The sequence below is a fragment of the Saccopteryx bilineata genome, chromosome 6 (assembly GCF_036850765.1).
Source record: "Saccopteryx bilineata isolate mSacBil1 chromosome 6, mSacBil1_pri_phased_curated, whole genome shotgun sequence".
NCBI lineage: Eukaryota > Metazoa > Chordata > Mammalia > Chiroptera > Emballonuridae > Saccopteryx > Saccopteryx bilineata.
Window position 1 is genome coordinate 122,763,587 of NC_089495.1, and position 57,552 is coordinate 122,821,138.

The following is a 57,552-nucleotide window of genomic DNA, read 5'->3' on the forward strand; positions in this document are numbered from 1 at the left end:
TCAGCAGTATTTGTAAGATTGCACATGAAGAACTAGGGAGGTCAGATTTGTGAACCAGGTGTCAAGAATCACTACAAAGATTGGAGTGCCTACTGCCTGCCAGGTGGGTGCTGGCCTCTTGATGGTTATTGTTCACAAGATAAGAAGGTTTACTATCTTTTTTTTTTTTTTTTTTTTTTTTTTTGCATTTTTCCGAAGCTGGAAACGGGGAGGCAGTCAGACTCCCACATGTGCCCGACCGAGATCCACCGGCACGGCACGCCCACCAGGGGGCGATGCTCTGCCCGTCTGGGGCGTCGCTCTGTTGCAACCAGAGCCATCCTAGCACCTGGGGCAGAGGCCACGGAGCCATCCTCAGCGCCCTGGCAATCTTTGCTCCAATGGAGCCTCGGCTGCAGGAGGGGAAGAGAGAGACAGAGAGGAAGGAGAGAGGGAGGGGTGGAGAAGCAGATGGGCGCTTCTCCTGTGTGCCCTGGCCGGGAATCGAACCTGGGACTCCTGCACGCCAGGCCGCCGCTCTACCACTGAGCTAACCTGACAGGGCGAAGGTTTACTATCTTGCCTGCGGGCCCTCAGGAACTAAGTCCTCGCTTTGAGCACCCTCTGGACACACGTGGGAGTTGGGCAGGTGGGGAACCTGAAGGCAGGGAGGGAGACTGTACACTCAGTCACTGCCGTCGGGCAGTACGGAGGCTCACGGACTTGGGTCTGGAGAACAGAGGAGGGAAATCGGGTCAGGGGGCCAAGGGGCCACCCCTAGCCTAAGGCGGTCCAGAAACAGATCCTGGAGCCTGGAGGGGTAGGGAGGCGCTTTGCCTGGCGCACGACTGGCGCGGGAAGGGTTGGCTCCTCCCCTGTCCTCGCCGCCTTCGGTCGGATAGCCGGGCAGGGCGCCGCGGGAGCCGCAGCCTTTTCCGGGGGCGGACCCGGTTGCGCCCTGACTCCTGCCCCGACAGGTGCGCGCCGCGTGCAGGAATGCAAACCGCCTGACTCACCAGCGCCTCCTTCCTACCTGCCGCTGCCTCATAAAGCAGTCCCCTCCCCTCCCTGCCGCCCGCCCCCACTGCAGCCCGCCCTCCGTCCAGTCCAGCTCTGCGCGCTCCTGCCGCTCAGCCGGCCAGCGGAGTCCAGCGCGGGGAGGGCGCGACTCCGCGCGGAGGTAGGTGCAGCCTCCCAGCCAGCGGGCGCGGGGGCTCGGGGGCACGGGCTCAGGGCGGGAAGACAGTCAGGGGTCTCCGGGTAACACCCTACCCACCTCTCCAGGTCCCCAGACCTGGTAAGGAGAAGTGAGTGCCCACTTCAGCCTGGGCCGCTGCGCAGGGGAGTGGGTTGGGAGGATTGGCTGGCTTTTGTTTCTCAGTTCTTCCCCTTCCATGCTGCCCAGGGCTGGTGCCAAACCTGCCAGTATGTATCCAGGGGGCAGGCGCAGAGACTCTTGGCCATCAGACCTCTGCCTAGAGGAAGGCAGCTGGGAGAGAGGCCTGGGTGTTGGGTGGGTGTGCAGAAACCAGTTAGGCCAACTGCGCTGGGTTCCTCCCGAGGTTGCAAAAAGGAGAAGGAACAGTAGGGTAGAGGCAAAGGCCTCCCTGTTGGGCTAGACGGGGCCTGTTGTGTGTGGTGCACAGTCCTGCAGGGGTCTGGGGAGTCCCTGACTCTCCTCTTGGTCAAGCACATGCCTGCCCTCCCCACAAAGTCAGCTCAGGATACCCTTCCTCCAAGAAGCTCTCCAGATAGCCATAAGCCCTGGGGTCTGTGCCTACCACTGCAACTTTCTCAGTGTCAACCCCCTGTCCTACCTGCTCTGCCCATGGGGGGTCCTCTGGTTGTAGCTCTAGGTGGCTTCCTAGGGCAATGGCTGGGCTCCTCCTCCTCACTTTATGGCTTTGCCACACCCTGAGCCCAAGGCGTGAGCCCAAGTGGCATGGTTGTTGCCTCCAACAGAGGAAGGGAAGTGAAGGCTGAGGGTCTCCGTTCTGGGGATAGGGGAGAGAAAGCACTTGAGGGACTGCAGAGAAGGGGGACCAGGAAATGGGAAAGTGGGAGGGGACAGAGCTGTGGTGAGCAGGTGCACATGTACTAAACTGGTCCCATGGGGTGGGTGTGAGGAGAGCTCTGAGCCTCTGCCCATGCGGGGCACAGCGTGTGTCTATGCATGCACATGTCCCTGAGTGTGGACACTCTGGGCATGCTGCACTGTGACAATGTTCAGGGTGGCAGTCATATACTCCTGGGACCTGGACGGTACATGAAAAGACCCAGCAGTTCAATGGCCCCTCTGGTGGCCTGGAAAATGCCCTGCCCAGCCCACCATAACCACATCTTCTGATGATGAGCCCACCATCCTAACTTTTATGTGAAATCTCCTTGTTTTTAGTGATGACAACTACTTCTAAAACTTTATGAACACAAATTGAATCAAACAAAACCTTCAGTGCATAACTAGCCTCCTAATTGCCATTTTATAGCCTCTGAGGATAACACAGAGGTTAAATGGGGGAAGGTTCCCCGCTGCTGGCTGTGGGGTGGGGAATCCCAGCAACCTGTGTCTTTGCTCCTCATCTGGGAAATGCAACCTCCCCCACTGGGTTCCTGTACAGATTAAATAGCAGTTGGGCACATGAAGTGCTGGGTTTGTGCCCACTGTGAGCTCAGCCTATGGGCACAGGCAGGTGAGTAAGAGCTTACTGGGCCCTCTAGTGCTCGTACCTGCATGTATAATGGTGCCCTAGGGAGCCCCGAGTCTGCAGCTTGTACTATGTGGCATGTACTATGTGGGTGTGGTGCCTATACCCTGAAGCTTCAGGCAGTCATTTCCGCCAAGGAGCAGCCCCTCGGCTAGCCCAGGGCTCCCTTACCCCACTGGCTCTGCCTGTGGAGGTGTTGAAGAAGCTAGTGGCCTCCTGGGGGCTGCAAACTTTGAAGGGAGAAAGAGAATGCCTTCCTACTCTCTTCTTAGGGGTCTCCCCAGCACTGTGGGAGCCTCAGCCCTCCAGAGCCTGCCACTACCCCACAATCCCAGACTGAGAAAGGATCCAAGGAGTGGAGGCCAATGTCACATGCGTTGTCTTTTTTTTTTTTTTAATTGATTTAGAGAGAGTGGAGAGAGAGAGAGAAGGTAGGGGAGAAGTAGGAAGTATCAACTCATAGTAGTTGCTTCTCATATGTGCCTTGGGTAAGCCCAGAGTTTCAAACCAGCGACCTCAGCATTCCAGGTTGACATTTTATCCATTGTGCCGCCACAGGTTAGGTGGCTTCTTTTTAAAAAGTTATTATTGATTTTTTGAGAGAGAGAGAGAGAGAGAGAGAGAGAAAAACAACAACACTGATTTGTTATTCTATTTATTTACTCATTCTTGGTTAATTCTTGTATGTGCCCGACCAGGGGGTGGGGGTGGGGGATCCAGCCTGCCACCTTGGTATATTGGGACAGCACTTTAACCATCTGAGCTATCCAGCCAGGGTGGCATGATGTGGTCTTAAGCCACTGGGAAACTGGCCCTAGAGAAAGAGACCAGGCTAACTTTTGCCCTTGGCTCTGCAGGCCTGGCAGCTCAGGCCAGCCCTTTCTCTTTCTGTGGCGGTAGACTGGCCATCTTTTTTTTTTTTTTAAAGATTTTATTTATTCATTTTAGAGAGGGAAGAGAGAGAGAGAGAGAGAGAGAGAGAGAGAGAGAGAAGAGGGAGGAGCAGGAAGCATCAACTCCCATATGTGCCTTAACCAGGCAAGCCCAGGGTTTCGAACCGGCGACCTCAGCGTTCCAGGTCGACGCTTTATCCACTGCGCCACCACAGGTCAGGCAGACTGCCCATCTTTTAAAAAGGCCTCAGGGCCTGACCTGTGGTGGCGCAGTGGATAAAGCGTCGACCTGGAAATGCTGAGGCCGCTGGTTCGAAACCCTGGGCTTGCCTGGTCAAGGCACATATGGGAGTTGATGCTTTCAGCTCCTCCCCCCTGTCTCTCTCTCTCTCTCTCTCTCTCTCTCTCCTCTCTAAAATGAATAAATAAAATAAATTTTAAAAATAAATAAATAAAATAAAAAATAAAAAGGCCTCAGGGGTGCCAGTCCCTGCCCTGAAGGACGCTGATGAATTGAGGTGGTTTAGTAATGAACCCAAGGCAGACTGGGCTCCTGGGGTGGCTGACAAAGTGTGGGTATGTGCATGGGGGCAGGCAAGAGTGCAACCTAGCTCTGGGCTAACCTTTGAAAGGGTGAACTACTCAGAGGCCTCGAAAACTCTACTGTGGGGCAAGCAGAAGTGAGTATAGGGCAGGGAACCCCACCTCTGACAGGCCAGGCAGCCATTGAGGAACCCAGCTGGGGACGTGGAGCCACACCCTCCCCACCGAAGACCCTAGATATTGAGAGGGGCCTCTCTCCGCCTGGCTGCACCACCCTCAACAGAGAGCAAGTGGGCCAGGACAAAGAGGGGACAGGAAGGCAGAGCCAGGCCGGCTAGAGGTGGCCCCCTATTGGGAAGCCCTATTCCTGCCAAGCCTGACCCAGGCCCACTGGGGTCTGAAAGGCAAAGGCAGAAGCCTCTGCCTTTAAGAATCCAACATAAGGCCCTGGCCGGTTGGCTCAGCGGTAGAGCGTCAGCCTGGCGTGCAGGAGTCCCGGGTTCGATTCCCGGCCAGGGTACACAGGAGAAGCACCCATCTGCTTCTCCACCCCTCCCCCCTTCTCCTTCCTCTCTGTCTCTCTCTTCCCCTCCCACAGCCAAGGCTCCATTGGAGCAAAGATGGCCCAGGCGCTGAGGATGGCTCTGTGGCCTCTGCCTCAGGTGCTAGAATGGCTCTGTATGCAACAGAGCGACGTCCCAGAGGGGCAGAGCATCGCCCCCTGGTGGGCATGCTGGGTGGATCCCGGTCGGGCGCATGCAGGAGTCTGTCTGACTGCCTCCCCGTTTCCAGCTTCGGGGGAAAAAAAAAAAAAAGAATCCAACATAGAGCCTGACCTGTGGTAGCACAGTGGATAAAGCATCAACCTGGAATGCTGAAGACGTCTGTTCAAAACCCTGGGCTTGCCTGGTCAAGGCACATAAGAGAGTTGATGCTTCCTGCTCCTCCCCCCTTTCTCTCTCTCTCTCTCTCCTATAAAATGAATAAATAATAAATAAATAAAAATTAAAAATTAAAAAAAAAAATCCAACATAGAAACCCGACAGTGGGGTAAGTTCGGAGTCCAGAATCCTCAAAGGCAGGAGGGTGGGGGCCTCACTGGGTAGGTGGCAGGCCTGTGGGGCATCTAGCCACTCCAGGAGTGGCCAGGAAAGGGGCAGTGAAAAGAGGAGTTAGGGACTATGGGCCCTGCCTGTCCCAGGCTGGGTGGCCTTGGAACATCACTGAGGCTCTCAGAGCCTCAGTTTCCAAACCTGTGCAATGGGAATGGTATGGCTTCCCCTGTGGAGCTGTGACAGAGACCTAGTGAGCTGATGGTTCAGGCACTCTGTGTGAATTGTTGCTATTGTGCAGGTGAAAGAAGATGGCAGAGCTGTGGACTAGCCCATGGACCAGGCTGCTGCTGGCAGCCCTGCTGAGCGTCAGCTTCCCCGGGAACATGGGTGAGTCTGGCACACCCCCGCAGCACCTCTCTGGGTGGGGCACACCTTCAAAAAACTGTCCTCACATAGGGGAGTGTCATGGGATGTCTCACCCAGACACTCACTCAGTCATTCAACAAACAGACCACTACACATGGTGAGACCTGGGGAGCTGTGAGCCTGAGCTGTGTGGCTCAAGAACACAGGGGTGAGGAGACTTGATCTAGAAGAGAGAGAAGATGCCCACTCAGACCCACTCAGAGAATGGAGGCACTCAGTTGTGCTGAGGCCTCGAATTCAGAGGAGACAGACCGGTGACTCATCACCTACTCTCCGAGTGCCAGCAGTCCACACATGGCTCGAGCCAGCTTCTACCATGAAATTTGAAATTTGGCCTGTGGGTGGAAGGCATGTTGATAGCGTGAAGTAGATGAGTGGTTTTCAACCTTTTTACACTTGGGAACTGGTAAAAATAGAATTATTTGGGGGACCACTAAGGCAGAAATCACCCTGAGCATAAGCAAATTTGACTAAGATCATTGGGTCTATAATCTTCATATAACATCAGAGTGGTTGACTCTTTCTCAGACTGGCATGAAATTTCTGGCAGTCCATGGACTGGCTGTTGAAAAACACTGAAGTAGACCATGGGGTAATATTTTAACCATAGAGATTGGCAGCTGCTCCAAGTCAGTGCTTCCATTGACTCACCAGGTCCATTGTTAAACACTGACAATGGACCGGGCCATTGCCAGGGGCCCAGGAGACCACCCATTATATACACTGGGTGCACACAGTAGGTCTTTACTGTGGTTTTACTGAATGGAACCAAAGGGAATCTGAGGAGTTTACCTTTTACATACTAACAACCTGCTCTGTGTCAGGTCTTGGGCTAGGCACTGGGGGTATACCAATAAACAAGACAGACACAGTCCCCTTTGTCCTGGTCATGTTGACCCCATCAGCAAATGGCCCAGAGCCTCTGTCTCAGCTCCCACCATCCTTCCCTCGGCAATCGAGTGGAGAGTTCCAGGTGTGAACCCCAGTTCTGCTCGTTTCTAGCTGCGTTACCTGGGCAGACCATGTAGCTGCTGGCCTCCGTTTCCTCCTCTGTGAACTGGGGAGAGACGCCCCCCCTATCAAGTGTGGATGCAGGTGGGGATGGGCTTGGTCTTGGTGAGGTGTGGCTCAGTGCTCTGTATATTCCCCCATCCAGCCAACCGCTGCAAGAAGGCCCAGGTGAAAAGCTGCACCGAGTGCATCCGCGTGGACAAGGACTGCGCCTACTGCACTGACGAGGTGAGCTGCTACCAGCAGCCCACCTGGGTGCCCTGCCTTGATACACCAGGCTCTGGCCAAGTCTACACTGGCCACACCCTCAGTGCAGCCTTCTTCCATGTGGGTGTGGGGGAACAGGCAAGGGTTAGAAAACTCATGGGGTGACCAGGCGGTAGCTCAGTGGATAGAGTATCAGACTGGGATGCAGAAGGACTCAGGTTCAAGACCCCAAGGTCGCCAGCTTGAGCATGGGCTCATCTAGCTTGAGCAAAAAAAAAGCCTGACCTGTGGTGGCGCAGTGGATAAAGCGTTGACCTGGAATGCTGAGGTTGCCGGTTCAAAACCCTGGGCTTGCCTGGTAAAGGCACATATGGGAGTTGAAGCTTTCTGCTCCTCCCCCCTTCTCTCTCTCTCTCTCTCTCTCAATCTCTCTCTCTCTCTCCTCTAAAATGAATAAATAAATAAAAAAAAAAAAAAAAGAAGGCTCACCACCTTGGACCCAAGGTCTCTGGCTCGAGCCAGGGGTTACTCGATCTGCTGAAGGCCTGCGGTCAAGGCACATATGAGAAAACAATCAATGAACAACTAAGGTGTCACAACAAAAGACTAATGATTGATGCTTCTCATCTCTCTCCGTTCCTGTCTGTCTGTCCCTATCTATCCCTCTCTCTGACTCTCTCTCTGTCCCTGTAAACAAACAAACAATAAAATATAACTAAAAAAAAAAAAAAGAAAAGAAAACTCAGGGAACAAATCCAGGGTTGGACAGCTAGGGGCAGGCACTGCACCCCTTGACCCCTTTCCTTCTGGCCAGCTGTTTAAGGAACGGCGTTGCAACACCCAGGCAGAGCTGTTGGCTGCAGGCTGCCGGCTGGAGAGCGTGGTGGTCATGGAGAGCAGCTTTGAGATCACAGAGGTGCCTGGAGTGGGGGGGTCAAGGGAGCTGGGACCTCCATGCTCAAGGCTGGCTGTGTATGGGGGTCCACTCTGTCTTTGGCTCTGAAGTGACCCTCCAGCCAGCTGTTCTCTTCCCCTGGTCACAGGACACCCAGATTGACACCACCCTGCGTCGCAGCCAGGTGTCCCCCCAGGCACTGCGGGTCCGCCTGCGGCCTGGCGAGGAGCGGCACTTTGAGCTGGAGGTGTTTGAGCCGCTGGAGAGCCCGGTAGACCTGTACATCCTCATGGACTTCTCCAACTCCATGTCCGATGATCTGGACAACCTCAAGCAGATGGGGGAGCACCTAGGTACCTCCAGGCCAGCATGGAGGACAGGGCAGGGAATGCACAGGGTGGCTTCACCCAGCAGGGTGGGCACCTGCTCAGGAAGCCAGGGCTTAGGACAGCTTCACTCACCCCATGAGGAGGGACAGGACATCGGAAACCCCCTCAAATCCCCACATTCTCAGGGGGAGTGTGCTGAGGGTCTGACACACCAGAGAAGGCCATCTTCTCCAACATGCTCCATGCAGGACTTGGGGTCCCCAGAGTCCCATTTCCTTCATCTGTAAAGGACAGGGGCAACTATGAGCATGAACTATGTCCAGCATGCAGAATGTCTGCATAGGTCACTCTCCCTCTTCTTCTCAAGCCAGCTCTGGCCCTCTGTGTTGGTGTGAGGGTGCTGGGGCTCAGCTACCCTCTTTTTCCTATTGACGCCCAGCCCAGGTCCTGAGCCAGCTCACCAGCGACTACACTATTGGATTTGGCAAGTTTGTGGACAAAGTTAGTGTTCCTCAGACGGACATGAGGCCAGAGAAGTGAGTGACCAAGTGGGCAGGAGTCCTTGCCACGCAGCACACCTCCTCTCCACCCAGGCATTTCCATGTCTTTTGGCTGAAATGAGCCAAGGGGACATCTCCCCAGAAATGGTGGGTGCTGGAGAATGCGGGGCCTCTCCCCCTGACACTCTTTCTCTCTACCACCTCTGCCCAGGCTGAAGGAGCCCTGGCCCCACAGTGACCCCCCCTTCTCCTTCAAGAATGTCATCAGCCTGACTGAAGACGTGGTTGAGTTTCGGAGGAAACTGCAGCAAGAGCGAATCTCAGGCAACCTGGACGCTCCCGAAGGTGGTTTTGATGCCATCCTGCAGACGGCTGTGTGCACGGTGAGGACCAGGGGGGATCATTCTCTACAAGGGCATGAGCTGCTCCCTGCCCCTGGCTTACTCTGGTGCTGGGCAGAAGCCCCCTGGAGGTCCAAGACACTCTGGTTGGCCCTCCATTACAATCTGGGTTTAGATGTCCCAGTTGCTGTGGTCCCTCAGCCTGAGCAGTCACAACCTGCTTTTGCATTGGCCAGTGAGAAAGACATGAGTCCAGGAGTTCTGGAATCTTCTGTGCCCTCAGGCCAGCCTCCCACCCAATCTCCTCACTAAATGCCAGTCTCCCAGGGTCCACAAGCTGCCCAGTCTCCAACTGTTCTGGACAGCTGAAGAAGGCACTTTGTTTTATGTGCATATCAATTTTTTTTCATTCTGAAAATAATATAGCCATGTTACACAGTTTGGAAAACAAAGAACAGAAATTGCTCATGGCTTCACCACCATCAGAGAGGCAGCCCCTGATATCCCGCTGGCCTATTTTGTTTACTTTTCTTTATCTTAGATGGCTGACATCAGTGTACTTTTAATTCTGAAAGTTGCCTTTTTTTTTTTTTTTAACAAATACATTTTCTCTTCTGTAATACAGTTTTTTAAATCATCCCCTCCATTATCTAACAAAGTGCCGCTGCACCTATCTTAACCTTTTTCATTTCACGTAGCAGGAGGTACATTTTCATAGGGAGTTAAAATATTCCCAAGGGTGGGTAAGACCTCGGAGAGACAGTCTGATGACCCTGGTTAAGATCATGCATGGTGCTCGCTGCCTGCACAGACCTGCACCCATCTCCTGTTCTCCGTTACTCATTTCTGTTTCTCACTGTCGTCACTCATGTGCTGTTGGTCATATGCACCATTCATGACAGTGGTATGCTGTTCGCCCTGTGGCCTAGTTGAGCCCCATGCCAAACATCACACTACAGTGAATGTCCTCAGCAGGCAGCCTGCTTGATCGGCACCACCTCCTTGCTCTCCCCAGAGAGACATCGGCTGGCGCCCTGACAGCACCCACCTGCTCGTGTTCTCCACTGAGTCAGCCTTCCACTATGAGGCCGATGGTGCTAATGTACTAGCTGGCATCTTGAACCGAAATGATGAGGAGTGCCACCTGGATGCCACAGGCAGCTACACCCAGTACAGGACACAGGACTACCCGTCTGTGCCCACCCTGGTGCGCTTGCTGGGCAAACACAACATTATCCCCATCTTTGCAGTCACCAACTACTCCTATAGTTACTATGAGGTGTGTGTGGGGGATGGCCTGGCCCCTCGCTGGGTGAGAAAAAGGTGGGGTGGAGTCCATGGAACTTCTCAGACATTCCTCCTCCCTTCTTCCCTCCTCCCTCCTCTCTCCCTTCATCCCTTCTTCCCTCTCTCCCCCAAACTGTCAGCACCTCCCAGGTATGTCCTGGTGGGGCAGGTTGTTCATGTGTCTATCTCCCAACCCGGCTCTAGGCTGGTAAAGGCTAAGAGGCTAGACTTTGGAATATACTAGCAGGCTCCAGGCCTTAGTGACCTGATCTGTAAAGTAGGGATAACCCTGAGCTGTTATCTGGATTCAATGAGATGATATTTAGCCCGGGGCCTGGCACTCTCTCCTGCAGAAGTTGCACACATATTTCCCTGTGTCTTCACTGGGCGTGCTGCAGGAAGACTCATCCAACATTGTGGAGCTGCTGCAGGAGGCTTTCAACGTGAGTGGCGGTACTGGCTGAGTCCAAGTCCTTCCCGGGCAGGGCTGAGAGAGGTCAAATGGGCAAAGGATGTCTCCAGTCAGGATTGTGAAATAAGATAGGCCAGTGAGGAAGGGTTCCTGGGGAGACCACCTGGGCCTAGCCCCAGGTTCCTGCAGGCTCTGCCATGCTGACCCCCCTACACCCTGGTCCTTGATGCAGAGATGGAGCAGAGCCCAGACCCAAGTGGGTAAGCCCAGGCTTCCTCAGACCACTAATCACTGGCCCTTCTTTCAGCGCATTCGCTCCAACCTGGACATCCGGGCCCTGGATAGCCCCCGTGGCCTGCGGACAGAGGTCACCTCCAAGATGTTCCAGAAGACGAAGACTGGGTCCTTTCATATCCAACGAGGAGAAGTGGTACGCCTCCATGGGGACCCAGGATAGGGAGGGCAAGCACAGCACCCTAAAGGAGGTCAGCCTCAGCAGAGGTCAAGACTATGGCCTCTAGCCTGACCAGGCAGTGGTGCAGTGGATAGAGCATTGGACTGGGATACAGAGGACCTAGGTTCGAAACCCCAAGGTCGCTGGCTTGAGCGCAGGCTCATCTGGCTTGAACGCAGGCTCACCAGCTTGAGAGCGGGGTCGCTGGCCTGAGTGTGGGATCATAGATATGACCTCGTGGTCACTGGCTTGAGACCAAGGTTACTGGCTTGAGCAAGAGGTCACTCGCTCTGCTGTAAACCCCCCCCCCCAGTCAAGGCACATTTGAGAAAGCAATCAATCGAACAACTAAGATGCTGCTACAAAGAACTGATGCTTCTCATCTTTCTCCCTTCTTGTCTGTCTGTCCCTATCTGTCCCTCTCTCTGACTCTCTCTCTCTCTGTAAACAACAACAACAACAACAACAAGTCTGGCCTCCAGAGTCCCACAGGCCTGATTTTCAAGGCCCCGGGGTCAACACCTTTGAGGAGCTGGGCACCTACCTACATTGGCTTGTTCATAACCTCATCTGTAACATGGATCTATCTGCACGGAGCTCAGAGTGTTGCTCCAATGAGTGAACAAGCCAAAGGAGGCTCTTGTTACTGTCATTGCTGTGGTTATGTGAGTGTACCCAGAAGGAGCATGTTTCCAGCCCAGAGGAAGAGCAGGCAGGGAGTTGGGTGTTAGGGACCAAGCACGTCAGGAAGCTTGAGGACCATGAGTCTTCAGACACAACTGCCCACACCACCCCCCACCTCCGGTTGTTCGACTGGGTCTGCCTTGACTGACAGTAGGTTCCCGGCAGGGCACTTACCAAGTTCAGCTTCGGGCCATCGAGGACGTGGATGGGATGCACGTGTGCGAGCTGCCTGAAAATGACAAGAAGGGCAACATTCATCTGAAGCCTTCCTTCTCCGATGGCCTCAGCATGGATGTGGACATCGTCTGCGACGTGTGCACCTGTGAGCTGGTATGACATGGCCTGAGGGCGGGAAGGTGGAGCTGATCAAACCACTCCAATCCCTGAGTCATGAAGTAGAGCCTCTCGTGGCCATAGCACCTTCCTGGGGTGCCCTGTGGGCCAGAGACAGCAGAAATGTCCAGTGGCCCTGGCCTTCCCTCCCCCTATACCCCACCATGTTCTCATTCTAGCAAAAAGAGGTGAGGTCACCTTACTGCAGTGGCAATGGAGACTTTATGTGTGGACACTGTGTGTGCAACGAGGGCTGGTGAGTGGACAGTGACCAGGATGACCACGGGCCCTGACACTGGGTACACCATGTGTGCCTGGCTGGGAGACGGGTACTCCCTAAGTGGGGGTAGTTCAAAGCACTTTGAAATACATAGATATATAGGATGTATCTGGGAAGACATGCAAGAATCTGGACAATGGAGGCTGTTGGGGTATGGGTATTGGGGGATAGGCATGGGAAGGAGACTGACTTGTCACTCCATACCTTTTGCACCTGTAGTGTTCTGAACCATGTGCACGTATTATCTAATCAGAAATGAGCTCATAACTGGGGTAGGAAGGGCTTTTAAAGCCTTAAGACAATGAACAAGTCTTTCATGAAGAAGAGATACAGGGGGATGGTCTCAGAGGACTGGGCTTTGAGTCAGCTCAGCCAGTGCTGTCCGAATAACTTGGACCCACTGTGGCCCTATCAGAGCCTCAGTTCTGTCATATGTAAAATGGGAGGGTAAAAGCCCCCAGCCTTGTCCTGGGCTGTGGGGAAGTGACTGGGTCATCCCTCAGGAGTGGCAAGACCTGCAACTGCTCCACGGGCTCACTGAGTGACACACAGCCCTGCCTGCGGGAGGGAGAGGACAAGCCGTGCTCAGGGCGAGGCGAGTGCCAGTGCGGGCGCTGCGTGTGCTACGGTGAAGGCCGCTACGAGGGTGACTTCTGCGAGTATGACAACTTCCAGTGTCCACGCACCTCTGGGTTCCTCTGCAATGGTGAGCCCAGCAGCCACGGTGGCCAATATTGGTGGCCTGGGTGTCCAGCCTCTGCCGTGCCTTACCAGTCTTCCATCAGGACCCAGGCTGGAGAGCTAGGCTGGAAATCAAGAATCCCCAAGTTCAGACCCAACCCTCTTCCAGACTCCCTGAGTGCCTCCCCCAAGTCCAGCGCCAACTTTGACCTCCCTCCCACTCCATAAACTTCATGCCCAAGCCCAGTGCAATGTTCCCCTTGTGTTTAAGAATCTGACTTCCTCCAGTCTTTACCCACCTTCCTTTTCCACTTTCCCATCTCATTATTGTGGCTACCACCCAGCTCAGCCCTCCCCTCAGTGCTTGCTGGGATATGGCATGGCGATCCTTTCTCTCTCAGGTATGTGTCCTCCAGAGCCCCACAGGGCCTACCATAGTGTGGCCGAGGACTTGGGCCCATAGTCTGGCCAAAGCTTTTGAGCTGGGTTGGGTCACAGAACCCAGATGGGTGGCACATGGAAGGACTGAATGTTCAAATGGAGAGTGCTTCCTATGCTGATAGCTCTCTTGCTATCAGGTAAACATTTCCCTAACCTGCTGGACTTTTTTTTTTTCTTCTCTCTCTCTCTCTCTCTCTCTCTCTCTCTCTCTCCCTTTCCCTCCCTTCCTCCTACCCTCCCCCCTCCCTCCCTCCCTTCCCTCCTTCATTCCTTCCTTTTTTTAGATTTTATTTATTGATTTTAGAGAGAGGAGAAGGGGAGAGAAAAGGAGAGGAGGAATGGGAAGCATCAACTCATAGTAGTTATTTCTCATATGTGCCTTGAGTGGGCAACCCCAGGTTTCGAACCAGCCCACCGGACTTTCTATAAGAAGTGTGGCAGCCTGACCTGTGGTGGCACAGTGGATAAAGTGTCAACCTGGAAATGCTGAGGTTGCCGGTTCAAAACCCTGGGCTTGCCTGGTCAAGGCACATATGGGAGTTGATGCTTCCTGCTCCTCCCCCCTTCTCTCTCTCTTTTTCTCTCTCTCTCTCTCCCCTCTCTATAATGAATAAATAAAATCTTTAAAAAAAAAAAAAAAAGAAGTGTGGCAAGTGCCTGACCAGGCAGTGGTGCAGTGGATAGAGCGTTGGACTGGGATGTGGAAGATCCAGTTTCGAGACTGAGGTCACCAGCTTGAGTGCAGGCTCATCTGGTTTGAGCAAAGCTCACCAGCTTGGACCCAAGGTTGCTGGCTTGAGCAAGGAGTCACTCTCTCTGCTTGTAGCCCCAGGGTCAAGGCACATATGAGAAAGCAATCAATGAACAACTAAGGTGCCGCAACGAAGAACTGATGTTTCTCATCTCTCTCCCTTCCTGTCTGTCTGTCCCTATCTGTCCCTCTCTCTGACTCTTTCTGTCTCTGCCACACACAAAAAAAGAAGTGTAGCAAGCATCAACCCCACAAAGTAATGCAGTACAATAAGGGAAAGGGCCCTCAGTGTGCACAGGGAAAGCGGCGTTATGACGGGAAGCAGACTGGCTGTAGTGGGCAGACTAAGCCGATTTTCTGCAAAATAACTAAAATTACAAAGAAGATTGAGCTGAGGCTTGAATGTATTGAGCCCAGCTGCAGATCTAAAAGAATGCTAACTATGGAGAGATGCAAGCATTTTGACTTGGGAGGAGATGAGAAAAGAAAGGGCCAAGTGATTCCGTTCTAAGCTTCAGATTTTGGTTTGTGTTTTGGGGGGTTTTTTTGTTTGTTTGTTTTTTCTGAAGTGAAAAGCAAGGAGGTAGAGAGACAGACTCCCGCATGCACCTGACCAGGATCCACCTGGCATGCCTACTAGGGGGCAATGCTCTGCCCATCTGGGCCGTTGCTCTGTTGCAACCAGGGCCATTCTAAGCGCCTGAGGCAGAGGCTATGGAGCCATCCTCAGCGCCCGGGGCCAACTTTGCTCCAGTGGAGCCTTGGCTGTGGGAGGGGAAGAGAGAGATAGAAAGAAAGGAGAGGGGGAAGGGTGGAGAAGCAGATGGGCACTTTTCCTGTGTGCCCTGGCCGGGAATCAAACCCAGGACTCCTGCACGCCAGGCCGACGCTCTATATGTTACAATAATATCTTAAGGATAAAAAAAAATCTCATCAAATACCATATTTCCCCATGTATAAGACACTTCTATGTATAAGACACACCTTAATTTTGGGGCCCAAATTTTGAGGGGAAAAAATATTACATAAAGTTATTGAACTCAAGTTTTACTCATCATAAAATTCATAAAACTCATCACTGTCAAAATTCTCATCCATTAGCTTGTCCTCATCTGTGTCTGATGACAACTGTTTTCAGCAATGAGTGCAAAAACAAGCGCAAAAATGGGAAATGCAAGTAAAAAAATCTATAACCATTGTATAAGATGCACCCTGTTTTAGACCCCAAAATTTTTGAAAAAAACATGCATCTTATACCTGGGGAAATATGATACTTATTTAGCCCCAAATGTATACTTGCCTCTGGGGGCTAAGCCCCTGCTTTTCTACCCTTTGGTCCATTCTTGCTGTTGTCCAACATCTCTCCTCTTCAGCTGTCCATCCCAGAGTGTACTCGGAGGAATGAAAGGAGAGCCCAGTACCTCTGGAGTAAGACAGAGCTGGGGAGAGAAGAGGAAGGAGAACTTGCAGGGGTAGGAGGCAAGGGCAGAGTGTGAGGAGTTTGGCTTCCAGTTCAAGGTGGGTCCAGGTCTATTCTCATTCAAACTTTTTCTTAAAGGACCAGAAAATAAATATTTTCAGCTTAATGAGCCATTTGGTCTCTCTCACAACTGTGCAGCTCTGCCATTGTAGCAGAACGCAGCTATAGACAATACATCAAACACGTGTGGCTGTGTTCCAATAAAACTTTTACAAAAACAGGTAGGGAGGTAGATTGGCCTGCAGGCTATAGTTAATCAACCTTATTCTAGTCTAAGGATATTAGATGTTATCCTCTGGGCAAAAGAGAGTCATTGGAGGTTTTTATTTCATTTTAAGCTATTTGTATGTTGTTAACCTTGTTTCCAGACACCTTGCTAAACTCACTTATGAAATCTAATAATTTTCTAAAAGATTTTTAAAAATTTATTGATTTGAGATTTTATTTTATTTATTACTTTTTTTAGAGAGAAGGGAAAGAGAAAATGATAAAGAAAAAAGGGGGAAGAAGCAGGAACCATCAACTCATAGTAGTTGCTTCCTATATGTGCCTTGACCAGGCAAGCCTGGGGTTTTGAACCAGTGACCTCAGTGTTCCAGGTTGATGCTTTATCCACTGTACCACTACAGGTCAGGCTTAATTTATTGATTTTAGAGAGAGGAAAGAAAGGGAGAGAAAAGGGCAGGAGGTAAAGGAAGCATCAACTCATAGTTGCTTCTCATATGTGCCTTGACTGGGCAAGCCCAGGATTTCAAACCGATGACCTCAGCATTCCAGGTTGACACTTTATCTACTGCGCCACCACAGGTCAGACTGAAATCTATTAATTTTTCTGTATATTCTTCTTGATATTTTGGGATATGTTTCTGATGCTTGCAAGTAATGACAGTTTTGTTTCTTGCTTTCCAATTCTTATATGGTTTTTTTTTCCTTATTGCATTGGCCAAGACTCATTAGAGATTCTTAAACACGGAAACCACATGATTGGGTATGTGTTTGGGGATGTCACTCTAGCTGCAGACTGGAAGGTAAAAGGTAGGATGGAGGGGGACAGATGAAAGGAAGGAGTTTTCAAGAAGGCGAAGGAGAGATGGCAGTACCCCAGTTGACAATATCCTAGCTCTCCAGGCTTCATTCCCACAGGTCCTCCCTGGCAGGTGGGGCAGCCTGGACTGCAGGTGTGAGTGGGCTCTCCTCTCCCTTCTCTCCTCCTCTCTGCAGACCGGGGACGCTGTTCCATGGGCGAGTGTGTATGTGAGCCTGGCTGGGAAGGCCCAAGCTGTGACTGTCCTGTCAGCAATGCCACCTGCATTGACAGCAATGGGGTAGGCTTGGACATGAGGCAGGCAGTTTGGGGTAAAGAGGGGGCCCTGGTCGGGACCACCCACTATTTCAGGGATGAGGGTTCAGCTGGCTCACTGGTGCCTCCTCTTGCCTCAGGGCATCTGTAATGGACGTGGTGAATGCAGGTGTGGCCGCTGCGACTGCAGCCAGCAGTCCCTGTACACAGACACCATCTGCGAGATCAACTACTCAGCAGTAAGGCCAGGATTGCTGGGGTGTGGGCATGCAGACCCTGGGCACAGGGCAGGGTGGACAGGAGGGCCTGATCCTGGTGCCATAGGAGCCAGGTGAGGGGTGAAGTCAGAGGAGAGGGCCTGGAAGAGGCCTGCACAACACAGTGGCTGTCTGCCCTTCCTCTACCACCCAGGTCCGCCTGGGCCTCTGCGAGGACTTGCGCTCCTGCGTGCAGTGCCAGGCCTGGGGCACTGGTGAGAAGAAGGGGCGCATGTGTGAGGAGTGCAGTTTTAAGGTCAAGATGGTGGACGGGCTTAAGAAAGGTATGGGGTAGGGGCCGAAGATTGGGGGTGCTGAGAGCCTAGGCAAGGGGGCATTCAGTGGGTTAACAGGTGTCATTTGAGTTGGGACACAGAGCTGGGCAAGAGGCTAGTAATCTAAATTGAGGCTATGCAGTCCAGACAAGGGTTCCTGGGAGAGGTCACAGAACCCAGGCAGAAGGCACATAGACCCAGGCTGAGGGCACAGCTGATTAGGGACCAAAGTGTCTGGGGAGGGGTCACCTGGCTTGGGCAAGGACATGAGCAGAGGCGGATGAAGGTCGGTTGAGGCCCTGGGTGCAGAAGAAAATATTGGGTCCCTTACATTAGAAAAAAGTGTCAAGTTGGGGTTTTGCAGGGCGCTTCAGAAATTGGGGCCTAGGGTGCGCACCCGTTGTGCCCGCCATTAAATTCACCTCTGGACATGAACTGAGCATGAGCACATATCAGGCCATGCAGGCACACAGTTTCCCCTCCTCTAGGTCAAATACATTTTCTAGAAGCCCAGTTCCTAGGTGATGCTCAGGGTGAGAAAATAGGGGGGCATAAAATTGTCAACTTTGATGCTTCTGGTCAGGGCCAGGCCCCATCTCTGTGCCGGGGAACTTACATTCCTCCCCAGGGAGATGCCTCCTGCCCTATGGTGGATGGAGTGGGCCCCCAGAGTAGGGGACACCTCACCAGGCCCTGGGGCCCTGGGGTGCCCTGCTGACTGTCTGTGGGTGCAGCGGAGGAGGTGGTGGAGTACTGCTCCTTCCGGGATGAGGATGACGATTGCAACTACAGCTACACTGTAGAGGGTGACGGCACTCCTGGGCCCAACAGCACCATCCTGGTGCACAGGAAGAAGGGTGAGCTGGCAGCTGGGCAGATGGAGGTGGGGGCCCATCGGAGCCTGGCCCAGGAATAAGCACCACTTTCCTCCCCCTCTTCCTCTTTCCTCCCTAGACTGCCCTCCTGGCTCCTTCTGGTGGCTCATCCCTCTGCTCATCTTCTTCCTGCTGTTCCTGGCACTGCTGCTGCTGCTCTGCTGGAAGTACTGTGCCTGCTGCAAGGTGACAGCTCCCTCACAATCCCCAGCCCCCACCCAGGGTCCTCATAGGTGGCAGAGGCCAGGCAAACCCATGTCTCTGCCCAGCTCTGATGCTTTCCCCACCCCAGTCCCTTGCCTTTGCTAACCATCAATGGCTAGATACCTGGAAGCACCTGCCCTGGGATCAGCCACATGCAAAGGGCCTGAGAGCCAACAGAGAAGGAAGGGCCCTGCCTACCAGGAACTGACAGTCTCATTGGGGAGAACAGACAAGAAACAGGAAGGCACAGAGGGTGGCACAGCATGGGCCACTGAATCGTAGGGGTAGGGAGAACACTATAGTAAACTCCAATGTTGTGGGACATTAGTGTGTGTTACAGAGAAAAAGAGTTCTGTAATCAAATACATTTATCTTTCAGGGCTTCTGCAGGACTTTTCAGAGCCTTGATCTAATTGTATACACAGTGAAACTATAAGAGGGGTATGAGGAATGAATTTAGTGCTTCCCAACTGGAGTTGATCACAGAACCCTTAGAGAGGATCTCAGAAGAGCAGGGTCCCATGGCACAAACTTTGGGAACCCTCTATCACCCTCTATACTACCTCTGTGTGCCCTATACCTAGATCCCTGCAACTGCCTGGATATCCTGGTGTCTGGGGTAGGCACAGTGGCCCCTCTGGACCATTGCTATGGGTGGGGAGTGGTGGCTGGAGGGGTTTTTCTGGGCTGAGTAGCTATCCCAGCCCTCATCCCCACCTCTTGTCCCCTAGGTCTGCCTGGCACTTCTCCCTTGCTGTAACCGAGGTATGGGCCCAGCATCAGCAGGGGTGGTGGGGCTCTGACCACTGCCCCAGCTGGGGTAGAAGGAAAGAGAGGGCTGAGCCTAGGACAGAGGAGGCCCTGGGGTTCCACCTACAGGTTTGTGGCTGTGAGGACCTAGGGAGGGACCTCATTCTGAGAACCCTGTCCCAAAGGTCACATGGTGGGCTTCAAGGAAGACCACTACATGCTGCGGGAAAACCTGATGGTCTCGGACCACCTGGACACGCCCATGCTGCGCAATGGGAACTTGAAGGGGGTTGACAGGGTCCGCTGGAAGATCACCAACAACGTGCAGCGGCCTGGCTTTGCCACCCATGCCACCAGCACCAACCCCATGGAGCTAGGTGAGGGCCGGGGCTGGGTACTGCGGTTCTTGGCAGCGCTCTTGGTAACTGGGCATGTTCACTGCTATTCCCAGGTCTGGGATCACATCATTCCTCTTTTCTCTTGTGTTGGGCGCAGGCACAGGCCTGGCCACCTTCTACCCTTCGTAATGGTGCTACAGGCCTCAGGCCTCAGCCAGACAGGTGCCCCCCATCCTAGCATGGCTCCTGGAGGGGCTTCTGCAGTGCCCGCCATTCAGGAGCTAACGACCCCCACCCTTGCCTGCCCCCAGTGCCCTACGGGCTGTCCCTACGCCTCGCCCGCCTTTGCACTGAGAACCTGCTGAAGCCTGACACTCGAGAATGTGACCGGCTGCGCCAGGAGGTGGAGGAGAACGTAAGGGCAGCCAGCTCCTCTGGGCAGGGTGTGACCTGGTGGGTAGGAGAGCCGCAGGGAAGCAGCTGTGGAACCAGATTTTTCTGAGGAGGAAAAAGGGGCTTCCTTGGATACATGCCTGGTGTGGTGTCCTGGGATCTGTTCCCTGTGAATGTTTCCTGAAGGGGACAAGGCAATGGGTATACCCATGGGTAGGCCCCAGCCAGCTCTGAGAGGTCTTCTGGTTCTGAATGGCTCTGGGTGGAGAGGTTCACCCCGGGCCCCGGCCTCACCACCCTCCCTCACCTGGCAGCTGAACGAGGTGTACAGACAGATCACAGGCTCGCACAAGCTCCAGCAGACTAAGTTCCGGTGGGTCCTGCGTGCCCAGGGTTGGGTGGGGGAGCTTCCCGAGGGACCATCTGGCTCATGGTCCCCACTTTGTCCCCCACAGGCAGCAGCCCAATGCCGGGAAAAAGTGAGTTGTCCCATGGATGGAACAGCCCCAGCCACCTGCCCCATCTGCTTCTGCTCTGCCCCCACCCCGTTTCTATCCCATAGGAAGGGCATGCCACATATGTCTGTTGGGTTAGGACCTTCATTCAAGAAATGCTGATGTGAAGCGCTTGCTATAAGCCAGGCCCTGTACAAACAGGTGGAACACAGGGAGCCAAAGGGACCACCCAGGACCAGGGTGGCCTGTGCAAACCGAGGCTAAGAGAGGTTAAGTAACTTGCCCAAGGTTACATGGCTTTTAAGAAATAGGGCCAGGCCTGTCCAGGTGGTGGTTCAGTGAATAGAGCGTCGCACTGGGATGCAGAGGACCCAGGTTCGAGACCCTGAGGTCGCCAGCTTGAGCACGGGCTCATCTGGTTTGAGCAAGGCTTACCAGCATGAGCCCAAGGTCACTAGCTCGAGCAAGGGGTCACTCAGTCTTCTGTAGCCCCCAGTCAAGGCACATATGAGAAAGCAATCAATGAACAACTAAGGTGGTCGCAACAAAGAATTGATGCTTCTCATCTCTCTCCGTTCCTGTCTGTCTGTCCCTATCTGTCCCTCTCTCTGACTCTGTCTCTGCCACAAAAAAAGAAAAAGAAATAGGGCCAGAATTTTAACCCAGGCTTTAGCGCCTACGCCCTTAGCATCTTTGCTGTTCTGTATCTATTGGGCAAGAATAGCCTCATTTCACAGATGAGGTCACTGAGGCTCGGGGAGGCACAGGGGCTTGACCGTGGCTGCAGGATGAGATGATCGGACCAGCACAGGTCTCCTTGATTGCCTGGTTCTGAAGAACCTGCACTTTTTTGCTGCTTTGTATCTTGTCCCTTGATGGAGAGAAGACAGGCAGGAGGAGTACACAGGAACAAGTGCAGCCTCCTGGCCAATCTGACACCTTCTCACCTGATTTCCTTCCCTAGGCAGGACCACACTATCGTGGACACAGTGCTGATGGCACCCCGCTCAGCCAAACAGTCCCTGCTGAAGCTGACGGAGAAGCACGTGGCACAGGGGGCCTTCCATGAGCTCAAGGTGGCCCCTGGTTACTACACCCTCACTGCGGACCAGGGTAAATAAGCAGGCGCCCCCAACACCTCACTGTCACCTGAAACCCTGATGTGGCCCCAGCCCCTTATCTGCCCCCAAACATCCACCTAGGTGCACGGGGCATGGTAGAGTTCCAGGAGGGCGTGGAGCTAATAGATGTTCGGGTGCCCCTCTTCATCCGGCCCGAGGATGATGACGAGAAGCAACTGCTGGTGGAGGCCATCAATGTGCCCATGGGCACAGCCACCCTCGGCCGCCGCATGGTAAACATCACCATCATCAAGGAACAAGGTTGGTCAACGTTGGGGGAGCAAGGGAGCAAAAAGAGGGGTCTGGGGCCTCTTGTTTTTGATTGGAAGTGGGGCCTGGCTGTGTGGCTTAGGCAGGTCCCTTAACCTCTGTGACCCTTGGTTTCACCATCTGTAAAATGGGCTTCAGGCTCTTATATAAGGTATGTGGCTATTCAGCTCTACATGGAGCTTCTGTTACAATCACAGGGTCCTGGGTCCTCCTGGAGCCACCCCTCATGCCTCCCCTGTTCTCTCCCTTATGGCTTTAGAGCAAGGAAATTGAATGGGTCTCCTTGAGATGCCAGAACATCCGAGTAGCAAGAAACTGGGGCTTCATTTGCCCAAGCCAATCTTGAGGGTGGGCAAGGCTTTGCACCACTGACATCCAAGCTGCCTTCCCTCCCTGCCCCTTGGACTGGGGGCCTCATCTTTGGTTGTGTCCCCAGCTGGTCTCCTTTTTGTGCCCTGACTCTTTCAGGGTGTCTTTTGGACACTGTTCCAGCTCCCCCAACTTCTTCTGGAAAAATGTTTCATCCCCTTTCTCTGCCCTTCTCAGAGAGTGGTAGGGTGAGGGTGACAAGCAGACTCCTGGAGTCTGGGCTTGGCTGGGCCAGAGGGAGGGCTGGAGTTGAGAAGGGACTGAGGCTAGGACCCTCTGACTATCCCGGGCCCCTTGCAGCCAGTGGGATAGTGTCCTTTGAGCAACCTGAGTACTTGATCAGTGGCGGGGAGCAAGTGGCCCGCATTCCTGTCATCCGGCGCATTCTGGAAAATGGCAAGTCCCAGGTCTCCTACCACACACAGGACAACACGGCGCGTGGCAACCGGGTAAGGCTTCACCATGGGGTTGAGGGCACATCCCAGGGGCCCAGTGGGAGCGGGACATGGCAGCTGCCTTGGTTCCTGAATGCTGGTGGTGACCCTGGCTGGCCTCCCAAGGACATGTCCACCTGCTCCTGCCACCCTGTAGCAGGGGTCTCTTGTTCACTGAAAGTGCCAGTGATGCTCTGGGTGAGGCCAGAGATTGGGGCCAGGGACATATCCAGACCATTCATGTCCCCTTTCCAACAAATCTTTCAAAGAAAAATGAATTCCCCATCTGCCCCAGCCCAGGGGCTTTGGCTTCTTGAGGTGAGATCACAGCCCTCGTATCCCTGGGCATACTCCCCAAATGCTGCCACTGCCCAGCAGGCCCTTCCAGGGCCAAGCCTCAAGAGCAGCCTTTCAGGGCAGAGAGTGACATATGTGGGCTGGTGTCCCCTTTATCACTAGGCCCCAGTCTCAGGGAACAGCCAAGTCCAGGTGGTGAACGTGCTTGGTTTGGTTTACAGATTTATTTTTCTGAGTTGATTACTGATATTTAAAAACTACAAATATTCCAATCAAAAATTAACTCAGCCTGACTAGGCAGTGGTGCAGTGGATAGAGCATTGGACTGGGATGTGGAGGACCCAGGTTCAAAACCCTGAGATAAAAAAATAAATAAATTTTAAAAAACCAAAAACCAAAAAACCCTGAGATAGCTGACTTGAGCGTGGGCTCACCAGCTTGGGAGCAGAGGCACTGACCTCAGTGTGGGATCATAAACATGACCCCGTGGTCGTTGGCTTGAGCCCAAAGTCACTAGCTTGAGCAAGGGGTCACTCACTCTTCTGCAGCCCCCCGATCAAGGCACATATGAGAAAGCAATCATTGAACAACTAAGGAGCCGCAATGAAGAATTGATGCTTCTCATCTCTCTCCCTTCCTGTCTGTCTGTCCGTCTCTCTGACTCTCTCTCTCTCAAAAAAATAAAAATTAACTCAAAAAGCAATAAAATCTAGTCTTACTGGGGCCACAGGCCCATTTGGCAAAGGCAGGGGAGGATGCACTCAGCAGGTCCCAGCAGCCTGGCCACACCTGAATCTTTACTGCTAGAAACAGTTTTCATTACTGATTCAGTGCTCCCAATAAAAATTCTTTTTATTTTCTTTTTAGCAAGAGAGACAGAGACAGAGGGAGGGACAGACAGGCAGGAAGGGAACAAAGTCATTCTGCAAAACTACAACATAATTATCAAATTTAAGAAACTTCACATTATACTAATACCTAATAATTAGTCCATACTCAGATCTCCCTGTGTTCACTTGTCCCAAGATGTCCTTCATTGCTTTTCCCCAATCCAGGAACCAATCAGTGATCTGGCCTTGCAGCTTGTGCCATGTGTCTTTAGGCTCCTTTAATCTAGAACAGTGGTTCTCAACCTTTCTAATGCCGTGACCCCGCAATACAGTTCCTCATGTTGCGGTGACCCCAAACCAAAAAATAATTTTGGTGGCTACTTCATAACTGTAATTTTGCTACAGTTATGATTCGGAATGTAAATACCTGATATGCATTATGTATTTTCCGATGGCTTCAGGCGACCCCGCTGGGGTCGCGACCCACAGGTTGAAAACCGCTGATCTAGAACAATTTCCCAGCTTTGTCTTTCATGACTGACATTTTTGAGGTGCACACCCCCCACACCCAGCCAGTGTCAGTTGTCTTGCAGACGACTCCTGCTTTTCTTGCAGTTTCTATCTAATTTTCTGGGTTTTGTAGTATTTGAGTTTGCCTGGTGTGCACAGTGGGCCTGGCTAGCTGTGCCTGGAATTGAAATGTTAGTTTGGAGCGCCACCCAGTGGTCTCATATGATGATTGCCCCCCCCCCATTTCAGTTGATTTCGTTGTGCTCAGGTGGGACACTCAGGAAAGCTCTGGGGCATTGAAAGTAAAAAGCTAGCCTGACCTGTGGTGGCGCACCTGGAAATGCTGAGATCGCCGGTTCGAAACCCTGGGCTTGCCTGGTCAAGGCACATATGGAAGTTGATGCTTCCAGCTCCTCCCCCCTTCTTTCTGTTTCTCTCTCCCTCTCTCTCTCTCCTCTCTAAAAATGAATAAATAAAAATTTTTTTAAAAAAAAGGAAAGTAAAAAGCCAGAACTTATGGAAGCACTCCACCTAAGAGGCCTGGGGGCTAGCAGGGTCTTAGATTTCAAAGCTCCAGTGTGGGGGACCTAAAAATCTCAGCTCCTCCTGGCTCCACCACAACTCCCCGTGTGAACCTAGGCAAGTTTTTGTTTGTTTGTTTGTTTGTTTGTTTTTATACAGGGACAGAGAGTCAGAGAGAGGGATAGATAGGGACGGACAGACAGGAACAGAGAGAGATGAGAAGCATTAATCATCAGTTTTTTGTTTTGACACCTTAGTTGTTCATTGATTGCTTTCTCATATGTGCCTTGACCGCGGGCCTTCAGCAAAGCGAGTAACCCCTTGTTCGAGCCAGCGACCTTGGGTCCAAGCTGGTGGGCTTTGCTCAAGCCAGATGAGCCCGCGTTCAAGCTGACGACCTCGGGGTCTTGAACCTGGGTCCTCCACATCGCAGTCCGACGCTCTATCCACTGCGCCACCACCTGGTCAGGCTAGGCAAGTTTCTTCACTTCTGTGTGCCTCAGTTTCTCAGCTATAGGATGAGGACAATATCTCTGTCTCACACTGCTGTGAGAATGCAATGAGCTAATATCTATACAGTGCTGCATGCTGCACAGGAGATGCCATATCCATGTGGGACAGCCTGTGTGATGGTTGGCAGTACCCATGATGCTGGGCTGGAGAATGTGGCCTGATCTGACCTCTTCCCACTCCCAGGACTTTGTCCCCATGGAGGGTGAGCTACTGTTCCAGCCTGGGGAGACCTGGAAGGAGCTACAGGTGAAGCTCCTGGAGCTGCAGGAAGTGGATTCCCTCCTGCAGAGCCGCCAGATCCGCCGCTTCCACATCCAACTCAGCAACCCCAAGTTTGGGGCCCGCCTGGACCAGCCCCACTCGGCCACTATCATCATCGGGGACCGAGGTAGGCAGAGCCTGGGATCAGCTTAAGCAGGTGGGGAGAGAAGGTTGGGACTCTCTCAATGAAGGCTGCCTGTCTTGGCAAATGAAGATACAGGACATCACATTCAATTTCCATTTCAGGTAAACAGCAAGCACATTTGCAGTAGAACTATGTCCCATGCAAAATTTGGGATATACTTACCCCTAAAAAAAAATGTTGCTTGACATTCCAATGTATCTAGGCATCCTGCATTTTATCTGACACACCTACTCTCAACTGGAGTGGCTGAGGTCACATGGCCACTGGCCTGCTGCGGGTGCCCTAAATCCCATCATGAGGCCTAAGCCCTTTGACTTCTGCCTTAGTTTCAGCTAAAAAGTAGGTGTTTCCAACTGAGGTTGCCGGTTCGAAACCTTGGGCTTGCCTGGTCAAGGCACATATGTGAGTTGATGCTTCCTGCTCCTCCCCCTTCTCTCTCTCTCTCTAAAAAATCAATAAATAAAATATTAAAAAAAAAAAAAAAGTAGGTGTTTCCAGTAGGGGTGAAACAGTTCTTATAGGTCCTTAGCCTCCAGTCTGTGAGCGCATTCCCAGAGGATGCTTGGAGGAGAAATGGGAGAGGAGGGAGCAAGGACGGAGTTGGGGAATAGAAGCAAATGTCTTCATGTGGAACTTTCCCTTGGCTGCCAAGGGAGAAGAAGAAGCAGATTATCTCCCTCCTCACCCTCATTCCTCCAAAGACCCTCTTGGGTCCTCCACCAAGCTTGGCAGGATGCCCCAGTGGGGGCATCAACTTGGGAGAGACTCCACAGGGCAGGTGTCTGCTGATTGCAGTTGGGGGTTTCACTGGGCCTCCTGCACCCCCTGGTGGTGAGAGGAGGTTCCTGCTCCCCTCAAAGAGGGGATGTCTGAGCTGGCTGCCCCGCCCTGACTTCACCCACTACAGATGACATGGACCAGAATTTCATAGGCCAGACCAAATCACCACTCCCAACCTCCCACGGTGAACTGGGTGCCCCGCAGAACACTAATGCCAAAGCCGCTGGGTCCCGGAAGATCCACTTCAACTGGCTGCCCCCTCCTGGCAAACCAACAGGATACAGGGTAAGTTGGGGGAGCAATGAGAACGGCAGATGGTGAGGCCTGGTAACCACTGGGGAGGTGGTTTCCCAAGGCCAGAGGACCCTAAGAGAGAGGAAAGAGCATTCTGAGCTCCATGGGCCAAGCATGAGTGGACAGGGGGAATGCCCATCTGTGCCCAGGGAGCTTCCAGATGTTTGCCCTTCTTCCTGGAATGTGGCCCTCCCCCGTTCAGGTCCCTCTCTCCCGTCACTCAACCTCTCAGAGCCTTGGAGTCTCATCTGTGCAAAGGGGACAATAGGGCAAGAGGTCAGTGGGGGGACAAGCAGCTCTGGTACTCACTGTTCCCCACTGACCAGCCCCTCCCTGGGAGCAGGTAAAGTACTGGGTTCAGGGTGACTCCGAGTCCGAAGCCCACCTGCTCGACAGCAAAGTGCCCTCAGTGGAGCTCACCAACCTGTACCCTTACTGTGACTATGAGATGAAGGTGTGCGCCTATGGAACGCAGGGCGAGGGCCCCTACAGCTCCCTGGTGTCCTGCCGAACCCATCAGGAAGGTGAGGTCTCACCAGGATCATCCGTTGATGCCCTGATGCCTGTACCCCCAGTCCTGCCCTCCCACCTCCCAGAACTCCACCCTCTTTCTACCACTGACCTTCTTCCTGTAACCCTCACTCCCCAGTCCCCAGTGAGCCAGGGCGTCTGGCTTTCAACGTTGTCTCCTCCACGGTGACCCAGCTGAGCTGGGCTGAGCCAGCTGAGACCAATGGCGAGATCACGGCCTATGAGGTCTGCTATGGCCTGGTCAATGAGGACAACCGTAAGAACCTGGACCCTTCCTTCTGCCCCCAGGGATGACAGTCATGGAAGGGGAGGGGGCAAAGATGGGGAGTGAGGCCACGTTGTCCTGCTTAGTGGATGGGCCCCTACTTCTGGTTGCCTGAGGCATCATTAGGCTTATGGTCAGGTTTAGGCCAGGTTGCATTTAAAGGCCAGGTCCAGCCTGATCAGGCGGTGGAGCAGTGGATAGAGCGTCGGACTGGGATGTGGAAGGACCCAGGTTCGAGACCCCGAGGTCGCCAGCTTGAGCGTGGGCTCATCTGGTTTGAGCAAAGCTCACCACCTTGGACCCAAGGTCACTGGCTTGAGCAAAGGGTTACTCAGTCTGCTGTAGCCCCATGGTCAAGGCACATATGAGAAAGCAATCAATGAACAACCTAGGTGTCGCAATGCGCAATGAAAAACTAATGATTGATGCTTCTCATCTCTCTTCGTTTGTCTGTCTGTCCCTATCTATCCCTCTCTCTGACTCTCTGTCTCTGTAAATAAAAATAATAATAAAAAAGGCCAGGCCCAGAAACTTCCAGGGCTGGAGGGGATGGCAGGCCTGAGATTATACATGTACATCAGGGTCACAGGTAGGGTGCCTTCCCACACAGGTACCAAAGTGGCTCATTTTTACACTGTTCTCTTAGAGCCAAAGTGGAGTTGCCAAATGTAGCAAACAAAAACAGGATGTCCTGAATTTCACATAAACAATTATTTTTGTACATTTTATGCAGTATTTTAACTGGCAGACCTAGGCCAGAGCACCTGGCAGAACTTGTCTGGGAAGGGAGGGAAGTGTGGGCAACCCAGGCCGTTTGTTGAGATGAGAAAATATTTGAGGGAAGTTGGTCCCACACCTTCCCCAGTCCAGGGACCTCCTCCTCATACTCTCACCTTTGCTTGGTCAGTCCCAGGGCAGGAGAACTCACCACCACCATATGACCTGTGGTCCTGAGGTGGGCCAGGCTCAGCACTCCCTGGGTGGCCACATGGCCACAGGTCAGCTGGGTGGACATTCACGTCTCCACCTTCACTTCTTCAACAGAACCTCTGGGGTTTGGTTGGGGACAGGGAGGTTAAGTGGTGAGAGCGCCCTCATCGCTGGAGTGAACCTCATGCAGAGGCACCTTGGACACAGGACCATTTATCAATTAGTAGAGGTGACTCTGGGACCAACTTGTCCTGACTGCCACTTAATTTAGTGATGAGCCCTTTGCAGAGTTGGTAACACTTCTCTAACACAGTCACACCCAGGTTCTCAGGGCTTGGCACACAGTTCAATAGCTGCTCACCATCTGCCTTCTTCCCTGAGCCTCTGGGTGCAGTTCAGGTCCTGCTATGTCAGAGACAGGGCTGGGACTGGGCCAGAACCTGAATGACCCCTCTAAAGCACTCTCCCTGGTCCAGGACCCATTGGGCCCATGAAGAAGGTGCTGGTGGACAGCCCCAAGAAGCGAATGCTTCTCATTGAAAACCTGCGGGAGTCCCAGCCATACCGTTACACAGTGAAGGCACGCAACGGGGCAGGCTGGGGGCCTGAGAGGGAAGCCATCATCAACCTGGCCACCCAGCCCAAGAGGCCCATGTCCAGTGAGTGGTGGGCAAGGAGGCTTGGAGGAGACACGGGGGGACAGGAGGCCAAGGCTAGGGCCTTGACTTACCCTTCCCTCCCCTGCAGTCCCCATCATCCCCGACATCCCCATTGTGGATGCCCAGAGTGGGGAAGACTATGAAAGCTTCCTTATGTACAGCGATGATATTCTACGCTCCCCAGCTGGCAGCCAGAGGCCCAGTGTCTCTGATGACACAGGTGAGTGGGCTGGGATCCCTGAGAAGAAGGTGGGGGCCCTGGGTAGAGGGTAGGGCTGTCACTGGTGTCCAGAGAGAACAAAGGGGCCATGAACCACTGTGCATGAAGGTCATAACCAGAAGTCCTCTCTCAGGCCCAGATGAATATTTTCAGAGCCAATAGTTTGTCTGGCTCAGAGGGGACAAAGCCAACATGGCACACATGCAACCATGTACACATCTGCATGAGGACAGGGAGATGGACATGTGCTAGTGGGCTGATGCTCAGACTCATGCAAGTGTGCATGGACTCATCCCCGTGGAACCACATGGAAACAGCTTTGTGACTGAAAGTCTTACCAGCTGTCATGCAGTCAGGACACTCAGGAGAGGGCTATGTGGGAGGATGTGGGCATGGCCCAAGAGCAACCACTTGCCTTCTTCCTCCTGCTTCCTTGACTCCCTGCGCACAGTGGTACAAAGAGCTCTCCTTGGCTGGCACTCCTGGCTACATAATTTTAGCTCTGGCTCCATTGTAGGAATTCAGATAAATCACTTACCCTCTCTGTGCCTGTTTTGTGACCTGTAAAATGGGATGCCAATCACACAATGCCATGAGTGAAAATCCTCCAGGATTTTTATTTTTTTGCATCCTTGTCTGCCTCAGCCCCCAATGAACATATATCTGCCCTAAAGGGGCTGAGCTTGGGTTTACAGAACTTACCCTTGAGAGTTTTGAGGGGCTGGTAAGACTCAGGTGCCCCAGCTCAGCTGCTACCAACACTACCTGTGAACATTCTGGCTCCTGTAACTGTTACTTGCAGGCTGGCAAGGGAGAGATCACTCTTTCCATTATACAAATAGGAAACTGAGGCTCAGAGCAGGGCGCCTTCACAGCTGCTGACAGCCAGGGCTACCTTGGTTTCCTGGCTGGTCCAGGAGTCTCCTCACCAGCTGCCACGCACCTGGCTCATCCATAGGCCTCTTCTGTGTGGGATAATGGTCTGCCTGTCCCCCAGCTCCCTGTGCCTGCAGTGCACCCCACCCCCCACCCCAACCTGGATCCCAAAGAGCCAGAGGACCGCTCACTTTGCGTCGCGGCTCCGCCGGCCTCCTCCCTGCCGGGCCCCGCCTGCAGCCTCCGGGGGCCCACTGCCCACTGGCGGTGCCAATGCACCCTTCGTTGTTCCCAAGGCGCCAACTGGAAGTTCGAGCCCTTGCTGGGGGAGGAGCTGGACCTGCGGCGCATCACGTGGCGGCTACCTCCGGAGCTCATCCCGCGCCTGTCGGCCACCAGCGGGCGCTCCTCCGACGCCACCGAGCCACCCCGCGGGCCCCCAGACGGCGGCGCCGAAAGGGGCGCAGGGGGAGCACCGGGGGAGGGTGGTGGCTTGGCCTATGGTGCTACGCCCGGGCGCCTCGGAGGTGACCGGCCCTGCCCGGTGTGCTCCAACCTCGCACTCACCTAGACTAACTCTCATTTGCTGCCTCAGGACGCCACCCTGAGTTCGCTCTGGCCAGGCAGCCCATTTAAGGGCTCCGCCAGGGCAGGAGCAATGGCGTGGAGGCAGACTCCAGAGCCAAAGGATCCCTAAAGCAGGCCCCCTGCCTGCTTTGGGATCTCCCCAAAGCAGGACTGCCCCCAGTGGCAGTGACCTCCATTATGATGCCTGCCCAGCTGGGTGCAGACAATTTCTGGTTTGTCATGCCCAGCAGGCAGGCCCTGTTACCCAAGTGGACCTCAGGGGATGACAAGGCAGGCACTTGGGCTTCCCCAGAGCAAGGCTGCCTGTGGGGACACTGAGTCTCCAGCTGGGGTCAGCAGTATTCAGACTGCTCATAGTGGCATCCTGCCTGATCTCAGAATGAGGGTTGCAGAAGCTTGTGTGGCCCCTTGGACTTCTCTAGGGACACTGGGCCTCTGTCTCTAATGGCCCAAGGGAAGCTGGTTTTATTTATGCCAAGGAAGGACTAGAGGGTTGGTAACCCCGGAATTCCCAGAGCCACCAAGTCTGGTGCTGGCCTGTCCAAGTGACCCTGTTCTCCCCTGCAGATCACCTGGTAAATGGAAGGATGGACTCTGCCTTCCCAGGCAGTGCCAATTCCCTGCACAGGATGACCGCAGCCAACACTGCCTATGGCACCCACCTGAGCCCACACCTGCCCCACCGAGTGCTGAGCACGTCCTCCACGCTCACAAGGGACTACCACTCGCTGACCTGCACAGAACACTCGGGCACACTGCCCAGGGACTACTCCACCCTCACCTCTCTCTCCTCCCACAGTGAGTGCCCGCCACCAACTCTGCCTCTCCTGCTGACCCTCTTTTCCAGCTCCTGGAGGTTTTGGGGCTGTTGGCCTGCTGTCACCCCTACCCATTCTCTAACACACACACACTTCCTGCCCCCTCACTCTTGTTTTGTCCCACCCTAGGCCTCCCTCCCATCTGGGAAGACGGGAGGAGCAGGCTTCCACTGTCCTGGGCCTTGGGGTCCTGGAGTCGGGCGCAGAGGAAAGGGTTCCCCCCCTTTAGGGACTCACCAGACTCTATAATACTGGCTGGGCAGCCAGCAGCGCCCTCTTGAGGCCCAGGTAGTACAGGGTGGTCATCCTGTGTTTCTGCAGCTGTCCTGCTCCATCTGTCATCCATGGTCCATTGCAGTCATTGCCCATGACCACCACCTTCCCCTCCATTCCATCCAGATCAACGCTGACACCTAACAGCCTCTGCCTTCCCATGGGTGCTGGGCTGGGGCAGGAGGGGCCGAGCCTGCTAAGGGGCAGGGGCTGGCCAACTCATGATGCCTGCCCTCTCTTGGCACAGGAAGGGCCCACACCCACTCTGAGGATTTGTGGGAGGTACTGGGTGGTCTAGACAGGGTGTTGCAGGGTGAGTGAGCCACCCAGCCAGCAGTCAGTGTAGATGTGACAGCTGAGGTAGGTCAGGGGTTGAAGTAGGACTCCTGCTCACGGACCCCTGCCCCAGGCTGACTGTGGCCTCCTGTCTCCAGGTTCCCGTTTGGCTGCAGGTGTGCCCAACACACCTACCCGCCTGGTGTTCTCAGCCCTGGGGCCCACCTCTCTGAAAGTGAGCTGGCAAGAGCCACAGTGTGAGCAGGCACTGCAGGGCTACAGCGTGGAGTACCAGCTGCTGAATGGCGGTGAGAACCAGCAGGCTGCAGGGGTGTGGCCTGACCCCATGCTGTGATGCCTAGGGTCACTTGGCTATGGCAGAAACCCACCTAAGTCCCTTGAGCACTAAGGCCCTTCACCTGGCCTTCCTGAGAGGGTCTTACTCCTGTGCCCCACACCCTGCACTGCCTCCTCTTCTGAGTCTTCGTCCATCTCCCTGGGACTCTCCAGTTTATTCCCTATGCAAGGTTTTGCTTAATGAGGCCTCACTGGCACTTTTCTGGGCAGACACACTCACAGCAGCATGACCCGGGCCCATAAACAGCCAGAGCACAGGTGGGATTTAGGCCCCACTCATCCCTTGTCATATACAACCTCAACAACCACACCATACTAGGCTGACCCCAAACCACAGCTAGTTCTAAGTGGGTGATGACCAGGTCTTGGCAGCAGCCTAGGGAAGGATCAGGCCAGGAGTAGGACTATAGTTGCTCTGTCTGCTCCTGCCCCCACCCCCACTCCAGGTGAGCTGCATCGGCTCAACATCCTGAACCCCAGCCAGACCTCCGTGGTAGTGGAAGACCTTCTGCCCAACCACTCCTACGTGTTCCGTGTACGGGCCCAAAGCCAGGAAGGTTGGGGTCCAGAGCGTGAGGGTGTCATCACCATCGAGTCGCAAGTGCACCCTCAGAGCCCACTGTGTCCCCTGCCAGGTAAGTTGCCAACCTCCACCGCCATGGCTGCCCCCAACCGTGCACACACTAACCCCCTCTGCTGCCCCCAGGCTCTGCCTTCACTTTGAGCACACCCAGTGCCCCGGGCCCACTGGTGTTCACCGCCCTGAGTCCAGATTCACTGCAGCTGAGCTGGGAGCGGCCACGCAGGCCTGATGGGGATATCCTGGGCTACCTGGTGACCTGTGAGATGGCCCACGGAGGAGGTACTGCCCGCTCCAGGGTCTGGGCTGGCCAGGGGAAGGGTGGAGAGGTAACCACAGAGGCTAATGACATATTCCCTGCCCAGGGCCAGCCACCACATTCCTGGTGGATGGCGACAACCCTGAGAGCAGGCTGACAGTGCCGGGCCTCAGTGAGAACGTACCCTACAAGTTCAAGGTGCAGGCCAAGACCACCCAAGGCTTTGGGCCAGAACGTGAGGGTATCATCACTATTGAGTCCCAAGATGGAGGTAGGCTGCTTTGCCCCTTTGTCACCCCCACCCTTCTCTGGCCACACCCTCTTGCACCATCCCCTGAGTGACTCATCTGCCTTAGGTCCCTTCCCTCAGCTTGGTGGCCACCCCGGGCTCTACCAGCATCCACTGCCAAGAGAGTACAGCAGCATCACCACTGCCCACACCACCACCACCGAGCCCTTCCTGCTGGGTGAGAGGTCGGGGGGGGGGGGGCTCCTGGCTCTCCTGGGGGACCACAGAGCTAACAGAAGGCAGGAACACGGGCAGGGTCCTTCAACACCTCTCCCCCTGTAGATGGACTGGCCCTCGGGTCCCAACGCCTAGAAGCAGGTGGCTCCCTCACCCGGCATGTGACTCAGGAGTTTGTGAGCCAGACAATGACCACCAGTGGGACCCTCAGCACCCAGATGGACCAACAGTTCTTCCAGACCTGAGCTCCCTACCTAACCAAGCTGTGTCCTAGAACCTGGGTCCCCACTATCCTCTCCTTCCCTTTGCTGCCTCAGCTATACCATTCTTGGACCCCTGGTTGCCCCACTGACCTGCATGCTGATCACAGGGCCAGTGCCTCTGGAGTAGGTGTCCTCTGGGAGGCATGAAGGGGGCAGAGGTCCCAGAAGGCCCTTCTGGCTGCCCTCACCCACCCTATCCAAGCGCATTTGTAACCAAAGAGCAGGGACCAGCATGACAAGGTCCCAGCTTTGTTCTGCACTTAATAAAAATATTGCTACCACTTGGCTCTGCCCTGTCTGTTCTTCCATAGTGTGCCCAGAGCAGGGGAGCGGTTCCAACACCCACCTGTTTCTGATGGCCAAGTGCACATCCACCTCTAGAGACAGGCAGGTGTTGTGGTATGAGGCACTAGTTTATTGAGCACCCAGATGCAGAGAGCAGGTGCCAGAGACAGAGCTTCCTGGCTTGCTGCTGGGCAGACCCGATGCCCACTGTGGCCACCCTAGGGGAGTGCCTCACAGGTGTAGCACCTTGGCACCATCGGCTGCCTGGGAGAGGTAGAAGGTGGCAGTACCGCTGTACTGCGCCTGTGGGATAGGCAGGTAGGGTCTGAGCTCAGCAGGGCCCTGGGAACCTGCTTCAACCCCCCTCCCTGGGTTCTGGCACCCACACACCTGTATGTGCTGCATGGCTTGGGAAGCAGTGGAGGCCTCCACCAAAGTCACGGTGCAGCCACCAAAGCCACCGCCTGTCATGCGGCTGCCATAAACCCCGGGTGCAGATAGCGCAGCCTGCACCAGCTGGTCCAGCTCTGGGCAGCTCACCTCATAGTCATCCCTGCAGAGAGGAGACAGGAGGCACAGGTCTGGGACCATCCCCACTCTGCCCTGGGGCAGTCTGTGCCTGGGTGCCCAGGGGACCTCACCTGAGGGAGTAGTGACTCTCCACCATTAGGCGCCCAAAGGCTCTGTAGTCACCACGACTCAGGGCAGCTGCTGCCTGTGCAGTGCGCCTAATCTCCCCTACGACATGCCGTGCCCGCCGAAAGCCCTCCTTGCTCACCAGCTCTCTGCCAGCTGAGGAGAAGAGGGGTCAGTAGACTTACCACCCACCACCTCTGGCCCCTGCAGACATGGGGGATGGGGCACCACCGCTCCAGGGCGATAGTGGAGCCTCCAGTCAGAGACCTGGCTCTGACAAAGCTACAGGCAGCCTTGGACTGGCGACTAAGCTTTCAGTGCCCCTTCCTCAACCTCACTAGGGGCGCCACAAGACCAGGCGCAGTAACACACGCAGAGCTCCCAGCAAGGCACCTGGCATTCAGTGGGTGCTCAATAACCAGCACTTCGAGACCCAGACTCCTGGTGCTTCCAAGGTGAGGGAGACACAATACTGCCTTTAAGAGGCCACAGTAGAGCAGAAGGGAGGAATCCCACTGTTTACGCTGGCACAATCATGGAGCCTCTGAGGGCTGGAGCTCCAGAGTTGGGGAAGGGAAGAGCCCAGGCCAAGGGCACTTTGTTATGAGTGCCAGGAGTCCAGCCCACAGCTGTTAAACAGAGACCAACGAGGGGCCTGATGAGGGGAAAAAGGGGGTGGGGAACAGATCAGAGACAAGAGTGGGAGGGAGGACAGTTGAGGACTCAAGAGGTGACTCTGAGGTTTCAAATAAGAGTGACAAGGACGAGGAAATACAGACATGGGGACATTAGGAGAAGCCTGTGGGGGAACGAGGATGACGGGTTCCAGTGTGGACCAGGGGAAGGCTCCAGGACCCCAGGTAGACATGGGGCCTGCAGCTGCGTGAGCAAGCTGCTGCAGGCTAAGATCTAAGTCTGGTGGAGCAGTGGGGACTGGTGCTGTCTGCTGAGGACAAAGTCTGGGCAGAGCCAGCAGAGAAACAGGGCTGTGCAGGAGCAGATCCGCACTGAGGGGTGCGCAGTGCCAGCCACAGGCTTATGTAGGGACACTGGGAGAGGTGGCATGGGAGACAGGCAGGCAGATTCAGAAGATGAAGAGATAACTGGAGATGAGAATATGGGGGTGATAAGCATTAGGTACTCGTCCAAGAACACTGTCAGGAGAACCCATCTTAGGAGGGAAGAAAACTGGACATACTATGCAGCAGAAGGGGAAAAGCCAGGCAGAGGCCAGAAAGGAGGGTGCTGTAAGAGAGTGGGTGGGGAAGGCTAGGGCAGAGCTCTAGAGAAGGCATAGGGGGTCCCTGCCCCTGAGGTAGAAGGGGTCCCCTCAGGAGTGGAACAGGAGGGCTGAGCTGGAGGGCTGGGGCAGCAAAAATGTTCAAGTGTGAAAACCTTGGCCTATCCTATTAACCAGTGTCACACCAATAAATTTAATTAAAAACAAAAATCAAACAGGCCTGACCTGTGGTGACACAGTGGATAAAGCGTTGACCTGGAAATGCTGAGGTCGCCGGTTCGAAACCCTGGGCTTGCCTGGTTAAGGCACATATGGGAGTTGATGCTTCCAGCTCCTCCCCCCTTCTCTCTCTCTGTCTCTCTCTCCCCCCCCTCTCTCCTCTCTAAAAATGAATAAATAAAAAAAATAAACTTTAAAAACAAAAATCAAACAAAGAACAACTTCGGCCAAGGTCACCTGCACAGAGCAGGCAGGGCCAGTCTGAATGTGACAGTTCACAAGGACAAGATAATCCCTAGGAACTGGCCAAAGTGTCCCTGAAATGGGCACACCCACACTGCCAGGGAGAGCACAATATCCAATATCAGCAATGTGGTCTGAGGTTAAGAATGTGGGCTCACCTGATCGGGCGGTGGCGCAGTGGGTAGAGCGTCGGACTGGGATGTGGAGAACCCGGGTTCAAGACCCCGAGGTCGCCAGCTTGAGCATGGGCTCATTTGGTTTGAGCAAAGCTCACCAGCTTGAACCCAAGGTCGCTGGCTTGAGCAAGGGGTTACTCGGTCTGCTGCAGCCACAGGGTCAAAGCACTTATGAGAAAGCAATCAATGAACAACTAAGGTGTCGCAATGAGCAACAAAAAACTAATGACTAATGCTTCTCATCTCTCTCCGTTCCTGACTATCTGTCCCTGTCTATCCCTCTCTCTCTGTAAAAAAAAAAAAAAGAATGTGGGCTCATAAAGCTAATGTGCCTGGGTTCAAGTCTCAGCACTGCCACTTACTGCATTTCCCATAAAAAAAAAAAAGAGAATAATAGTATCTGCTCTAGCATTCTCCCTCCCAGGAACACGCCCACACCTTTCCCTTCTCTGTTCCCCCTTTTACCCACTGGTGTGTATCTCCTAAACTCTAAGGGTCCTTATGAGACTGGCAACAAGGGGAGCAGTGGGTAGCAGCTGCAGCTCTTCAGGGACTAACCCCCTCCCCCTGAACCTGTCTCCAAGGCCCTCTTTTCTCTGACTTCCCAGGGAGCTAAAGCAGCTCTGCCTAGGCTCTCCTGTTGCTTCTGTTCTAGGCCCTTCCTTATTTCACCGTCTCCAGGTTTACTAAATTAAGTCTCAAAAATGAAGGAGGAGGAGGAGGAGGAAGAGGAGGAAGAGGAAGAAGAAAAAGCAGCAGCAGCCTGACCAGACGGTGGCACAGTGGATAGAGCAACGGTCTGGGATGCTGAGGACCCAGGTTTGAACCCCGAGGTCACTGGCTTGAGTGTGGGCTCATCTGGCTTGAGCATGGGTTCATCAGCTTGAGCATGGGATCATAGACATGACCTCATGGTCGCTGACTGAGCCTAAGGTCACTAGCTTGAGCAAGGGGTCACTGGCTCAGCTGAAGCCCCCCAGGCAAGGCACACATGAGAAAGCAATCAATGAACAACTAAGGTGATGCAACTACAACTGATGCTTCTCATCTCTCTCCCTTCCTGTCTGTTCCTGTCTGTCTCTGTCTCTCACTGAAGGAAAGTATCTGCTCTACAGAATTGTTAGAGAATTAAATGAGTTAATATATATATATGACTTTCACACTTTTAAACAGACTACCTTCCTAGCCAAGTGTATCTTCTCACTCTGTAATCCTACTCCTAGGAATCAAACCCTAAGGAGAAGAGAATGCAGAAAAGGACATAAATAAAATGTTCATGCCTGACTGTAGTGGCGCAGTGGATGAAGCGTCGACCTAGAACACTGAGCTTGCTAGTTTGAAACTCTGACTTCCTGGTCAAGGCACATATGGGAATTGATGTTTCCTGCTCCTCCCCCTTCTCTCTCTCTCTTTCTCTCTCCTCTCTATAATGAATAAATAAAATCTTTTAAAAAAATGTTCATCACAGTATTAGTTGTTATTATCAAAAAGTACAATTTTCATATTAGGAAAAATAATAGGATCTCAAGCAGCCCTGCTGAGGTTGCAGCTCTGGGTTAATAGTGTTTAGGGGAGTGGCAGAGCAGCGCAGAGATACTGGGGATAAGGCCCTCGCAGCCCCCGCAGAGTGCCCAGCTATCTCCAGGACCCAGCCAGCTCTCACCCTCCAGCTCCTCCAGCTGCACCTCCCGAAGGCTCTCCTTGCCCAGTGCCCGGGCCACTTCTTCGCACTGGCTCCGGCGCAGGGGGTACTCACTGGAGCCCAGTGAGTGACGAACATTGGAGTTGGTGATGAGCACAGCCAGCTTGGGGTCCGACAGTGGCACCAAGCTTGTCTCTAGGGACCTGGGATGGAGTTGGAATGGGGAGATGACAAAGCCAAGTGTCTGCTTTCCATGGCCCGAAGTGGGCATGCTCCATCTAGAAGCTCCACCTTAAAGTGGGAGGGTACAAGGGAAGCCCCAAACCTGCAGTCAATGAGCAGTGCATGGTCCTTCTGCGCCAGCAGAGTGATGAGTTGGTCCATGATGCCACAGGGCACGCCTGCAAAGCTGTGTTCGGCCCGCTGACACACCTGGGCCCGGGCAGCTATTGCCCCCGAGTCTGTGGCACAGGGCGAGGTGGAGAGGCTGGGGCCCAGGAAGGGGCACAAGGGGTGGGTAGGAGCAGTTCCAATGATACTCCAGGGAGATTCCCCACCCCGCTCTGAAAGCCACAGCAGGGAAAGAAGCTCTGACCACAAAGAGACCTTAGAAAGGAGGGTGGGTTGGGAGCTAGGTTCTAGGAGGTACCTGGACAGAGCTGCTGCAGGAAGGTGTAGGTGGCCACTTCCAGGGCTGCTGAGCTGGACAACCCACCCCCCAAGGGCACTGAGCTGACCACCACTGCACTGAAGCCGGAAAGGGAGACAGCTGCAAGGAAAACAATAGGTGATGGTAAGTTGGGGTATCTGGGGGGATGGGAACAGGAAAGACATGTATTTTGATATGAAAGGAGGCAACTGCTTCCTGGGATATGTGCCAACTGTCAAAGACCACCAACCTGCTGGGCCAAGGGGTCCACAACCCTCCATCCTTCTACCCTAAGGCTCCTGGGACACAGCCTTCCTACTTCTCCCCATTCAGGGCTCTGGAGGCCAACAGGTGAAGGTTTGAATCCCGGCTCCTCCAATCATGTAATGGGCAACCCAGGGCAAGTTCTGGGCCCTCTCAGGGCATCAGTTTCTTCATCTGTACAATGGGATGCCTACCCTACAGTGGATTAGATGAGCTCATGGGTTTTATGGCTGAAAGGTGATGTTCTTGGTACCAGCCTAAACTTGACCCAGGCCCAGGCCCCATACCTGGGTAGTGCTGAATCACTCCCTTGACATAATTAGCCCACTGGGGGGTTCCAGGCTCCAGAGACCGCTGGGCTGTGGGCAAGGGAAACTGCAACCTTCTGGGCTCATCAGCATCCTCAGAGGTGGTGAGGAGGGAGACAAGGCTGTCTGCCCGGGGGCTGCCCACCATCACAGTCACCAGCTCCAGAGCCTGGCAGGAAAGACAAAGCATATGCAAAGCTTCTGCCAGCTAATGACAGATGAACCCCCCCCCAATACTAAAGTTCTGAGGAATGTGAGGCCTGGGACAGACAGGTAGGTGACCTTTAGGCTCAACAGGACAGGAATGGGAGTGTCTCAGGGAGGAGCCTGAGTGTTGAGCTGGCCTTGGGGGCTTAGGCCCTGCCCCCTGGGCTTTCAAGGGTAGGGCCAGTGCGGAGTGCAAACCTGGACTCTGCCCTGAGCCTGGATTTCCAGCTGTGGAGCTTAGGAGAGAGAAAGCTCAAAAGGCAAACGGAATCACCCCACCTGGTGCCTTCCCATTTGAGGTGGCCTCAGGTGTGCTGTACCCACTCGGTGGCCAAGCTGCATGGTGAGGTGGAAACAACCCCTGGCTGAAAGCTGGGAGAGCTGGGTGCTTGCTGGCTGTGTGACCTTGAGATCATTGGCCCCATTTGGGTCTGTTTCCCCGCCTGTAAACTGAACGGGCTGAGCCAGGAGGCTTAGGGCTAGTTCCTGCAGGGTCTGTAGGGCTTCACGGAAGTCAGAGTCCAATGCAAGTCAGTGTTGCACCTCCTTCCATGTGCAACACTGGGGCCCCACATTTTGAGGTGGATCCCAGGTTGCTAGCTAGTAGCATGGATTAGCAGTCCACAGAGGGCGGACTGGAGCGAAAAGGTGTTTGCACACAGCCTCCCAGCCTATTTCCTCTCGGATTCCTGCTTTCTCCCTTCCTACGTGAGAAATGCACAGGCCCAGGGTCTCTCCCACGTGCTCTTCTCCCAAACTCGGCTGAAGTTTGGCGCGGCCCGCCCAACAGTCTACGCGGAGACAAGATGCCTCCCCGCGCTCCTCAGGCTTGCCCTTCTGGCGGGGTGGCCGGCGCCCCAGGAGAGGCTCGGGGTCCCCTCCTAACCCCTCACCATGGGCAGCACCAGGCCCTGGTTGTAGTCCGTGTGCTCCCCGATGAGATTGACGCGGCCTGGCGCCGACACCGCCAGCTCGGGCTCAGCACCAAACTCCTTCCGGAAAGCCCTCCGGGCCTCGGCCAGCAGCTCCCCGACCTGGGGTTGTCCCGAGGCAGCCATAATGCTCAACCTCCAGCTCAGCTGGCGTAGCCCGGCCCGCACGGATGCTCGGGGCGGGGCCGCAGCGGGAGGCGTGCATTCCTGCCTTCACCGCCCCGCCCAGGCGCCGACGCGCACCCCCACTCCCGGCCCCGCCCCGCCCGCCGGGAGTCCTTGTAGTCCTGCGGGGGGCGGGCGCGCGGAGCGACCGACATCGAAAGGGACGGCTGGGTGCCCACTGGAGTGGGTAGGGCCCTGAGTGGTATTGGCCGGACTGGAAAGATTTTTTTTTAAAGATATTTATTTATTTATTTACTTTAGAGAAGAGCATTGTTTGTTTGTTTGTTTGTTTAGAGGGGGAGGAGCAGAAAGCATTAACTCCCATTGTGCCTTGACTGGGCAAGCCTAGGGTTTTGAAGAGGCGACCTCAGCGTTCCAGGCCGACGCTTTATCCTCTGCACCACCACAGGCCCAGGCTGGGAGAGCTGAGCTGCCCTTCTCTGGCTCTGTGCCCACAATTCACAGCCAGAGCGACCCAGATGTCATCCAGCCGACCTTGGTGTCCCAAAGGGATCTTCTAGGTCTTAGAGTCCTGCAACTGTGAGAAGTCACCAATCCCTGTTCTTGGGTGTCTAACAGGGCGGACTGGCACTTAGTGTAAATAGCAATAGAACCAAGTTTGGTGGTGACCAGGAAATCGCTTTCTGCAGGCTCCTTTCCTCCGGTGGACATACTATCACAGCTCCTAGTTATGGAAGGCAGGAGGAGGGTGGCAATGGACTGCAGTGAGCCCAGCCCCTCTCAGAAGTACCTACCACAGCTGCTAAGGTAGGTTAGGCAGTTGACCTGAGGGGATGCTGAAGGCTGAGGGAAATGAAGGGAGAGGAGGAAGTGGAGATAGAAAGGGATAGGTTTGGGGCCCTGGCTGGCTGGCTCAGTGGTAGAGCGTCGGCCCGGCGTGCAGGAGTCCCAGGTTCGATTCCCCACTAGGGCACACAGGAGAGGCGTCCATTTGCTTCTCCACTCCTCTCCCTCCTCTCTGTCTCTCTCTTCCCCTCCCGCAGCGAGGCTCCATTGAAGCAAAGATGGCCCGGGCGCTGGGGTTGGCTCTGTGGCCTGTGCCTCAGGTGCTAGAATGGCTCTGGACGCAACAGAGTGACGCCCCAGAGGGGCAAAGCATCGCCCCCTGGTGGGCATGCCGGGTGGATCCCGGTCGGGCGCATGCGGGAGTCTGTCTGACTGCCTCTCAGTTTCCAGCTTCGGAAAAATGAAAAAGAAAAAAAAAAAAAAAGAAAGGGATAGGTTTGGTACTGAGTTCTCTGTGGTGAGGTTCTAAGACTGACTGTAGTGATGGTTTCACGTATCTGTGAAGACACTAAAACCATTGATTGTACACTTTAAGTGGGTGAACTATATGGTATGTGTCTTCTATCTTGGGGCTGGTTGAAATGGATTTCAATTCACAAGGCACCACTCTGTTGAGGCAATGGTGAGCAAAGCAAACTCTTCCTCCAGGAATTCTATACCTCAGCTTTGAGGTCCATAAGGCCTGAGCCCAAATCTGTTCCCTTGCTATTGTGTGATCTCAGGCAGATGACTCAGCCTCTCTGAACCTTGGTTTGTCATCTGTAAAATGAGGCTAGTGATTCCTCTCTAACAGATTGTTATAAAAGAAACTAATGAGATCATCTTTATTGAGGGCCCAGCTGAGTACCTAGCACTTAGTAAACGCAGAATAAATATTTGCTATTATCATCAGTCATCCATTAATTGAATAGACATTGGTGGACTCTCCTGTATGCAACTGGCGAGACAGATAAAAGCCTCAGGCAGCCTGACCAGGCGGTGGCGCAGTGGATAGAGCATCGGACTGGGATGCGGAAGACCCAGGTTCGAGACCCCAAGATTGCCAGCTTGAGCGCGGGCTCATCTGGTTTGAGCAAAACTCACCAGCTTGGACCCAAGGTCGCTGGCTCAAGCAAGGAGTTACTTGGTCTGCTGTAGCCCCACGGTCAAGGAACATATGAGAAGCAATCAATGAACAACTAAGGTGTCGCAACAAAAAACTAATGATTGATGCTTCTCATCTCTCTCTGTTCCAGTCTGTCCCTATCTATCCCTCTCTCTGACTCTCTCTTTGTCTCTGTAAAAAAAAAAAAAAAAAAAAAAGCCTCAGGCAGGCCCTGGCTGGTTGGCTCAGTGGTAGAGCGTCGGCCTGGCGTGCGGGAGTCTGGGGTTCGATTTCCGGCCAGGGCACACAGGAGAAGCACCCATCTGCTTCTCCACCCTTCCCCCTCTCCTTCCTCTCTGTCTCTCTCTTCCCCTCCCGCAGCCGAGGCTCCATTGGAGCAAAAATGACCCAGGCACTGAGGATGGCTCTGTGGCCTCTGCCTAGAGGCAGAGTGCTAGAATGGCTCTGGATGCAGCAGAGCGACGTCCCCTGGTGGGCATGCTGTGTGGATCCCGGTCGGGCGCATGCGGGAGTCTGTCTGACTGCCTCCCCTGTTTCCAACTTCAGAAAAATACAAAAAGCCTCAGTCAGGCTAGCCCTCTGGTTGGGAGGGAGACACAATCTGGCCACTGAGACAAATGCTGGCACAGAGGAAAGAGCTTTTGAGTAAGAAGAGAAAGGTGGACTTTTGACTGTTGTGAAGCCCACACACTTCACTTGTTTTGTTTTTTAATTTCCATTGTTTCATTTTGATTGCATACACATCCATTTGACCCATCTTTGTCCTTTGTATTGTTTCAGTTGTTCTTGGAAAAGCTGGATTTGATCTAACAGGGCAATGCTTTCGTTTGCTCAAATGGATTCTGAAACATTGATTTTATTTGGGAGATGTGTTTACACTCAGTTTTTGTATATTTTGTTGTTCTTGTCATTTGTTTTTGTCTTTTGTGGGGGAGGTTGCAGCAAAGAAAGTAGAGGTTTGTGTGGTGGTGCAGTGGATAAAGCCGATTCAAAACCCTGGACTTGCCCAGTCAAGGCAAATACCAGAGTTGATGCTTCCTGCTCCTCCCCCCTTCTCCCTCTCAGCATCTCTCTCTCTCTCTCTCTCTCTCTCTCTCTCCTCTCTTTGTCTCCTCTCTCTCTAAAAATGAATAAATAAAAATCTTTTTTAAAAAAAGGCTGGTTCAGCCTGACCTGTGGTGGCGCAGTGGATAAAGCGTCAACCTGGAAATGCTGAGGTCACCAGTTCAAAACCCTGGGCTTGCCTGGTCAAGGCACATATGGGAGTTGATGCTTCTTGCTCCTCCCCCTTCTCTCTCTCTCTCCCCTCTCTATAATGAATAAATAAAATCCTTTAAAAAAAAAAAAAAAAGGCTGGTTCATTTTCAGGAAATGGCCTATGACCGGAGATGGGGGGGCTAATGCTCCAAGACCTCGTTCTATACTCAGTTCTTTTATCTCATCTAGCATGTTACATGAAATTTGCTGAGAAATCTGCCTTAACTTTTGACACTCCCTCCCACTTCCTGGCTAGATGTCACAGGATTGGGGTGGGGGGAGCTGGCACTTTAATTGAGACACTGCACTCCAGGCAAGGTCTGTCTTCTGTTTAGCTGGTCAAAAAACTCACTTGTATCAGCACTGTCAGAGGCAGCTGTCACACAGGACTGAGGCATTGTAACAGAATTCCCAGTAATATCCTCCATAGGACCATACTCTCCTGTGGTGGAAATACCACCCATGCCAGCTGGGTGCCTGGGAGCATAGGCAAGCCTAGAGGCACCTTTGTCCAGGCCATAGCGAGACCTGGCCTACCACTGAGGATGGCACTTCAAAGACAGCCCTTCCAGTGTCTCTGTCTGTCTCTGCACCTAATTCTTAGCCCTTGGGCTCTCCGTCCTAGACTGTCTTTCTTCATACAGTGAAGTCTGCACACTCCATGCAGCTCTGACTTCTCTGTTGCAATCACAGCCTGGTTCCTTGATGGACCTTGGGACCATATCTCCCAAGAAATATCTATCCACATGGTCTCTCAAAATGTTTGTTCTCAGCCTGGCCTGTGGTGGCGCAGTAGATAAAGCATCGACCTGGAATGCTGAGATTGCTGGTTTGAAACCCCAGACTTGCCTGGTCAAGGTACATATGGGAGTTGATGCTTCCTGCTCCTCCCTCCCTTCTCTCTCTGTCCCTCTAAAAATGAATAAATTAAATCTGAAAAAATTTTAAAAAAAAGTGTTTGTTCTCAGCAGATGGCCCACCCTCTGCCCATTCCGGGAGGTTCATTTTGTAACTGTTCCCAGAGCTTTAACCTATCCCCTGACTTGGCTCCCCTTTGCCTTTCTGTAATATTGATAACAGCTTCTTCATTGACAATTCTTTTTTTTTTTTTTTTTTCCTGAAGCTGGAAACGGGGAGAGACAGTCAGACAGACTCCCACATGCGCCCGACCGGGATCCACCCGGCACACCCACCAGGGGCTAAGCTCTGCCCACCAGGCGGCGATGCTCTGCCCCTCCGGGGCATTGCTCTGCCGCGACCAGAGCCACTCTAGCACCTGGGGCAGAGGCCAAGGAGCCATCCTCAGCGCCCGGGCCATCTTTGCTCCAATGGAGCCTCGCTGCGGAAGGGGAAGAGAGAGACAGAGAGGAAGGAGGGGAGGGGGTGGAGAAGCAAATGGGCGCTTCTCCTGTGTGCCCTGGCCGGGAATCGAACCCGGGTCCCCCGCACTCCAGGCCGACGCTCTACCACTGAGCCAACCGGCCAGGGCCTCATTGACAATTATAAGTGCCTGGTAGCAGCCCTGCTCTCAGCGCTGGTACACAGCCTGTAGGACAGTGATGGTTGTTTACTATGGAATCTGTTCTGATTGGTCAGTGCTCTTGACTTCTGTTGTCAAATATTTTATTTACTTTTTTTTTTTTTACAGGGACAGTGAGAGAGTCAGATAGAGGGATAGATAGGGACAGACAGACAGGAACGGAGAGATAAGAAGCATCAATCATCAGTTTTTTGTTGCGACACTGTAGTTGTTCATTGATTGCTTTCTCACATGTGCCCCTTGCTCGAGCCAATGACCTTGAGTCCATGCTAGTGAGCTTTTTGCCTAAGCCAGATGAGCCCGCACTCAAGCCGCATCCCAGTCCGACGCTCTATCCACTGCGCCACCGCCTGGTCAGGCTTTTTTTTTTTTTTTTTGAGACAGAAAGAGATTCAGAGAGAGGGATAGATAGGGACAGACAGCCAGAAACAGAGAGAGATGAGAAGCATCAATCATCAGTTTTTCTTTTTCTTTTTTTTTTTTAACAGGGACAGAGAGAGAGTCAGAGAGAGGGATAGATAGGGACAGACAGACTGGAACGGAGAGAGATGAGAAGCATCAATCATTAGTTTTTTGTTGCGACACCTTAGTTGTTCATTGATTGCTTTCTCATATGTGCCTTGACCGAGGGCCTTCAGCAGACCGAGTAACCCCTTGCTCAAGCCAGCGACCTTGGGTCCAAGCTGATGAGCTTTTGCACAAGCCAGATGAGCCCACACTCAAGCTGGCCACCTCGGGGTCTCAAACCTGAGTCCTCCGCACTCCAGTCCGACGCTCTATCCACTGCGCCACCGCCTGGTCAGGCAATCATCAGTTTTTTGTTACGACACTTTAGTTGTTCATTGATTGCTTTCTCATATGTGCCTTGACCAGAGTGAGGGGTGCTACACAGACCGAGTAACCCCTTGCTCGAGCCAGCGACCCTGGGTCCAAGCTGGTGAGCTTTTGCACAAACAAGTTGAGCCTGTGCTCAAGCTGGCGACCTCGGGGTCTCGAAGCTGAGTCCTTCTGCATCCCAGTCCGACGCTCTATCAACTGCCAATGCCTGGTCAAGCTACTTATTTATTTTAATGATTATATCTATTATCATTTAAAAATTTTTTTTTAATTTTTTTTTCTTTTTTTAAAAATATTTTATTTATTGACTTTTAGAGAGAGGGGAGAGAGAGAGAGAGAGAGAGAGAAGAGGGAAGAGCAGGAAGCATCAACTCCCATATGTGCCTTGACCAGGCAAGCCCAGGGTTTCGAACCGGCAACCTCAGTGTTCCAGGTTGACGCTTTATCCCACTGTGCCACCACAGGTCAGGCCTTAAAATTTTTTATTTAGAGAAAGAGAGAGAGAAACATTGATTTTTATTGTGCCACTTATTTATGCACTCATTGGTTGACTCTGACCAGGGACCAAAACCGCAACCCCGGCATATGGGCACATTGCTCCAACCAACTGAACTACCCAGCCAGGGCCTGTGGTCAAATATTTTATTTTATTTTATTTAAAGATTTTACTTATTCATTTTAGAGAGAAAGAGAGAAGGGGGAGCAACAGGAAGCATCAATTCCCATATGTGCCTTGACCAAGCAAGCCCAGGGTTTCGAACCAGCAACCCCAGCATTCCAGGTTGACACCTTATCCACTGCACCACCACAGGTCAGGCATATATTTTAAAAATCACCAGAATTTTCAGATTACTTCATTAAATCCTGCCTAACCTGTGGTGGCGCAGTGGATAGAGCGTCAACCTGGAAACTCTGAGGTCGCCGGTTCAAAACCCTGGGCTTGCCTGGTCAAGGCACATATGGGAGTTGATGCTTCTTGCTCTTCCCCCTTCTCTCTCTCTCTCTCCCCTCTCTATAATGAATAAATAAAATCTTAAAAAAAAAAAAAAAAAAAAAAATCCTTAGAAGTCTATTGGGTAGGTACTGTTTTTATTCCCATTTTAGATGTGTGAAAGAACTCATCCAAGTGGAACAGCAAGGCCTTGAACTTGGATCTGTCTGCCTGAGCCATTCTGTCAGCCACTACCCTGTCCTCATGAGCACCATGACCTGCTGCAGCCTCTGCTTACTAAAGTGTTAAGATCTTATTAAGCCCGACCAGGAAGTGGCTCAGTGCACAGAGCTTCGGACTGGGATGCAGAGGACCCAGGTTCGAGAAGCCGAGGTCGCCAGCTTGAGCGCAGGCTCATCTGGCTTGAGCAAAAAAGCTCACCAGCTTGGACCCAAGGTCGCTGGCTCGAGCAAGGGATTACTCGGTCTGCTGAAGGCCCACGGTCAAGGCACATATGAAAAAGCAATCAAGGAAGAACTAAGGTGTCGCAATGAAAACTGATGATTGATCCTTCTCATCTCTCTTTGTTCCTGTCTGTCTATCCCTATTTATCCCTCTCTCTGACTCTCTTTCTGTCCCTGTAAAAATAAGTAAATAAATACATACTTAAAAAACAAAAAAAAAAATGGCCTGACCTGTGGTGGCGCAGTGGATCAAGCGTCAACCTGGAACACTGAGGTCGCCGGTTCAAAACGCTGAGTTTGCCTGGTCAAGGCACATATGGGAGTTGATGCTTCCTGCTCCTCCCTCCTTCTCTCTCTCTCTCTCTCTATCTCTCTTCTATAAAATGAATAGACAAATAAAAAAAAAATAAAAAAAAATGAATGAATAGCCCTGCCAGTTGGCTCAGTGATAGAGCGTCGGCTTGGCGTGCAGGAGTCCCGGGTTCGATTCCCGGCCAGGACACACAGGAGAAGTGCCCATCTGCTTCTCCACCCCTCCCCCTCTCCTTCCTTTCTGTCTCTCTCTTCCTCTCCCACAGTCCAAGGTTGGCCCCAGGCGCTGAGGATGGCTCTATGGCCTCTGCCTCAGGCGCTAGAATGGATCTGGTTACAACAGAGCAATGCCCCAGATGGGCATGCCAGGTGGATCCCGGTCAGGCGCATGCGGGAGTCTGTCTGACTGCCTCCCCATTTCCAACTTCAGAAAAATACAAAAAATAAATAAAAAAATGAATGAATAAATTAAAAAAAAAAGATCTTATTAATTGGCTCATCCTCTTAGTAAATAAAGCTCTCCAGCTTGGACCCAAGGTCGCTGGCTCGAGCAAGGGGTTACTCAGTCTGCTGTAGTCTCACAGTCAAGGCACATATGAGAAAGCAATCAATGAACAATTAAGGTGTCCTAACGAAAAACTAATGATTGATGCTTCTCATCTCTCTCCGTTCCTGTCTGTCTGTCCTTATCTATCCCTCTCTCTGTCTGTAAAAAAAAGTAAAATAGCCTGACCAGGCGGTGGCGCAGTGAATAGGGCGTCGGACTGGGATGCAGAAGGACCCAGGTTCGAGACCCTGAGGTTGCCAGCTTCAGTGTGGGCTCATCTGGCTTGAGCTAAAAAAAAAAGCTCACCAGCTTGGACCCAAGGTCACTGGCTCGAGCAAGGGGTTACTCGGTCTGCTGAAGACCCCGGTCAAGGCACATATAAGAAAGCAATCAAAGAGCCCTGGCTGGTTGGCTCAGCGGTAGAGCGTCGGCCTGGCGTGCGGGGGCACCCGGGTTCGATTCCCGGCCAGGGCACATAGGAGAAACGCCCATTTGCTTCTCCACCCCTCCACCCCCTCCTTCCTCTCTGTCTCTCTCTTCCCCTCCCGAAGCCAAGGCTCCATTGGAGCAAAGATGGCCCCGGCGCTGGGGATGGTTCCTTGGCCTCTGCCCCAGGCGCTAGAGTGGCTTTGGTCGCGACAGAGCGACGCCCCGGAGGGGCAGAGCATCGCTCCCTGGTGGGCAGAGCGTCGCCCCTGGTGGGCGTGCCGGGTGGATCCCGGTCGGGCGCATGCGGGAGTCTGTCTGACTGTCTCTCCCCGTTTCCAGCTTCAGAAAAATACAAAAAAAAAAAAAAAAAAAAAGCAATCAAGCCTGACCAGGTGGTGGCGCAGTGGATAGAGTGTCGGACTGGGATGCAGAAGGACCCAAGTTCGAGACCCCGAGGTCGCCAGCTTGAGCACGGGCTCATCTGGCTTGAGCAAAGAGCTCACCAGCTTAGACCCAAGGTCGCTGGCTCCAGCAGGGGGTTACTCGGTCTGCTGAAGGCCCGCGGTCAAGGCACATGTGAGAAAGCAATCAATGAACAACTAAGAAGTCGCAACGCGCAACAAGAAACTGATGATTGATGCTTCTCATCTCTCTCTGTCCCTGTCTATCTCTGCCTCTGTAAAAAAAAAAAAAAAAAAAAAAGAATTTATTAAAAATAAATAAATAAATAAAAATCTTTAAAAAAAAAAGAAAGCAATCAATGAACAACTAAGGAGTCCCAACGAAAAACTGATGATTGATGCTTTTCATCTCTCTCCATTCCAGTCTGTCTATCCCTATCTATCCCTCTCTCTGACTCTCTCTCTGTCACTGTTAAAAAATAAAATTTGAAAAAATAAAAAATTAATGAATAAATTAAAAACAATATCTTATTAAATGGCTCATCTTCTTAGTAAGCAAAGCTCACCAGCTTGGACCCAAGGTCGCTGGCTTGAGCAAGCGGTTACTAGGTCTGCTGTAGTCCCACGGTCAAGGCACATATGAGAAAGCAATCAATGAACAACTATGGTGTTGCAACGAAAAACTGATGATTGATGCTTTTCATCTCTCTCCATTCCAGTCTGTCTATCCCTATCTATCCCTCTCTCTGACTCTCTCTCTGTCTCTGTAAAAAAATGAAATAAAAAATGAATAAATTAAAAAAAGAAGATCTTGCCTGACCAGGTGATGGCGCAGTGGATAGAGCGTTGGATTGGGATGCAGAAGACCCAAGTTCGAGACCCCAAGGTCACCAGCTTGAGCGCAGGCTCGTATGGCTTGAGCAAAAAGCTCACCAGCTTGGCCTGACCAGGCAGCGGCGCAGTGGATAGAGCGTCGGACTGGGATGCGGAAGACCCAGGTTTGAGACCCCAAGGTCACTAGCTTGAGTGAGGGCTCATCTGGTTTCAGCAAAAGCTCACCAGCTTGAGACCAAGGTCGCTGGCTCAAGCAAGGGGTTACTCGGTCTGCTGAAAGCCCGTGGTCAAGGCACATATGAGAAAGCAATCAATGAACAACTAAGGTGTCGCAACACGCAACGAAAAATTAATGATTGATGCTTCTCATCTCTTCGTTCCTGTCCGTCTGTCCCTGTCTATCCCTCTCTCTGACTCTCTGTAAAAAAAAAAAAAAAAAAAAAAGATCTTAAGTGGTTCATGCACTTAGTAGGGGACAGGAGGGACAGCTGCTGTCCCAGACTGCTGGAGCCCCACTTCCCATATGGAACTCTCTCAGGAAGCCAAGCCAGCAATCAGATCTCTTGGGAACTGAACTGATTTTTTGCCACACGTGCCAGGAGCAGATCCAGCCAGCTGTGCTGTGGGGCTGCCAGGGCCATTCAGGTTGGTCAGCAAAAATGTATGAAGCCTCTGCCATATGCCAGGCCCAACTCTAGAGGCAGGTAAGATTCACATCTTGCCTTTAGAGCATGAAGAGCTTCTCATTTCTCCCCAACCTCAGGTGCCCCTGCTTAGAGGGGTCAGAAGCAGGCCATGTCTTTATTTGGTGTTGCAACCATGTCCCTGAAGTTCCTGCCCTCTAGGCTGAGGACCACCCTGTCAATGGCCAGGATGGAAATCCAGATTCAACATGCAGTTGACAGCTCAGGGCTGTAGCCATCTCTTTTTGCATCTCACATTGGGCACTGCAGGCTGCACAGGGCTACAGGCCACCTGGGGTGGGCAGGAGAACTGAGACTGGCCAAAGGCAGAGTTCTGGGAAAGGAGAGGCCTATGTGCTGCAGTAGGACCCACAGGCCTGAGATGGATGCCTGGGCCTTGGACCCAATTCCATGTTGTCCCCTCTGCTAACACTCTTGGCGCAGGGCTAGGAGGTGAGGAGCTAATGGGAAAGATCCTGAGCCCTTTGTTTGTTTGTTTTTACAGGGACAGAGAGAGAAATGAGAAGCATCAATCATCAGTTTTTTGTGTTCATTGATTGCTTTCTCATATGTGCCTTGACCATAGGCCTTCAGCAGACCGAGTAACCCCTTGTTCTAGCCAGTGACCTTGGGTCCGAGCTGGTGAGCTTTTGCTCAAACCAGATGAGCCCGCGCTCGAGCTGGCGGGGTCTTGAACATGGGTCCTCTGCATCCCAGTCCGATGCTCTATCCACTGCGACACCACTGGTCAGGTCAGGCCAGTATGTTCACAAACAGCCCTTCAGCTAACTTCTCAAAGGCACAGGCTAAGGGCTCCAGGACAAAGGTGACAGCCTGGCTCAGAATCTCCTGGGAGCCAGAGGGAGCCCTGTCAGACCCCTGGCACTTCCAGCCAACATACCCGGCCCACACTGGTCTGGCATAATTGGGAGTTGACAGTGAAGACATTACTAATACAGAGGTTCAACAAGCATAAATTGGCAGTCTCGAGCAAACCGTGATATATACACCTTTAAAGATGGGGGTATGCCTGTCTCATTACTGAATACCCTCCCCCGACCCCCAGCTGAGCCTGAAGGCAAGACATTTTTGGACAGTTCCCACAAAAAATTTTGTGAAAGACATTATCATTCAAATGAAAACCATTAACAAGCGTCAACTTCAAAAACTTTTATTTTCATTTGTTCATCAAGGGCACAGGATTCCTTCATCAGCTCCAACTGCTTGCTTTTCTCCTTACTGATTCTGTTCCATCACCTCATATACAGGGATATCCTGTGTGACCAGCTTCCTAGAACCAAAAAATATTTTTGCCCTCTGGTTAAGAGCACTCAAAATAACGTATGGAAATGCAAGTTGCACTATTTTTTTTTATTCATTTCAGAGAGGAGAGTGAGAAAGGGGAGAGGAGCAGGAAGCATCAACTCCCCATATGTGCCTTGATCAGACAAGTGCATGGTTTTGATCTGGTGACCTCAGTGTTCCAGGTTGATGCTTTATCCACTGCACCACCACAGGTCAGGCCCTCAAGTTGCACAATTTAAGCAGCAGATTCCAAACTGCTCAATAAAAATCAAAGAACCTTCTGCATAGGGATGCAGATTGGGGTGAAGGTTCAATTATCACCGACTTGGGTTACCACAGGTAACTGAAGCTGACTCATCACAGCTGTTTCTACTTGTTTGGACACTACTACACTCCAGAGCACATACCAATGTCTAGGACTTCCAACATCCTTGAAATGCACAATGTGAGTTTATCAGTATTGGTACCTGTTCCAGACTGGTCATGAACCTTCTAGACCAGTTCACCATATTGCACCCCACCTTTGACATTGTGTAATGTTCAAGTTACCAAGCCTCCCAAGCCTGATCTAGTTTGTCTCCCTTCACAAGCCCCTTAAATTTCAAACTAATTTTACCTAGAAAAACAAACCATTAGGGCACAAATGTTTTGCTACAGCTTCAAATGTATCGAATATTTTTGTCTGACTGGTGGTTCTTGTGCCCATGCCTTGCTTGTTGGCCATCAATGGTCAAGAAAACCTTTTGTACTTAAAAAGGTGACTCAGACCAGAAAGTTTCTACCTCTGGAATTGTGTTAACCTTATGTATGAAGAGATTGATAAACATATTTCAGAGTTTCATGGGACAGATTCCAAATTTGAGCCCTAGCATTTTAAAGAAACTTACTTTTCTTGGCCTATTTGCACCCTGGAATAAGTTATTTTATTTCTTGACAATATGGGGAGGGAAGCATATTGATACTTTGTCTTAAGCCCACACTGCAAATTCTTAGGAGAGGATCTTTTTTTATGTTTCTATAACTATTTTTGTAACTAAAAGGTTACTGTCTACACCAAGCAAAATCTAAGCTAAACTTGAACTTTAGAATACAAAGAACCTAGGGTAAAGGATGTATTAACAGTTTGTACATTCAATTTAGGTTTCTGACACTATTAGTTAGATAAACAAGTTTATTTGTAAATTTAGTCAACATACATAATTGACCTAAAAACTTCAATAGAAGGATAAATTTAAAAACCACTTGGAAGACCATCCCTATAAAGTGATTTTTCCAGGACTACATACCAGATGTAACCTAACTGGATGCCATCTTAACTGGCAGAGGTCCAAAAAACTGGAGGTATGTGCCCCCCCCCCCAAGTTGACTCTAAGGGTTATTATAATACAAACTTCACAAGGAAAAGAACTGGGGTATTGTTTTCTCTTGATAAAAGAAAAACTCATATCTAGTTATGAGACCAACCACAACACAAAAGCTGCACTAACTAGGTTCAGAATATTAGATGATGCTGGTGTGAATAACTTGTATTCTAGAGCCCTTATAAATAAAATCCCCCCCATTAGTGTTTGCATTATCAACTAGAGGGTTAGTTATAGCATGTGGTAGAATGAGGACTTATGCAAGGTATAATTCACAAAGCATTTTACTACTTATGAAAACAAGTGCAGTCTAGTTAGAAAACCAACTGAACCCTAAATTACACACACCTAAATGACAAGACTCCCCATGTGAATGTAAAACATTTAATTTAAAAATGTTGACACTACAATATATAAAATAGCTATTATAAATGCACATAGTGTATTCTATAGCTGCCAGGTTTACTTTTTTTTTTTTTTAAGGAAACTGTAAGTTACACTGTGGTTAAGACTTGAATCTTCACCCTTGAAAAAGCCCACATTCTATCACAGTGATGCATGGTCAGACTTAACAGCCCCAATTGTTAAACACTTGGATCAAGTCATAACCAGTTTTATTGCAAAAGGACCCTGTACACATTTATCAATTCTAGTACCTTAATAGCTACCCAACAAGTCAATTAACATAAACATGCATCATGAGAAGCAAGAAGTATCACCCATCCCTTCTGCATATTAGCAACTTGTCACTCCTGAGCAAGTGCTCACATCAGTGAGGTCTGTGAACAGTCACTTTTCGCATTCATCCTGAGTGAAAGATGGAATGACTTAAGTACAAATGCAACATATTATAAACAATTTCTTACAAAAAAAGTCACAAATTAAACCAAAGTATTGTACAGAATTTACTACAAAACACCGTAAAAACTGCCTTCGCTTAAGCTCTCTCCCCCCGTATCCGGCGAGCCAACTGGATGTCTTTGGGCATGATGGTGACTCTCTTAGCGTGGATGGCACACAGATTAGTATCTTCAAATAAACCCACCAGGTACGCTTCGCTAGCCTCCTGTTGAGGACAAGAGTCACACTATTAAAATCCCTTCGAAGACGGGAGAAACCAGCCTCAAGCCCCTCTCACCCACCACAGCCTTTGTCATCTTACCTGCAGCGCACCGATGGCCGCACTCTGAAACCTCAGGTCAGTTTTGAAATCCTGGGCGATCTCCCTCACCAACCTCTGGAAAGGCAACTTCCGGATCAGAAGCTCGGTCGATTTCTGGTAACGACGGATTTCTCGAAGCGCAACGGTCCCAGGCCTGAGCAGGAAGATATAAACGGACACTAGTTAACTGACAGTGCCGACGCCCTACCAGGAACCGTTCTCGCACCAATCAGCACCGCCGAGTCATTGTTTTCCCTGTGCCTTGTAGCCTACCTGTAGCGATGCGGTTTTTTCACCCCGCCGGTCGAGGGGGCGCTCTTCCTGGCAGCTTTAGTGGCCAGCTGTTTGCGAGGCGCTTTCCCACCCGTGGATTTGCGAGCAGTCTGCTTGGTTCGGGCCATTTTCTTTCCCCTAAAGACGACAGCCGTGATTCCAGGGCCGCGGCGCTCGCCAAGAGATAGAAGTGGGGGGAACGGGACAGGCTCTTCGCACCCCACTTCGCGGCGGCAGATGGCAGAGGCTGCCGCCACCTCCTCCTCTCCCCCTCCCCCCCCCTCCCCTAACGACTCAGGTTGCGAGTAGCGCCAGTCTCCCCCCGGGAGGGGCAGCGCAGGGAAGAGCCACTTCCTTTCCTCAACGGGCGGAAGCCCCGCTGCCCGGAACCCGGCGCCGGGATCTATCACTTACAGACGTAAAAAGAGAGCCGATTCCAGAACTAAGGCCCAGGGTAAAACCTCCTGACCTTCCACCCGCCGCCGGCCAGACTCAGCCCCCCAACGGCCGTGACCCGTGGCAACAACGGCTGGCGCAGCCTCAAGTCACCGGTAAATCCAGGAACACTTACCTAACGCCAACGTCTTAGGATGCTTCTTCGTTCGCCGCGCCGCTTCTAGTACCCAAGTTAGAGCCGCAGTCGTCCACAGAAGTTAAACAACGAAACCCGACCAAAAACCAAGCTACTTTGCTCCAAGCCCCCTCCGATACCTCTGCTTTTATACCCACGCTTCACGCTGCGTCTTTGCGTCATACGACCCTCATTTACATACACTAACGAATTTTTCTATTGGCCGGAGTTTTCGCCGACGCGTTGACATCCCTCGACACAAAGACCGTGCTTCGGCCTTGTCCTCTGATTGGTAGATATCTAGGCTGCTGATTGGCTATTAAAGTGACCTAACGATTGGATGAAAGCAAAGAGACATGGACGAATCAGAGTTTAGCACTAAGTGGCTCTTCTCATTGGATAAAATGAAGCTATGTTTGGATCCTTCCCTTGGTTCCAAAGCTCTACTATATTAAAGTCAATGCAAATAGATTGCTTTGGTCCCCATCAAGGCTAAAGTGTTCCGATGGCCAGAAGCCTAACTTTATTTGCATCAAATAATGCAGTCAATGCAGGAAGAGGTTACTTTAATAAAATTTTTGTAAATATTTTCCAGTGTAAAATATGTTCCCTGTGATTATTTACTTTTCATTAACCTTTTAGTAGTTTTAATCTGTTTTTTTTGTTTCCAAGTTTTATTCAAGAACTCATACAGCCTGACCAGGCGGTGGCGCAGTGGATAGAACGTGGGACTGGGATGCGGAAGACCCAGGTTCGAGACCCCCCGAGGTCGCCAGCTTGAGCGTGAGCTCATCTGATTTGAACAAAAATTCACCAGCTTGGACTCAAGGTCGCTGGCTCCAGCAAGGGGGTTACTCGGCCTGTTGAAGGCCCACGGTCAAGGCACCTATGAGAAAGCAATCAATGAACAACTAAGGTGTTGCAATGCACAACGAAAAAACTAATGATTGATGCTTCTCATCTCTCCATTCTTGTCTGTCTGTCTGTCTGTCCCTGTCTATCCCTCACTCTGGCCCTCTCTCTGTCTCTGTAAAAAAATAAAATAAAAATTAAAAAAAAAACTCATACAAATTATTCCAAACAGATGTTTTAATTCATTTTAACATTTGGACAGTTAAATACATAATGTAAATGAGAATTAGAATTCAGTAAATGATGTTATATTACCAAGTATTTTATTTACCTTTCATAAATATTTTAACCAAAAAACAGCTCTTGACTGACCAGGCGGTGGCGCAGTGGATAGAACGTGGGACTGGATGCAGAAGACTCAGGTTTGAGACCCCGAGGTTGCCAGCTTGAGTGCGGGCTCATCTGGTTTGAGCAAAAGCTCACAAGCTTCAACCCAAGGTCGCTGGCTCAAGCAAGGGGTTACTCAGTCTGCTGAAGACCCACGGTCAAGGTACATATGAGAAAGCAGTCAATGAACAACTAAGATGTCGCAATGCGCAACGAAAAACTAGTGATTGATGCTTCTCATCTCTCCATTCTTGTCTGTCTGTCTGTCTGTCCCTGTCTATCCCTCT

General features: G+C 52.3%; 3 protein-coding genes and 1 non-coding gene across 6 annotated transcripts; 1 reads left to right on the forward strand and 3 right to left on the reverse strand.

Annotated features, from left to right (window-relative positions):
- The first annotated feature begins 1,006 nt into the window (after nt 1-1,006).
- On the forward strand, nt 1,007-34,522 carry ITGB4 (integrin subunit beta 4). Of its 3 annotated transcripts, XM_066237821.1 has the most exons (40): nt 1,007-1,159; nt 5,474-5,562; nt 6,758-6,840; nt 7,634-7,735; nt 7,863-8,067; nt 8,483-8,579; nt 8,755-8,926; nt 9,900-10,163; nt 10,525-10,614; nt 10,891-11,013; nt 11,887-12,051; nt 12,234-12,310; nt 12,838-13,040; nt 16,909-17,012; nt 17,128-17,226; nt 17,399-17,528; nt 18,254-18,376; nt 18,474-18,580; nt 19,330-19,363; nt 19,534-19,725; nt 19,998-20,101; nt 20,394-20,452; nt 20,535-20,558; nt 21,499-21,647; nt 21,737-21,916; nt 22,595-22,743; nt 25,584-25,788; nt 26,714-26,871; nt 27,224-27,404; nt 27,530-27,667; nt 29,083-29,265; nt 29,354-29,485; nt 30,658-30,888; nt 31,517-31,747; nt 32,475-32,624; nt 33,120-33,308; nt 33,380-33,535; nt 33,619-33,783; nt 33,869-33,979; nt 34,084-34,522. In XM_066237821.1, exons 2-40 carry the CDS (start codon nt 5,484-5,486, stop codon nt 34,221-34,223), a joined length of 5,484 nt encoding a protein of 1,827 aa, XP_066093918.1. In that variant the 5' UTR covers nt 1,007-1,159; nt 5,474-5,483; the 3' UTR covers nt 34,224-34,522. The 3 variants fall into 3 exon arrangements, with proteins under 3 accessions (XP_066093918.1, XP_066093920.1, XP_066093921.1); XM_066237823.1 differs by lacking the exon at nt 30,658-30,888; XM_066237824.1 differs by lacking the exons at nt 1,007-1,159; nt 7,634-7,735; nt 7,863-8,067 and having other exon boundaries at nt 5,546-5,562.
- Nucleotides 34,523-34,633: 111 nt separating this feature from the next.
- On the reverse strand, nt 34,634-41,220 carry GALK1 (galactokinase 1). The gene is made up of 8 exons (XM_066237041.1): nt 41,004-41,220; nt 39,883-40,072; nt 39,332-39,451; nt 39,008-39,143; nt 38,704-38,885; nt 35,168-35,318; nt 34,917-35,079; nt 34,634-34,829 (listed from the first exon to the last, which is right to left on the reverse strand). The coding sequence occupies exons 1-8, from the start codon at nt 41,166-41,168 to the stop codon at nt 34,758-34,760; spliced, it is 1,179 nt and encodes a 392-aa protein (XP_066093138.1). The 5' UTR covers nt 41,169-41,220; the 3' UTR covers nt 34,634-34,757.
- A 4,569-nt stretch (nt 41,221-45,789) lies between these two features.
- TRNAS-GGA (transfer RNA serine (anticodon GGA)) lies at nt 45,790-45,865 on the reverse strand. The gene has a single exon. It is a non-coding gene; the product is annotated as a tRNA-Ser (tRNA).
- An 8,525-nt stretch (nt 45,866-54,390) lies between these two features.
- On the reverse strand, nt 54,391-56,183 carry H3-3B (H3.3 histone B). Its single transcript, XM_066234971.1, has 4 exons — nt 56,027-56,183; nt 55,456-55,593; nt 55,183-55,336; nt 54,391-55,086 (listed from the first exon to the last, which is right to left on the reverse strand). Exons 2-4 carry the CDS (start codon nt 55,581-55,583, stop codon nt 54,958-54,960), a joined length of 411 nt encoding a protein of 136 aa, XP_066091068.1. The 5' UTR covers nt 55,584-55,593; nt 56,027-56,183; the 3' UTR covers nt 54,391-54,957.
- Between the last annotated feature and the right edge of the window lie 1,369 nt (nt 56,184-57,552).

What these genes read in the sequence shown, in the direction of transcription:
- ITGB4 (XM_066237821.1), top strand. Translation starts at nt 5,484, where the DNA reads ATGGCAGAGCTGTGGACTAGCCCATGGACCAGGCTGCTGCTGGCAGCC. An exon ending in GCGCCTACTGCACTGACGAG is followed by an intron (nt 6,841 to 7,633) that starts GTGAGCTGCTAC and finishes CCTTCTGGCCAG; the next exon opens with CTGTTTAAGGAACGGCGTTG. An exon ending in CAGCCCAATGCCGGGAAAAA is followed by an intron (nt 20,559 to 21,498) that starts GTGAGTTGTCCC and finishes TTCCTTCCCTAG; the next exon opens with GCAGGACCACACTATCGTGG.
- GALK1 (XM_066237041.1), bottom strand. Translation starts at nt 41,168, where the DNA reads ATGGCTGCCTCGGGACAACCCCAGGTCGGGGAGCTGCTGGCCGAGGCC. An exon ending in CCTGCAGCAGCTCTGTCCAG is followed by an intron (nt 39,144 to 39,331) that starts GTACCTCCTAGA and finishes CCTGTGCCACAG; the next exon opens with ACTCGGGGGCAATAGCTGCC. An exon ending in AAGCCATGCAGCACATACAG is followed by an intron (nt 34,830 to 34,916) that starts GTGTGTGGGTGC and finishes CCTATCCCACAG; the next exon opens with GCGCAGTACAGCGGTACTGC.
- H3-3B (XM_066234971.1), bottom strand. Translation starts at nt 55,583, where the DNA reads ATGGCCCGAACCAAGCAGACTGCTCGCAAATCCACGGGTGGGAAAGCG. An exon ending in AAAAAACCGCATCGCTACAG is followed by an intron (nt 55,337 to 55,455) that starts GTAGGCTACAAG and finishes CTTCCTGCTCAG; the next exon opens with GCCTGGGACCGTTGCGCTTC. An exon ending in CGGCCATCGGTGCGCTGCAG is followed by an intron (nt 55,087 to 55,182) that starts GTAAGATGACAA and finishes TGTCCTCAACAG; the next exon opens with GAGGCTAGCGAAGCGTACCT.